The following is a 72089-nucleotide window of genomic DNA, read 5'->3' on the forward strand; positions in this document are numbered from 1 at the left end:
AGCGGCAAAAAGCCATCATAGGGGTGGAACCTTTACTGTGGTATATTTTCAAGATGTGGAGATGCCGGCGTTGGACTGGGGTGAGCACAGTAAGAAGTCTCACAACACCAGGTTAAAGTCCAACAGGTTTGTTTCGATGTCACTAGCTTTCGGAGCGCTGCTGAGGAAGGAGCAGCGCTCCGAAAGCTAGTGACATCGAAACAAACTTGTTGGACTTTAACGTGGTGTTGTAAGACTTCTTACTGTATATTTTCAAGATTTAGCACATAAAGTTCCCAGGATTCATTAGGCCTGAACAGAACTGCCATTTGAGTTGGCATGAGTTCTGTAGGAGCCTCAGAAAAGACTTAGACCACAATAAATAATCCTGAATGGGTATATTTACTCGAAAATTTATCATTTAAACAGTAAAACATTTTTAAACAAATTTTATCTTCAGCTTAGAAAAGGCACAGGTCTCCTTCGTGGAATGGCCATGAGTCTTTCTATCTTCATTGGTGGATTAGAGTGGATGCCGCTGATGCAGACTCACAGACCAATCCTTATCTTGCAAACAACCCTTTCCCCATTTTTAAGAGGACCACGAAGAATTCAGCACAAGTTTGTAGAGTCAAATAGAAAGTAACTTTCTTTTATAACAATATGTACACAGTAGTAGTAATTCACCACTGCTTCCTTCTCGAGCCAGCACCAAACTGGCCAGCTCTATTTGTACTGCTGCAATTACTAGTGATTGCCCTACCACTCCCCCCTCCCCCCCTCCCCTCTCATTGGGGGAGCTCATACTCCCCAAGAGTCGTGGGAAAACCAATTGGCCTGAGCCAATAGGATTTGGGCAGGTTACAACGCCCATAATATAAGACAGGGTCCAGAGCCACAGACATCAAAATATTTTAAGGTTTGTCCACCAGCACTTTCATCAGCAGAATGGACTCAGTGAAATTTCAGGGCCTTACATATTTATGTTAAGAGGACTATAATAGGGAATACCAAAGTTTAAAAGAGTAAATTGAACAGGCAGTGGTCACTTTCTGATTTTGAAAAACATTTCAAAGCCCTAAAGCTTTCAGCCAATCATGAACTGGTCAAAAGTGACAAAAAACCGAGGGGTAGGATTGTAAGTTGTATGTTTCTGTTCACCATTGTCTACACAGAGAGTTACTGATGTCAGTTACCCAGCACTAGGGGTTCTCAAAGTTAGAATTGCTTGCCTTCAACCCACTGATAGTAAGGTATGCCTCCAACCCAGATGTGTGTGTCTTAATATACACACTTCCAAAAATAAGATTAACCTTTATGTTGCAATCTCTCAGGAAGCCCCCCACAAGAGAGACCTCTGACTTGAAACTAAAGAGCAGTCTGGACCGAGGCAGTGAAAAAAAATCACTAATTTAAAACTTACCAGGCTAATACACCTGCTGGCCCAGGTAGAGGAAGCAGCACCTGTCAATTCCTGGAAAGTGAAAACCTGTCAGCTGGATATAAACCCCCTCAGATCTTTGATCTGCCAAGCCATTCATTCATTTCTCTTTGATATGGATTTTACTCGGCTGTGATTGATAGCTTCCACACAGACCCAGCTGTCAGCATTGTTCCATTTATCTCCCTTCATAGTTGAGTGACTTTGAAGCGGTCAGCTGTGAAAATAACTGCAATGTTTATAAACATCAAGCTTTCAAGGTGTCTCTGGTGAGGAGGAGTTGGGTCACCCTGTTTTGGGGAGAAGGGGGGGTGGGGGAGACCCACACAATCATAGGGGGGAGCTGAATTGCATTGCGGGGGAGGGGCCCCTCTACAACACCATCATTGAAACAAGCAGCCCGAAACTGGGTTTCCCTACGGAATGCCTCTCAATCCTTGTCTTGCAAAAATTTGCATGGCTAAGGATTAGGAATCATTTCCTGAGTTGCATTTCCAGCATGGGCACAAATCAAGTGCAATTCAGGTGGGACAAGTGTAAGGGACAAATTCATAAAATACAAATCAGGGTTACTGTGCATGTGTATACGGAGTGTGGCAAATAAGATTGGTGAGTTACAGGTGTGGATTGCCATGTGGTAATACAATGCTGTGGCTAGAAATGAGACCTGACTCATGAAGGGCAGAACTGGGTTTTAAATATTCCTGAATACCAAGGCCGGCATTCTCTGATACCATGCCGGGTCAGGGAATCGCCGGGCGGGCGCGAGAATCGTGCCACGCCACTCCGACGCGGCCCGCCGTTTTTCCAGTGCCAATTCTCCGGTGCCCACGGGGTCGCTACCGCGCCAGTCGATGGCCGTTTGAAAGCGCCCCCCCCCGGCGATTCTCCGTGCCTCAACGGGCCGTGTGCCCACCGAGTTCGGCCGAGTTCCGCCAGCGTAGGTTACGTATGGTCCTACCCGGCGGGATCTCGGAGTTCTGGCTGCGGGGGCCATCCTGGTGGGGGGGTGGGGGGATGAGACTCCGGGGGGGCCTCCACGGTGGCCTAGCCCGTGATCGGGCCCTACCGATCGGCAGGCGGGCTAATTCAATAGGGGGTCTATGTTCCTCCCTGCCGGGCTCCTGTAGGGCTCCACCATATTGCCCAGGGGCCGGCACGAAAAAGGGAACCCGCTTTTGACGCCGGCGGCAGAACGTGGCCGTGGGATCGGAGAATCCCGGCCCAAGTGTTCAGGAAAGGGGGAAAAGGGGAGGGGTGGCATTATTGATTAACAAGACCATTGCAGTACTGGAGAAACCATGGGCGAGATTCTCCACTCCCACGCCGGTTGGGAGAATCGCCTGGGCCGCCAAAATTTCCCGGGACGCCGGTCCGATGCCCTCCCCCGATTCTCCCAAGCGGCGGGAACGGCCTGGTCGAGTTTCGCGGGCCGCAGGCCGGAGAATCGCCGGAGACACCCAAAATGGCGATTCTCCGGCACCCCTGCTATTCTCATGCCCGGATGGGCCGAGCGGCCAGGCCAAAACGGTGGGTTCCCCCCGGCGCCGTCCACACCTGGTCGCTGCCGTCGTGAACGGTGCGTGAACGCTGGGGGGGGCGGCCTGCGGGGGGGCGAGGGGGGATCCTGCACCGGGGGGTACCTCAAATGTGGGGTGGCCCGCGATCGGTGCCCACCGATCGTTGGGCCGTCCTCTCTGAAGGAGGACCTCCTTCCTTCCGCGGCCCCGCAAGATCCGTCAGACATCTTCTTGCGGGGCGGACTGAGAGAGGACGGCAACCACACATGCGCGGGTTGGCGCCGGCTAACCCGCGCATGCACGGATGACGCCCGTTATGTGGCGCTGGCCGCATCATCTATGCGGCGCCGCCTTTACACGGGCGACAAGGCCTGGTGCGTGTAAATGACGCGGCCCCGATCCTGGCCCATTGTCAGGGCCTGAATTGGTCGGGATCGGGGCCGTTTCGCACCGTCGTGAACCTCAACGGCGTTCACGACGGCGCGGCCACTTTGGCGCAGGAGTGGAGAATCCCGCCCCATATGTCCCTCGAGGGGGTCAAGAGCAGAATCTATCTGGTTAGGGCTAAGGGACTAAAATGTTGTATTAAATTGCTCAGTGTAGTCTGTAGGCCACCAAGCAAGTAGAGGAACACATTTTCAAGCAAGTTACAGCACGGTAGCATTGTGGACAGCACAATTGCTTCACAGCTCCAGGGTCTCAGGTTCGATTCCCGGCTTGGGTCACTGTCTGTACGGAGTCTGCACGTTCTTCCTGTGTTTGTGTGGGTTTCCTCCAGATGCTCCAGTTTCCTGCCACAAGTCCCGAAAGACGTGCTGTTAGGTAATTTGGACATTTTGAATTCTTCCTCAGTATACCCGAACAGGCACCGGAATGTGGCGACTAGGGGCTTTTCGCATTAATGTCATTGCAGTGTTAATGACATTTCGCGATTCTGCCGCCGGCCGGTGGAGAATACCACCCTTGTTTTCTCAAGTTCTCCAGACTTTGTAAAGTTTAAATGAACCATGCCCGTGTCCACAGACACTTCCTGTTAGCTTTGGTAGCGTGACCTATAGCACAGTTCAGTTGAATTACATCTTCTGTTTATCTTGACCTCATAGTAGCCACCCCACATGCAAGATTATTCATCAATTCGGTTACAACATGACCACAAACATACGACAATGATTAGTTCAGCAATCCCATCTACTTGAAACACCCAGGAACTAAGGTTTCTTAAGACTGCAAACATTATGTGACAATGATTAGTTCAACAATCCTATTCATTTTAAACAAACCGGTTACAGCTTATTCATTCATTAACTGTCACATTTGAAAAGAAAATGAACCACGGCCCACAAAGACGTGTCAAATCTGAAAGCTCCTTAAACCACAGCAGTCTGTCTCTTTTGTATTTTCACTGGAAAATGGGATTAGAATAGTTAGGTGCCTGGTGGTCAGTGGTGATGCGATGGGCTGCAGGATCTCTTTCCGTGCTGCAAAACTCTATGACTTGGTATCTCCCTTCTACAAATCATAGAATCATATACAAAGAACACGGGCGGGATTCTCCCCTATCCGGCGGGGCGGGCGGTCCCGGCGCCAAGGAGTCGCCATTCAGCCCATCGAGTATGTCTACCGCACCTTCAGGGGCCAGGCCGGCCCCGGTGGGGTTCCGGCACGGAAGGGGCTTGGCACCTCTGCCGGCCGGCGCGAGTTGGCGCATGCGCGGGAGCGCCAGCGTGTGCTGGCGTTATCCCAGCGTATGCGCAGGGGGGTTCGTCTCCACACCGGCCATGGCGGAGATCCACAGCAGCCGGTGCAGAGGGAAAGAGTGCCTTCACGGCACAGGCCCGCCCACGGATCGGTGGGCCCCGATCGCGGGCCAGGCCACCGAGGGGGCACTCCCTGGGGCCTGATCCCCCCATGTCCCCCCGAGGACCCCAAGAGGTTGCCCGCAGAGCCAGGTCCCGCCGGTAAGTACCAGGTCTAATTTACGCTGGTGGGACAGGCCTAAAACGGGCGGCCGCTCGGCGCATCGGGGGCCGGAGAATCGCCGGGGGGCCGCTGCCGCCGATCGGCGCGCCGCGATTCCCGCCCCCGCAAAAACCCCGGTGCCGGAGAATTCAGCAGCCGACGGGGACGAGATTCACGCGCCCCCCCCTCCCAAGCGATTCTCCGGCCCGGTGGGGGGTCGGAGAAACCCGCCCCACATTTCAGATAAATATACTGAGACAATTACAAAACCTGAGCAGAAATTAGGCAACAAAGGTTTGGAAAAGTGGGTAGTGAGCACAAGGGGATGCAGTGGTGTAGTAATAGTATTGTCACTGGACTAGGAATCCAGAGATCAAGGGAAAGATCTCTGGATCCGGGTTCAAATCCTACCATGACACATGGTGAAACTTGAATTTAATTTTAAAAATCTGAAAATAGAAGTCGAATTGTTGATTGTTGTAAAAAACAATCTGCTTCACGAATGTCCTTTCGCTAAAGTCCTTACCTGGTCTAGCCTCCATTTGACTCCAGATCCACAGTAATGTGGTTGCCTCTCAAATGCCCTCTGAAATGGAGGGCAGTTAGGGATGGGCTACAGATGCTGGCCCAGTCACTGATGCTCACATCCTGTAGATTAATTTACAAAAGAATTTGGGGGCTCATAGCCTGACCCTGCACCAATGAAAGTTACCAGTGCTGGAAATGGGGGCAGGAATCCCGGAATCACTGCCATTTTTAAAAACTGCATTTCGGCCCCACAACAGGACAGGAAAATCTGACCCCTCATCGTCGAACCAGTTTGCAAATTGACCAATATACCAACCTTTAAATGAAGTCTCATAAACGTTTTGCATGTTCACGTTTTTAAAAACTACTTAAAATCATCCCATTGAGTGTCCATAAAATATGATCGTTCTCACCATGGGCGAAATTCACCATTATCGGCGGAAAGTCCGCCGATCGGCGCAAAAAACGGCGCAAATCCCACTTGCGTCACGTCATAAAAATGGGCCGATAGTCTGCGGCCCGAAATGGGCTAGCAGCGACATAACGGGATCCGCGCTTGCGCAGTGGTTCACGCCGTGCAGCGTCATACACGCTGCACGGCGTGACGGCTCATAAGGCCGCGCAGCTCCCCCCCACCCGACCGGAACAGCCGACCGCAACACCCGACTTGATGGCTGGCCGTCGCTCAGCCCCGAGGTTCGAGTCACGCGATGTGGAGGCGCTCCTGGACGCGGTGGAGCAGAGGAGGGACGCCCTGTATCCCGGGCATGGCCGCAGAGTTGCCCCACGCCACAGCCGGCGTCTGTGGAGGGAGGTGCCAGGGGCCGTCACCGCTGTGGCCCTAACACCACGGACAGGCACCCAGTGCCACAAGAAGACCTCGTCAGAGCAGGCAGGGTGAGCCTCCCCCATATCCCCCCCTCCCCATATCCCCCCTCCCCCATATCCCCCATATCCCCCCTCCCCATATCCCCCCTCCCCCATATCCCCCCTCCCCCATATCCCCCCTCCCCCATAACCCCCATAACCCCCCTCCCCCATATCCCCCTCCCCAGATCCCCCATATCCCCCCTCCCCCATATCCCCCCTCCCCCATATCCCCCCTCCCCCATATCCCCATATCCCCCCTCCCCCATATCCCCCCTCCCCCATAGCCCCCATATCCCCCCTCTCCCATATCCCCCCCTCCCCCATATCCCCCCTCCCCCATATCCCCCATATCCCCCCTCCCCCATATCCCCCCTCCCCCATATCCCCCCTCCCCCATATCCCCCCACCCCCATATCCCCCCTCCCCATATCACCCCTCCCCCATATCCCCCCTCCCCCATATCCCCCCTCCCCCATATCCCCCCTCCCCCACATCCCCCCTCCCCCATATCCCCCCTCCCCCATATCCCCCCTCCCCCATATTCCCCTCCCCCATATCCCCCATATCCCCCCTCCCCCATATCCCCCCTCCCCCATATCCCCCATATCCCCCCTCCCCCATATCCCCCCTCCCCATATCCCCCTCCCCCATATCCCCCCTCCCCATATCCCCCATATCCCCCCTCCCCCATATCCCCCCTCCCCCATATCCCCCTCCCCATATCCCCATATCCCCCCTCCCCCATATCCCCCATATCCCCCCTCCCCCATATCCCCCTCCCCCATATCCCCCGCTCCCCCATATCCCCCCTCCCACATATCCCCCATATCCCCCCCTCCCCCATATCCCCCCTCCCCATATCCCCCCTCCCCCATATCCCCCCTCCCCCATATCCCCTCCTCCCCCATATCCCCCCCCTCCCCATATCCCCCCTCCCCATATCCCCCCTCCCCATATCCCCCCTCCCCCATATCCCCCATATCCCCCCTCCCCCATATCACCCACTCCCCCATATCCCCCCTCGCCCATCCCCCATATCCCCCCTCCCCCATATCCCCCCTCCCCATATCCCCCCTCCCCCATATCCCCCATATCCCCCCTCCCCCATATCCCCCATATCTCCCCCTCCCCCATATCCCCCCTCCCCATATCCCCCCTCCCCCATATCCCCCCTCCCCCATATCCCCCATACCCCCCCTCCCCCATATCCCCCCTCCCCCATATCCCCCATATCCCCCCTCCCCCATATCCCCCCTCCCCCATATCCCCCTCTCCCCCATATCCCCCCTCCCCCATATCCCCATATCCCCCCTCCCCCATATCCCCCATATCCCCCCTCCCCCATATCCCCCCTCCCCCATATCCCCCATATCCCCCCTCCCCCATATCCCCCCTCCCCCATACCCCCCCTCCCCCATATCCCCCCTCCCCATATCCCCCATATCCCCCCTCCCCCATATCCCCCATATCCCCCCCTCCCCCATATCCCCCCTCCCCCATATCCCCCCCTCCCCCATATCCCCCCTCCCCCATATCCCCCCTCCCCCATATCCCCCCTCCCCCATATCCCCCCCTCCCCCATATCCCCCCTCCCCCATATCCCCCCCTCCCCCATATCCCCAAGTGAATCCAGCCCTAACCTTAACCTCTGCAATGCACGCGCAACCGATGGCGTGCATTCATATACCTGCCTAACACTGTTGCCTTTTACCCCTGCCACCACCCCCCCCCCCCCCACAGGAGAAGCGCGCACACAACAATAGGGAGCATGTGAGGACTGGAGGAGGGCCCGCTGATGAGAGGCCACTGACCGTACACGAGGAAAGGGCCCTGGAACTGGCTGGCGGACCTGAGGACCGGGAGGTTGCTGATGCAGAGGTCGGGGCCCCACGAGCAAGTGAGCCACCAACAGCCCGTCCCCATATCCCCCCTCCCCTATATCCCCCTCCCCCGTATCACCTGATCACTGCCTGATGTCTAACCATGCATGCTTCATTGTGTATCGCAGGACCAAACGTCCAGGCACCCATCCCCGCAGATGCACACCGCCCGCAGGATGCCCCTCGGAGACCACGGGAGACGGAGAGACCCGCACCCTCCAGCATGCGACGCCCGCAGGATGCCCCTCGGAGACCACGGGAGACGGAGAGACCCGGACCCTCCAGCATGCGACGCCCGCAGGATGCCCCTCGCACACCACGGGAGACGGAGAGACCCGCACCCTCCAGCATGCGACGCCCGCAGGATGCCCCTCGGAGACCACGGGAGACGGAGAGACCCGGACCCTCCAGCATGCGACGCCCGCAGGATGCCCCTCGCACACCACGGGAGACGGAGAGACCCGCACCCTCCAGCATGCGACGCCCGCAGGATGCCCCTCGCACACCACGGGAGACGGAGAGACCTGGAGCAACAGGGAGACGACACCCCCGTCACGTGCGGGAGCGACCACCCAGCGATGAGGGGGGCAGCCACAGGCCCCCGTCACATCCGAGCCAGGACACCACTACCCAGGACACCACTATCCAGGACACCCCTACCCGGGACACCACTACCCAGGACACCCCTACCCGGGACAGCACTACCCAGGACACCCCTACCCGGGACACCACTACCCAGGACACCCCTACCCGGGACAGCACTACCCGGGACAGCACTACCCGGGACAGCACTACCCAGGACAGCACTACCCAGGACACCCCTACCCGGGAAGACGAAATACCGGACAGTGACTCAGAGTGGATGGGTGGAGACGAACCCCCACCCCAAAGTGCCATGGACTCAGAGTGGGACGAAGAGCACGACACAACGCCACTGCTGTCACCAACACCCTCCACCATCGCAGAAACACTCACCACGGTTGGGCACTTTAGTGATGAGGCGTCTGGTACACTCACTGGTGCGCGCAACACAGCCGTCCCGGTACAGCAGGTGGAGGTAGGAGCAGCAGAGGGACCGGGCGGTCGGAGGGCAGCCCAGGCCAAGCGAACATCTGCCGCCCAGATGGATCCCAGGTTCCTGCAGTTACCACACCCACACATAGATCCGATGCAACCACCGACACGGAGACGAGCAAATAGGGTGACGGGTGGCTTGCGGCGGCTGCGGTCGCAGGTGGAGGAGTCCACCCGCGTCCAGGAGCTGGGAGTGGTCCCGGTCATGCGTGCCACCCAGGCTGACACCGCACGGGTGGCGTCCGCGGTGGAGGCAATGGGTGCGACGGTGTCAGACATGGGGAACGGTTTGCGAGGCCTGGGGCCTTCCGTGCAGGCGGCGTCTGTGGCCCAGGAAATGGCTGCCCTCTCACAGGAGGCCATGAGCCAGTGCCAGCGCCAGATGGCAGAGGCGCTCAACGCCATAGCCCAGTCTCAGCAGGCCATGGCCCAGTCTCAGCAGGCCATGGCCCAGTCTCAGCAGGCCATAGCCCAGTCTCTGCAGGCCATGGCCCAGTCTCTGCAGGCCATGGCCCAGTCTCAGCAGGCCATCGCTGAGGGCATCGGCGCCAGTGGCCATGTGCGAGCTGGCGTCGCACTGTCGCAGACAGGGTTCGACAACCCCCTGGGCTCCATGGCTGCAAACCTGCAGACCCCTGTCGATACCAGCACGGGCCTCCAGGACTGGCAGCGCCAGATGTCGGGGGCGCGTCGGATGGCCAGTCCGTTCGCATCCCCCACCCATGTAGAGGCCTGGGGGCCATCGGGCACCCCGAGGGAGGAGGAGGTGGTGTGGTCCGTCCCGGCTCCCTCTGTAGGGGAGGTCCCGGTACACCGCGGCACCTCGGACTCCCCCCCTTCCGTCCCAGGTGCATCGGGTGGGCAACGGGCAGGACAGGCTGGCAGCTCGCCATCCCAGTTGCCCGGGCCGCAGCCTGGCCCATCTAGGCCAGGACGCCCCAGGAAACGGCCGTCAAAGGGATCCAGTGTCAGAGGGCAGGAATCACAGGAGTCCACCTCCAGTTCTGCTGTACCGTCTGGGGAACCACGTAGACGTAGTCAAAGGGCCCGTAAGGCCAAACAATTAGACACTGAGTAAGTTGGCACGGGTGCAGGGCACAGATGAGTTTTAGGGGCTAGGGCACGTGCATGAACTCCTTTGGTTATTAAAGTCAATGTTACACCTACCGAAGCTGCCTTTGTGCTCTGTCCAAAGTGTGCGGGCGTGTCATGTACGTTGAGAGCAAGTGTGTGTGTGACGGGTGGTCTTACCTCAGCCCCAGGTGAGTCTGCCCCCTTCCCCCTGGGCCGCCATCAACATCCCCCGGGCAGAGGACGGGACCGTGCGCTGCAGTGTCACAGCCGCATGCAGGGATGGTCCGGGTGGATGGTGGTACTGTGGCCATGGGTCAGACATAGTCCAACGATGTAGAGCCAGGAGCTCATCGGAGGCGGGTTGTCATCATCCTCCATGGCCTGCGATAGACACGCGTCCACCCGCAACTGGGTGAGCCCGGCCCGTTGTGCCGCCGGTGGATCGGCAATTGGGGGTGGGGGGGTGGTGTGCATGCGGGTGGGGTGTGTGGGGTTGGGGAGGGGGGTGAGGGTGCTGGGTGGGTGGATGGGTGGGGGGTGTGGGTGGTCGGCTGTTGTCATGGTGTGCGGTCTGTGGCCATACTACCCGATTCCCACGCCCATCTAGTCAGTGAAGCGGGCGTCTATCAGTCTGTCCCGTGCCCGCTGGGCCAGCCGGTAACGGTGGACAGCCACCCGCCTGTGTCTACCCCGTCTGCCCTGACCATTGCCCCCATCCCCCTCATCTGGGGAGGACTGGGCCTCTTCCTGCTGCTCCTCCACTCCGCCCTCCTCTGCCTGCGGCACATCGCCCCTCTGCTGGGCTATGTTGTGCAGGACGCAGCACACCACAATGATGCGGCCGACCCTATCTGACCGATACTGGAGGGCGACCCAGAGAGGTCCAGGCACCTGAAACGCATCTTCAGCACGCCAAAGCACCTCTCGATCACTCCCCTTGTCGCTACATGGGCATCATTGTAGCGGTTCTCCGCCTCATTGCATGGCCTCCGTATAGGCGTCATCAGCCACGATCGCAATGGGTAGCCACTGTCGCCCAGCAACCAGCCCCTCAGCCGGGGATGGCGTCCCTCGTACATGCCGGGGATGGATGACCGCGACAACACGAATGAGTCGTGTACACTGCCTGGGTGACGGGCGCAGACGTGCAGGATCATCATGCGGTGGTCGCAGACCACCTGTACGTTCATTGAATAGGTCCCCTTCCTATTAGTGAACACGGCCCTGTTCTCTGCAGGTGGCCGCACGGCGACGTGCATCCCATCGATCGCGCCCTGGACCATGGGGAACCCGGCAACGGCAGAGAAGCCCACGGCCCGGGCATCTTGGCTGGCCCGGTCCACGGGGAAGCGGATGTAGCGGTGCGCCATGGCATAAAGGGCATCTGTCACTGCCCGGATGCACCGATGCACCGATGTCTGCGATATGCCGGACAGGTCCCCACTCGGTGCCTGGAATGACCCCGTTGCATAAAAGTTCAGGGCCACCGTAACCTTGACGGACACGGGGAGAGGGTGTCCCCCGCCAGTGCCACGCGGTGACAGGTGTGCCAGCAGGTGGCAGATGTGTGCCACGGTTTCCCGGCTCATCCGGAGTCTCCTCCTGCATTCCGTGTCCGTGAGGTCCTGGTATGACTGCCGGGGCCGGTACACACGGGGCGCCCTCGGGTGCCTCCGTTGCCGTGGGGCCGCGACGTCCTCCTCCCCCTCCTCGTCCTGTCGGTCAGGTGTCCCTCCAGCCTGGGCGGCTGCCGCCTGCCCCTCTGCGGCAGCCTGCGCCGCCTCTCTGGCACGCTCCTCCTCCTCCTCCTCCTCATCCAGGGCAACATAGACATGAGCGGCTGCCACCACGGCGGCCAACATCGCTGGATGGTCTGAAAACATGACGGCCTGGTGGGGGGGAGGGGAATGACGACATGTCATCATTGCCCATATCCCCTCCTCCCCCCATGGACCGCATGGGTCCAACTGTTGGAGGCTGGCACCTGGCCAGGTGGACCAACTCATTTGCCCTCCCATCACCCACTCCGGCACGGACCCCCTCCCCAACCCCCAACCTCCACCCCGGCACGGACCCCCCCCCCAACCTCCACCCCGGCACGGACCCGCTCCACAACCTCCACCCCAGCACAGACCCCCCCAACCCCCAACCTCCACCCCAGCACGGACACCCTCCCCAACCCCCAACCTCCACCCCAGCACGGACCCCCCCCAACCCCCAACCTCCACCCCAGCACGGACCCCCCACCCAACCTCCACCCCGGCACGGACCCCCTCCCCAACCCCCAACCTCCACCCCAGCACGGACCCCCTCCCCAACCCCCAACCTCCACCGCAGCACAGACCCCCACCAACCCCCAACCTCCACCCCAGCACGGACCCCCCCCCCCAACCTCCACCCCGGCACAGACCCCCTCCCCAACCCCCAACCTCCACCCCAGCACAGACCCCCCCCAACCTCCACCCCGGCACGGACCCCCTCCCCAACCTCCACCCCAGCACGGACCCCCCCTAACCCCCAACCTCCACCCGAGCACGGACCCCCCCTCCCAACCTCCACCCCGGCACGGACTCCCTCCCCAACCCCCAACCTCCACCCCAGCACGGACCCCCCCCAACCCCCAACCTCCACCCCGGCACGGACCCCCTCCCCAACCTCCACCCCAGCACGGACCCCCCCCCAACCCCCAACCTACACCCCAGCACGGACCCCCTCCCCAACCCCCAACCTCCACCCCAGCACGGACCCCCCCCAACCTCCACCCCAGCACGGACCCCCCCCCAACCTCCACCCCGGCACGGACCCCCTACCCAACCCCCAACCTCCACCCCAGCACGGACCCCCTCCCCAACCCCCAACCTCCACCCCAGCACGGACCCCCCCCAACCCCCAACCTCCACCCCAGCACGGACCCCCCCCAACCTCCACCCCGGCACGGACCCCCTCCCCAACCCCCAACCTCCACCCCAGCACGGACCCCCCCCAACCCCCAACCTCCACCCCGGCACGGACCCCCTCCCCAACCTCCACCCCAGCACGGACCCCCCCTAACCCCCAACCTCCACCCCAGCACGGACCCCCCCTCCCAACCTCCACCCCGGCACGGACCCCCTCCCCAACCCCCAACCTCCACCCCAGCACGGACACCCCCCCAACCCCCAACCTCCACCCTGGCACGGACCCCCTCCCCAACCTCCACCCCAGCACGGACCCCCCCTAACCCCCAACCTCCACCCCAGCACGGACCCCCCCTCCCAACCTCCACCCCGGCACCGACCCCCCCCCCCAACCTCCACCCCAGCACGGACCCCCCCCCAACCTCCACCCCGGCACGGACCCCCTCCCCAACCCCCAACCTCCACCCCGGCACGGACCCCCTCCCGGCACTCCCCCGGAGCCCAGCCTACTCTAACCACCCCCCCCCCCCCCGCCGCACACACACACAAGCCGAGACACACCTCTCCTCACGCAATCAGTCTGCGGCCACGCCATTTCCTGCCCAGAGCCAACCCCCCAGGCCGTCACTCACCTCCTCGCTGGTCGGCGTGAGCCTGGAGCACCGGGTCACGCCGATGAAAAGGAGGTTTGATTGACGTCGACGTGAACGGTCATCACGTCGACGGGACTTCGGCCCAACCGGAAGGGAGAATATCGGCAGGCCGAAAATCGGCTGCCTTGCGCAGACCCGTGACATTCTCCGCGGCAGCGGCGCCATTAACGCCCCGCCGACTTTTCTCCCTTCGGAGACTTCGGCGGGGGCGGGGGCGGGATTCACGGCGGCCAACGGCCATTCTCCGACCCGGCGGGGGGTCGGAGAATGACGCCCCATGTGTCTGCATTGTGGTTTTTACACTTCACTGAGGCTCAAATGCTGGATTCTTGCCAGGTTATTGTGGCATTGTTATAATTCTTCCCCTAAGGACTATATCTAGTATCAACTTATTATTTGTTCATAGATTCATTTGGAAAAGTTGTGGTGATATGCCTGTGCACAGTTTTGTATGTAGTTGTCTTTCAATGTATGTAGTTATTGATGAGACCTCCAACCAGCTGGTGGCGATAGGGATCTACCATGTTAGTCGAGATATCCGGCAGTTGATAGTAAGTCGTACAAGAGGATATGTCGCACTAGAAGTAGCTTCAGGAGAATTCACTGAATTCATTTAGTCGTTACTGTTTGTATCACAAATCATTAGTTATCTTTTGACTTGTTCATCTTGTTAATAAATCATCTCACTAGTCAAAGAACTAGATGTTCTGTGTGCATGTGTACTACGGCCATAACAGGGAACATAACAAAAGTGTTTTGGGAAAGAGTATAGTTTGATCAGAAGTGTGACAGGTGCTATATGACTACACTCATCTACAGTAGTATTATTGGGCCTCAGGCACCCCAGCTCTTGACATTTTCATCACATACATGCAGAGTGCAGGAATGTATTTGATCAGCTCCAATTCTTTCCAAAATTACAGACATGGGAGATATTGTTTTTGACTGCCTTTTGTAAACGAGAACAAATATTGCACTAATGAACATTGGCTGCACTATCTATTGGCCTCATTATGCCTGACTCAGGATGCAACGAGGCCGATAAATCTCGGGAAATGCCTCTCGCGTGATTTACCAGCCTTGTCACGCCTCGCAAGAACATAGAACATAGAACATAGAAAATACAGCACAAAACAGGCCCTTCGGCCGACAATGTTGTGCCGAACCTTTGTCCTAGATTAATCATGGATTATCATTGAATTTACAGTGCAGAAGGAGGCCATTCGGTCCTTTGAGTCTGCACCGGCTCTTGGAAAGAGCACCCTACCCAAACTCAACACCTCCACCCAACACCAAGGGCAATTTGGACATTAATGGCAATCCATCATTGGCCAATTCACCCAACCCGCACATCCCTGGACTGTGGGAGGAAACCGGAGCACCCGGAGGAAACCCACGCAGACACGGGGAGGACGTGCAGACTCCGCACAGACAGTGACCCAAGCCAGAATCGAACCTGGGACCCTGGAGCTGTGAAGCAATTGTGCTATCCACAATGCTACCATGCTGCCCTTAAGAACAAATAAATCTACACTATATCATTTTACCGTAATCCATGTACCTATCCAATAGCTGCTTGAAGGTCCCTAATGTTTCCGACTCAACTACTTCCACAGGCAGTGCATTCCATGCCCCCACTACTCTCTGGGTAAAGAACCTACCTCTGATATCCCTCCTATATCTTCCACCTTTCACCTTAAATTTATGTCCCCTTGTAATGGTTTGTTCCACCCGGGGAAAAAGTCTCTGACTGTCTACTCTATCTATTCCCCTGATCATCTTATAAACCTCTATCAAGTCGCCCCTCATCCTTCTCCGTTCTAATGAGAAAAGGCCTAGCACCCTCAACCTTTCCTCGTAAGACCTACTCTCCATTCCAGGCAACATCCTGATAAATCTTCTTTGCACCTTTTCCAAAGCTTCCACATCCTTCCTAAAATGAGGCGACCAGAACTGTACACAGTACTCCAAATGTGGCCTTACCAAAGTTTTGTACAGCTGCATCATCACCTCACGGCTCTTAAATTCAATCCCTCTGTTAATGAACGCGAGCACACCATAGGCCTTCTTCACAACTCTATCCACTTGAGTGGCAACTTTCAAAGATGTATGAACATAGACCGCAAGATCTCTCTGCTCCTCCACATTGCCAAGAACCCTGTATTCCGCATTCATATTTGTCCTTCCAAAATGGACAACCTCACACTTTTACAGGGTTAAACTCCATCTGCCACTTCTCAGCCCAGCTCTGCATAATGAGATTCTGAGGGCGGGATCCAGATTTGTATATTCAGTGAGTAGTTAGTCTCATTGAATACGTCTACGCTAGATCTATCCAGCGCCCGGGATTGAATGGCCTCGCCTTTGAGACCCCGACTGGGCGCCGTTTGGCACTGCTTTCCACAAACTTGGGACAGGAATATTAGCACTTGGAGAGGTTTCCCAGGCAATTGGGGGCCGAAGGTGGTCGGGCTCAGAGCAGGGTGGTACCCTGGCACCTCGATGCCTCTCGAACACCATGGCACTGCCAGCCTGGTACCCTGGCTGTGCCACCTGGGTACCACCCTGGGAATGCCAGGTGACATCTTGCCCATTCCAGGGATCGGGCCCGGGGGTGCCCTCCCTTATGAGATCCAGTGCTGGCGATGACCCACGAATTGGTGAGTTGGGGTGTTGGAGGGGTCTGGTGGCAGCGGTGGGGAGTCGAAAGATAAATGGCGTCCTGATTTTATCCTGGCAACACTAAATGCGGCCTCAATGTGGATTTCCTCGCTGAGGCTCAGAAATTAAGTAGAGTCCCATTAATGGTACAACAGCCAGTTAAAATCTCCCCACAAGGGACTCTGTTTTATTTGCATCAAATCGCAACCTTGGTTGCAAAGAAGTGCTGGAGGCAACACGCATGGTTATCAGAGACAAAGAAAGTCTTCCTGCAATTGAGGAAAAATAAATCCTATCACAGAATACAGGACAAAGCTATTCCAGAGAATAAGTTTAGCCAAAATAGTGACAAAAGGGAAAAGGCAAGTTGGAAGGACCAAAGACACTAAAATAACAAAGATAATGCACTGGGGTGACAACAGAAACAAAAAACTGAAGAGATTCTCTTTGCGCCACCTTGAGATGATGCAAGAAACAGGTGATCACAACCTTAGAGAATAATTTCTAATCAGAGATATTGCTGGATTGTGTAAGCTATTTATAGCATTTTTCAATTAAGTACAAAACATTTTTAACCATCAGTGGCAATATCAAGTACTGTTAGGTCAGGAACAGGTTGAATTAAATGTATCAAATTCCTCTTTTCTGCTTTATGTGTCTCAACCACAGCCTCAGAGGATCATCTACTGGATAAACCTAAGGTGCACGATCTAACGACCGCATCGCGCGGGAATCGAAAACAAGCGGGCCGGTTAGATAGCGGGAGAGTCCAAAATCGGAAACATGCCAGGCGCCGATAGCTTTCCGATCTAACCAACCTGCTCTCATTGATGAGATCTGGATCCCACCACAGCGTGGCAAGAACCATTAATCACCAATTAAGACCAATCTCCATCCCTCTAACAGGAAGGACCCCCCATGAATAGGGTTGACCTGTTTAGTACAACTATTTGAAATGTGAGAAGCTAGCGCAATGACTGCCCTGGGTTTGGAGGAGGTGAGTAGCTATCTTGGAAATCTGGCAGTCAGCCCCGGCTGACTGAGCTTCGCCTTGGACACCACCACTCATGCTGCTGATGTCGTGCTCCAGGCTTTCTACTGGAGTTACCATCCTAGTAGTGTTAGCCTCAGTGCCACGCATTGCTGGTGTAATCTCCTGTGCCCGTAGCCTTTGGCTTTCCTCCAATTGGCCATGGACCTGCTGGAGTATCGCTGACAACCCCCTCTGAATCTCACGGCCACACCCTGTCGACTGTATCAGATCTGGGGTAGCCTGGTCCAGAGGATCAGCATCTGACTGGGACTCAGCTAGGTCCTGGGATCCAGCAGACCTCCAACTGCCGTTTCCCCTGGATGTTCCTGCACCCACCTGATGTGCATCTGCAACTGTGTGATGCTCACCAGATTATGCCTCAGAAGCCTGTCCATCACTTTTGCCCACCGTGGTGTGTGTCTCTGCACTGTTGGAGGGTGGGGATGACAGCTGTGATAGATTGATGGCGGCAACCTCTGAGCACTCCTCCGAGGTGTTCCCATGGGCAGCAAGAAGGGGCCACCTTGGATGGGCCGGTGCCTTCAGATTGAGATCCTGTGGGAGAATGGATATGTGTCAGTCAGAGAGAATAATAATAATCACTTACTGTCACAAGTAGGCTTCAATGAAGTTACTGTGAAAAGCCCCTAGTCGCCACATTCCGGTGCCTGTTCGGGGAGGCTGGTATGGGAATTGAACCCGTGCTGCTAGCATTGTTCTGCATTACAAGCCAGCTGTTTAGCCCACTGTGCTAAACCAGCCCCTGAAGGACTATAATCCTGGCGTGAACAACTCACATGTGAAAGGTCATCTAGGTGGGCGATAGTGGATACTTTCCTCTGTGGCAGAGGCAAATCTCGACATTGGAACCCTTTCCTGTCTGTTGTGGGCAACTTCTCCTGCGGGGACACAGGGGGCATTGTGAGCCATTACGCCCCCGGCATCATGGGTGGGGGGCTCATGGAGGGGGACAGGCAGGTACTCCGCTGCTGGGCATGGGTGGGGGTGTGATGGTGGATGCCAGGTTATGCAGGGACACATCACGGAATTGTGCTGGCGGGGGGAGTGTCGGTGCCAAGCACAGGGTCATCGGGGAGATCCCTAGGGGTAGCAGGCAGGACTGGTGCCAGGGGGTTAATCCCAACTCATCCGTGCGGCCTGGTGGGGGTCATTGAGCTTCTTATGGCACTGGGTGACAGTCCTCCTGGTGACACTCACCGAGTGGCACTGGCTGTCCTGTGGCTGACCTTCCGAGCCCCTCAAGGAAACAGGGTATCCTGTCTGGACCCGACCGCATCCATCAGTCTGGCCAAATCGGTATCCTGAATCATGGGGCTGGTCTCCTAGGCAGCATGGCTATGTGCTGTTTGGGGTTTGCTCTGTGGAATTGGTTGAAGTGCTGCTCACCCCACATTAACGGGGAGCTGCCAGGTGTGGTCCCGGCGAATCAGCCGGTGGGACATTAATTTGCGGCATAAAGCCCTTGGAGCATCATTAAGTGTCCTAATTAACCGCTAACGGCCTTGCCAAGTCAGCTGCCGGGAAACACGCCATTTCCCGCTCGCAACCACACTTAGAAACCTTTCCGTTAGATCGCGCCCAAAAACTCTAAATCTGCAGACAATTGCATCTTAAAACAAACTTTGTTTTTGACCAGACCTTTGATGCTCATTCTGCCAAAGTTAAAGGGGTCATGAAGAGGTCCCATAATTTACATGGCCAAATTATGGAGGTGTATGAGGGGTACCTATTCTCCAAGCTAGCCCAGAAAATATTTCCTTCCTGACCCCATTTTAGCCAATATTGTAATCTTTTGTTCTCATCAAGCACTTTTCCACTTAGTGTGCAAACTTTTTTCATTCCCCTCCTTAAAAATCCCAACAACAGTCTGTCCTTGCTAAAACGATCGTATCTTGAACTTGCCTTCTCTTTCTAAGCTCCTTGAACCGTGGACATGTTGTCACATCCGGCATCTGTGCTGTCTTCCAAAGCTCCCTTTATGAATCTCACTAATTGCCTTTCATTCTACCTTCTTCCAACTCTTTTCAGTTATTTTTCCAGCTACGATCTCCATAAGGCCATCCGGGATGCCAAGAGAGAATATCAGACCAAGTCAGAGTCACAGACTAGCGTTACAGATTCTCTTCCGTTGTGGCAAGACCTAAGCAACATAACGGGCTACAAAGCAAAGCCGAGCAGTATCACCAGCAGCAGTGCACCCCTCCCAGCTGAACACAATGCATTCTATGCTCGGTTGGAGCAGGAAACCAATGATCCACTGTCGCGTGTCCCACAGTCCATAACACACCCGTAACCACGATCACAGCTTCCGAAGTCAGATCGGCTTCCTGAAAGCGAACCCTCGGAAGGCGACGGGTCCAGACGGGATCCCTGGTCGTGCACTCAGAGCCTCTGCGGACCAGCTGGCAGATGTGTTCAAGGACATCTTTAATCTGTCCCTACTCCGCTCCGAGGTCCCCACCTGCTTCAAGAAGACCACCATCATACCAGTGCCGAAGAAGAACCAGGCAACGTGCCTCAATGACTACCATCCGGTGGCCCTGACATCAATCATAATGAAGTGCTTTGAGAGGTTGGTCATGAAGCGTATCAACTCCATACTCCCAGAACGCCTTGATCCACTGCAATTCGCATACCGCCGCATCAGATGCCATCTCCCTGGCCCTACACTCATCCCTAGAGCATCTCGACAATAAGGACTCCTACATCAGACTCCTATTTATTGACTACAGCTCCGCCTTCAACACCATAATCCCAGCCAAGCTCATATCAAAGCTCCAAAACCGAGGACCTGGCTTCTCACTCTGCAACTGGATCCTTGACATTCTGACCCACAGACCACAATCAGTAAGAATAAACAACAACACCTCCTCCACAATAGTCCTAGGAACCAAGGCCCCGCAAGGCTGCGTACTTAGCACCCTACTATACTCCCTGTACACACACGTCTGCGTGGCAAAATTTGGTCCAACTGTCATGGGAGTGTCCCTTTAAGAAAGGTTTTTGTCTGATCACATCTGGCTTCAGTGATGTCATTGTGTGGGTGGAGCTGAGCTGTGCTTGTGAGTTCACTTTCACATTGGGCTGCTGTGGACTCAAACAGAGAACAGAAGTTGCCTGCCTCTCTATCTTCTGGAAGGAATTCAAATCTGCTGTTTGGAAAGGGGGAACAGAGTATCACGAACCAATCTTATACAAGTAAGAATGCCGTGTGCTGGGCCACGCTTTTGAAAAGGGGTTTCTGGTTTTACTTGGATTTGGTTATTGAATTGGAACAGTTAAGGGGGGATTCATAAAGGGTTATACATAGATTACTGTAGCTGTGTGGGGTCTTTATGTTCGTAATTGATAAAAATTCTTGCTGTGTGTGTTTATAAAAATGTTAACTAAATTCTTAGAATAAAGCTTATTTTTCTGCTTAAAAGCACCTGAGAAGTCTGTTGAATAACACCTGAAAGGAAGGTTCTCGTGCTCATCCTAGTCAAATTCAACAAAAAGGTACAGGTCAGGTGAACTCCATAATATACTTTGGAGTTTTTAAACCCTGGCCCATAACACAACTCCATCTACAAGTTTGCTGATGACACGACCATAGTGGGTCGGATCTCGAATACGATAAGTCAGAATACAGGAGAGACAAAGGGAACATAGAGGAGTCGTGCAACGACAACAATCTATCCCTCAATGCCAGCAAAACTAAACAGCTGGTCATTGACTTCAGGAAGCAAAGTACTGTCCACACCCCTGTCTGCATCAACGGGGCCTAAAGATACACATCACGAAAAATCTGTCCTGGTCCGCCCACGTTGACACTATCACCAAGAAAGCACGACAGCGCCTACACTTACTCAGGAAACGAAATAAATTTGGCATGTCCACACTGACTCTTACCAACTTTTCCAGATGCTTCATAGAAAGCATCCTATCTGGCTGTATCACAGCCTGGTATGGCAACTGCTCGGCTCAAGACCGCAAGAAACTTCAGAGAGTCGTGAACACAGCCCAGTCCATCACACAAACTGCCTCCCATCCATTGACTCCACCGACACCTCCCGCTGCCTGGGAAAAGTGGGCAGTATAATCAAAGACACCTCCCACCCGGCTTACTCACTCTTCCAACTTCTTCCATCGGGCAGGAGATACAAAGTCTGAGAACACGCACGAACAAGTTAAAAAACAACTCTTTCCTCGCTGTTACCAGACTCCTAAACGACCCTATTAAGGACTGACCTGATTAATACTACACTCCTATATGCTTCACCCGATGCCGGTGTCTATGAATTTACAATGTGTACCTTGTGTTGCCCTATTATGTATTTTCTTTTTATTTTATTTTATTTTCATGTACGAAATGATCTGTCTGAGCTGCTCGCAGAAAAATACTTTTCACTGTACCTTGGTACATGTGACAATAAACAAATCCAATCCATATGAAGTAGCAATAATAAATGCTTGCTACTGGATGGGATGTCAGATTTGACAAGAAAAACTTTTAGTTGTCCCATTACCCCTCATAAATTAGGCTGCGTTAAAACTTGAAAGTAAAATTGCTTCTGGAGCTGGTGTCAGTGCACAATCCCAACCATACTGTTGGACTGACCTCACTTCTCTCTTTAACCAGCTAGCATTATATTTGTAGAATCCACATAAAGTAGAACGCATAAACCGCAGGTGGAAAATACTGGTTAAAGGTTTATTAGCAATACAACACGTCTCCTTCTCCGACCTCCACCCAGGTCGAGTTTTTTTTGTAAGTGACGGCTCACCTTGTTAAGGGGAAGCCCTGCCCCATTCCCGGGGAAGTCCATATTCAGTGGAGGCCACGGGGAACGGATGGTCCTTACCCGTGACCTCCATTAGGGTTATAACAATATTGCTGGGTGTCTAATGAGTCATGGGATGTTGAAACTCCATTATTTGGAGTACCAGTCTCCATTCTCCTTTCCATTAGTTGTTTGTGGCGCAGAGAAGCTTTTGCTATTAGTTTGCCTTTGAAAATTTGTTGCAAAGTTTGGAGTCAGTATACTGGATCCTAGCAGCTCTGAAAGTTATGGCATGTGTCTGACAGAATAACTTCAGGTTTTTGGGGGTCAATGTTTTGGTTTCCTACATCAGATGTCTTTGTGTAATTGAAGTGTGCTGTCCAATTTAACGCCAATCAGCAATTAAAAATGGCTCAGGTTTTTATTAGTGTTGGTAACATTTGAGATCTTCATGTCGTAGAATCATAGAACCATAGAAAAGTTACAACACAGAAGGAGGCCATTCAGCCCATCTTGTCCATGCCAGCCTGAGGACACCCTTTCTAATCCCAACTTCCTGCTTCCCGGTCCATAACCCTGTATTTCACAGCACTTAGGGTGTGGATCCAGGTACCTTATCAAAGAGTTTAGAGTCTCTCCCTCCACTACCAACTCAGGCCGTGAATTCCAGACACCCACTACCGACTGTATAAAAATGTTCTCCCTCATGTCCCCTCTACACCTTCTGCCAATTATCTTGAATCTATGTCCCCTAGTTCTCCACCTTTATTCTCTATCTCCACATTTTATCCATTCCACGCTATCTCTTCCCTTCATAATTTTGTACACCTCAATTAAGTCACCCCTCAGCCTTCTTTGTTCCAAGAAAAATAACCCCAACCTATCCAATCTCTCCTTGTAGCCACAATTTTCTAGCCCTGGCAACATTCTTGTAAGCCTCCTCTACACTCTCTCCAGAGCAATAACGTCCTTCCCGTAATGTGGCGACTAGAACTGCACACAATATTCTAGTTGTGGCCTCACCGATGTTTTATACAATTCCAATATTATATCTTTACTTTTATATTCTACACCTCTGCCACTGAAGGACAGCATTCCATATGCTTTCTTTACAAATGTATCTACATGAACTATTGCCTTTAGGAGCCTGTGTACCTGTACACCAAGATCTCTCACTTCATCTACCCCTCTTAGTATATTGCCATTTATTGTGTACTCCCTATAACTGTTTCACCTCCCTGAAAGCATGACCTCACAGTTCACTGTGTTAAAATCCATCTGCCATTTATTGCCCACTCCACCAACCCATCTACATCATTTTGGAGATAATTGTTATTCTCTGTACTGTCCATCACTGGGCCAATCTTTGTGTCATCTGCAAATTTCCCAATCGTGCCCCCACGTTCACATCCAAATCATTAATATATAACACAAACAATAAGTGTCCCAACTCAGAGCCCTGTGGAACATCACTTGAAACAACTTTCCATTTGCAAGGGCAGCCATTGACCATGACCCTTTGTTTCCTGTTACTAAGCCAACTTTTTATCCAGTTTGCCACATTGTCTGTATCCCATGGGCTTTTACTTTCTTGACCAATCTGCCATGTGGGACTTTGTTAAACGCCTTGCTAAAATCCATGTACGCAACATCCACTACACTACCTTCATCAACCCCTCTTGTCACTTCCTCAAATTATTCAATCAAATATGTGAGGCAAGAACTTCCTATAACAAATCAATGCTGACTATCCCTGACTATTCCATGCCTTTCTATGTGACAGTTAATCCTAGCTCTCAGGACTGATTTGATTAATTTGCCCACCACCGGCGTAAGGCTAATTGGCCTATTATTGTTTGGTATTTCCTTCAATTCCTTTTGAAACAATGGGGCCACGTTTGTATTTCTCCAGTTCTTTGGTACCTCCCCTGTATCTAGTGAGGATTGGAAAATCATCCTCAGAGCGTCTGCTATCTCCTCGGAAATAATCGATCTGGTCTGACGACTTGTCAACTTTCATGGATTCCAACCCTTCAAGTACTTCCTCTCTCTTTATGGTTATCCCATCCAATATCTTAGTGTTCCTCTTGGATTACCATATCTGCATTATCCCTTTCCTTTGTAAACAATGATACAAAATATTAATTTTATTACCACACCATGGGCGAGTGTGTGTTCAGTTCTAGCCAGATCGACCCCACAGTCCCAATATAAGTGAATTAATCAAAAATTAATGTATTTTCTTCCATAAGTCCATCAGCATGACATCATGGGATATGCCACAGAGCATACTGAATCTAAGGCATCTATCTGCCAGATGGGGGGGGGGGGGGGTGATTGGTGGGGGGGGGGGGAGGGGTTCAGTCCAAAACCAGCCAGCAGCACAGCATTAAATAAGAAATATGAAACAGACCAGGAATTAGCAAGTTCCTTGCAATTTAAAACCCTTCCCACAGCCTCGGCATCTACGCACAAGTTCCCTTCTTCATCTCTGATAGGTCCCACTTTTTCCTTAACTAACCTTTTACCAGTAATATATTAGTAATACATCTTTAACTTTACTTGCTAATCTTTTTTCATGGCCTCTTTTGATTTCCTTGTTTCCTTTTTTGCTTCTTCCCTGTACTTCCCAAACTCATCTGGGCGATCTGCAGTGCTTAGTTCTTTGTGCCTATTGTACGCTTACATTTTCTGTTTGATTCGCCCCTGTATTCCTCTGGACAGCCAGAGAGGAATCAAGATTTGGCAGCGCCATGCTTATTTTTGTATGGAACATGTCTACTTTGTAGGATCTTTCTTTTTAGTGCTTCCCATTGGTATTCCACTGATTTTTCCTTTACCAATGCTGGCCAGTCCTGCTCAGTCAAGTCCCTTCTTATTTCTGCAAAATTTGCATTTCCCCAGTTCAAAATGTTTATTCCTGCTTTATCTCTGTCTTTTTCCATGGTGATATTAAATCCTTTTTCAAAACGTTTTTTCTTTTTTATTTAATTTTAAAGTACCCAATTCACTTTTTTCCCAATGATGGGCAATTTAGTGTGGCCAATCCACCTACCCTGCACATCTTTGGGTTGTGGGGGTGAGACCTACGCAGACACGGAGAAAATATACAAACTCTATTGGGTCTGCTCCACCACTCAATCGTGGCTGATATTTTTCTTCTCCCCATTCTCCTGCCTTCTCCCCATAACCCCTGATCCCCTGATTAATCAAGAAGCTATCTCTGTCTTAAAGACACTTAGTGATTTGGCTTCCACAGCCTTTTGTGGCAAAGAGTTCCACAGAATCACCACCCTCCGGCTGTAGAAATTCCTCCTCATCTCTGTTTTAAAGGATTGTCCCTTTAGTCTGAGATTGTGCCCTCTGGTTCTAGTTTTTCCTACAATTGGAAACATCCTCTCCACATCCACTCTATCCAGTATCTTGTAAGTTTCAATAAGATCCCCCCTCATCCTTCTAAACTCCAACGAGTACAGACCCAGAGTCCTCAACCGTTCCTCATACGACAAGCTCTTCATTCCAGGGATCATTCTTCTGAAGCTCCTCTGGACCCTTTCCAAGGCCAGCACATCCTTCCTTAGATACGGAGCCCAAAACTGCTCACAATACTCCGAATGGGGTCTGACCAGAACTTTACACAGCCTCAGATGTACATCTCTGCTCTTGTATTCTAGCTCTCTCGATATAAATGCTAACATTGCATTTGCTTTTCTAACTGCCGACTGAACCTGCACATTAACCTTAAGAAAATCTTGAACAAGGGCTCCCAAGTCCCTTTGTGCTTCTGCTTTCCTAAGTATTTCCCCATTTCGAAAATAGTCTATACCTCCATTCGTCCTTCCAAAGTGCACAACTTCACACTTTTCCACATTGTATTCCATCTGCCACTTCATGGCCCACTCTCCTAGCCTGTCCAATTCCTTCTGCCGGCGCCCCCCCCCCCTTCTTCCTCAATACTACCTGTCCCTCTACAGATTTTTGTATAATCTGCAGCCACTGCACCACCATCTGCCCCGATTCACTATCCCCGAAAAAGTCATCAACTGTCACTTCGGCCACTTGTCCTTCTTCGTTCCCCAAGACTAGGTCCAGAATTGCATCTCGTCTCATCGGGTTTGTCACTAATTGGTTGAAAAAAATTCTTGCACACACAGCATGAGTTTTTCTCGCTCAGTTCCCAGTATATTGTTTGAATCCCAGCTGATATTGGGATAGTTAAAGTTTCCTACTATTGCCCTCTTGTTCTTACAGGTAGAAATTTGCCTACATATTTGTTTGTCTATCTCCCTTTCACAATTTGGGGGTCTACAGTATAATCCCAGTATTGTGACTGCCTCATTTTTTGTTTATAAGCTCAACCCATCAAGCTTCGTTTGTTGACTTGTTTAATATATCATCCCTTCTCACGACTGGAATTGATTCTTTAACCATTAGTGCTACTCCCCCTCCTTTTTTATCTCATATTCTATTGTTTCTGAAGACTCTATAACCAGGGATACTGAGCTGCCAATTTTGCCCCTCCTTTAGCCAGGTTTCCATTATAGCAATGACATCCTGCTGCCATGTGTCTACCTGTGCCCTTAACTCATCTACTTTGTTTGTAATACTCCTTGCATTGAAGTATAAATAGTTTAACCCCATCACTTTCCCTTGCTGGACACTTTTTAAACATTGCTTTTCTTGTAATTCCAAGCTTATCTCTATATCTTCTACATTGCTATCTAATGTTCTACCTCCATTTTCCTGATCTGAATCTGATCCTACTCCTGGGATCCCATCCCCCTGCCACACTTGTTTAAATACTCCCCAACAGAACTAACAAAAGCCTCCATGACATTGGTCCTAGTTCTGCCTGGGTGCAACCCGTCCGGTTTATAAGGTCCCACTTTCCACAAAACCGGTCTCAGTACCTCAGGAATCTGAATCCCTCCCGGCTACGCCATCTCTCCAACCACGCATTCATCTGATCTATCCTTGCTAGTGCGTGGAACTGGGAGTAATCCTGAGATTACTACATGAGGTCCTGCATTTTAGATTATCTCCTAACTTCCTGTACTCAACTTGCAGGTCCTTATCCCTTAGTTTACCTATGCCATTGGTACCAATGTGTACCACAACCACTGTCTGTTCACTTTCCTTCCCCAGAATGTCCTACGATACAATATTTATGTTTACATTTATGTTTACATTTAGCTTCACAGCTCCAGAGTCCCAGGTTCGATCCCGGCTTGGGTCACTGTCTGTGCGGAGTCTGCACATCCTCCCCGTGTGTGCGTGGGTTTCCTCCGGGTGCTCCGGTTTCCTCCCACAGTCCAAAGATGTGCAGGTTAGGTGGATTGGCCGTGATAAATTGCCCTTAGTGTCCAAAAGTGCCCTTAGTGTTGGGTGGGGTTACTGGGTTATGGGGATAGGGTGGAGATGTTGACATTGGGTAGGGTGCTCTTTCCAAGAGCCGGTGCAGACTCGATGGGCCGAATGGCCTCCTTCTGCACTGTAAATTCTATGATAATTCCATTGTAGGCTGACTAACATTCAGCAGTTTGTGGAGGATAGGGAACCAATCCACAAGATCTCTCGACATATACAAAGTCTTAGCCCTAATTCTAATCATACTTGTTGGCTTCATTATAGGCCCAAACCTTCTGGTCTCCAGATTGTCAGAGATGGAACATCTGACCGAAGATGTACGTCGGTACCCTGGGGAATTCCTGATGCGCTGACCTCCGTGGGAATTGCTTGGGAAATTTTAACTTCTGCTGGGCAATTCCCCTGTTCCTAGCGGCCCTCTGCAAATATCTCTGACACTGAGTTAGAATCAGAGACTTCAGACAGTTCCAAAGTACTTACCTGGATAGATAAGAAGTGTTAGACAGATTAAAACCTAGTTTAATGCCTGGATAACGATAGAACTGACCCCCCCTCACCGCCATCCCTTCCCCACATCTCTGTCACTCACACTGCCCACCCCCTAACTGTCCCCCAGACCCATCTATCACCTCATGTCCCTACCACCTCACCCACCTGCCACCTCACCCAGCTGCCACCCTATTGAGATAGCCCATTTTCCAGCTGCCACTTCACCCAGCTACCACCTCACTTACCTACTAGCTCACTCACCAACCACCTCATCCATCTGTCACTTGGAAGTTCCCGTTCAAATCCAACTTCGTAGATTTATTTTTTGATCGTATTATTGAGAATCTCCACATGTCTAATAAAGAAAATTGCTTTTGTTTCCAACAAACTTGCCTTTTGCTTTGAGCATCAGAATACCTTTTGTAACTGTTACTTACACCCTGTCGAATGTAGCATATAATGTAGATTTTGAATTTCAGACAGAGTAAAAGTGATAATGAAACTATGATATCAGTCTTCAAAGAAGAGTTTGAAATATTATTCTGCGAACTTTACTGGAATGAAGATCGAACATGGTGGAAAATCAGCTGCTAATTCGCTACGCTGCTTCCTTACCTCACATTAAGAAATAAGGCTGATTGATACTTGTGTGTATATTTTATATAAACTGAATGGTTTGGTGCATCCTTTAAGATGCTTCTTCTTTGTTCAAGCTGTTAGTCATCAGCCAAAATGTCATCATGTCATAACCTGTTTTTTTAGAACATACAGTGCAGAAGGAGGCCATTCGGCCCATCGAGTCTGCACCGACCCACTTATGTCCTCACTGCCACCCTATCCCAGTAACCCAATAACCGCTCCTAACCTTTTTTTCGTCATTAAGAGCAATTTATCATGGCCAATCCACCTAACCTGCACATCTTTGGACTGTGGGAGGAAACCGGAGCACCCGGAGGAAACCCATGCAGACACGGGGAGAACATGCCGAGTCCGCACTGACAGTGACCCAGCAGGGAATCAAACCTGGGACCCTGGCGCTGTGAAGCCACAGTGCTAATCACTTGTGCTACCATGCTGCCCAACCTTATGTGGCTTGGGATCTCATCTTACCCTGTGTTGCCCCTTGAGACATTTGATTACATAAACGGTCCTGTATAAATATGTGCTGCTGTTGTTGATCTTAAAGTAGGTGGGATAAATAAGGGATCATTTTAGGACTGTGCTTCCAGCAGGAAAATGTGCCCGTTGGCGATGTGGAATATAATTTTCTGTCTACTTTTTCATTTGACATTGTTAAAAATGCGCACTTTTATTTAACTGGTGGACTCTGTGAGAAGGGATAATCCATCTGTGAGTTCCTGCTTCCCTGGTAATCCTTGTTTTCTAAAAAAAATTATTAGCAAACCTTAAAAAAAAGATACCTTAATGGAGAAACTATTTTATGCTTGTTAGAGAAATTCAAGGAGCATCTCGTGCAGGATTATACACTACAGGAGATTCTCTGCAATAAATGATCATGTTTTACTCCAGGCCAAACTTGTTGCTAAGCAGCAATCAAAGAAGGAAGAGTTTGAAATATGATCGCAAGAATAAGCAGAACCATCGGGCAGAGATTTAAAATACTCTGGAGAACAGAGTATAAAGAAATAAATTTAGTTAGCTAGTCAGTGACCATTTTATTATCTTTTAAAAGTAAAGCTGACCGATAGAGGAACATGGAAAGGCAAATAACTGGAAGCTAATAAGCTAACCATTTTCTTCGCTCTTACCAAGACCAAGGAGGGATAACATTTGTCTTGGATGATCACACAAAACGGTGAATAGTAAATGTGCAGCCGGTTTTATTGTCTGCATCTGATTTCAATGGAACAAAAATTTCAACTCCCAACCCATCCGATGAGCAGAATGTAATGTGGCCCTGATGACTGCGTTGCAAGGCTGGGGGCCAGGCTAGTACAAGAAATGAGGATTGGATTCATTGGAGCAGGAAACAACATTGTAAAATTGATCGCATATTCTCCCAGAGGCAGGAAACCTCTAAGACAGCATATAATGATGTTCCTTCACTGTTGCTGAGGCAACATCCTGGAACTCCCTCCCTAACAGCAAAGTGGGTGCACCTACACCTCAAGGACTGCAGTGGCTCAAGAAGGCAACTGACCACCACTTTCTGAAGGGCAACTAGCGATGGGCAATAATTGCCTTTCTAGCCAGCAATGCCCACATCTTGCAAATGAAAGAAAAGAGCAGAGTTACTACGATATGATGGGAAGGCAATTGTGCTGATTGTACAGGCAATTAACTCTCATTTAATGCTGCAGATTGCAGTTTAATGGAGGGGTTTGAATCAAACCAGCCTTGCATGGGGATCACAGACTGTCAGATCTCTGACCACTTAAAACTGGTGGCACTGACACCTTAGGTTACCTCTGGAAGTCAACCATATTTGAGTTGCCTTCATTTGTTGTTCACATTGATGGAAGTGAGGGAGGGTGTTGTGTTATTCACCCTGAGGTAACACGGACTGCAACTGGATGCAGTTGTACTGAAAAGTAGACACAAAACTTAGACGTTGGTTCAATATGATTTATTGAACTTCTGGAGCAGTGCACACAGCTTGATGTGGGTTGACACTTTACTAATCTAAGTGTGCTAACTATAACTAACTAGACCAGACTAGCTCTGAGCCACATGGAGAAGGTGCTAACTGATATATACACCCTGACTGTCACTACAGTTGTCACCAGTGGAAAGAGATGGAGTGCTGATGCCTCGTGTGTTTTATAGTGGGAAACCCCCCACTAGTGTTCTGTCTGGTGATTGGTTGTGTTCTGTCCTGTGTGTTGACTGGCTGTACTGGGTGTCTGCCGCTGCCTGTCTGTATCTCATTATGTGTATGAGTGCATATCATGACATCCCCCCTTTAAAAAAAATTTTTGGCGGTTGCTTAGAGCATATCCAACAGTATATACAGATGTAACTATTTACAGTAACTGGCGAGCGAATGAATATGTACATGGAAGGTGCCTAGCGTGCAGATACAGAACAATATGTACAAGATAAATATCTATAAGTCCAATCTTTGGAGCTGGCGTTGGATCCTTGTCGACCGCCTGAGAGGTGGAGATGGGGACGACGGCGCCTTGACAGGCGGGATGGCAGGCAGACTGGTGGCCCCGTGGTGCGAGGTGTCCGGAGGAGGCATAACAACATCTGGAAAGGTGAGATTTGGTGGTGGGCAGGCAAATTTGCACAGCGCCCTTCTGTTGCGCCTGACAATGGAGCCATCAGCCATACAAACCACAAACGACCTGGGAGCAGCCTGTCGAACAACAACAGCTGGGGCTGACCAGCCTCCATCAGGTAGCTTGATGCGAACAGCATCTTCCGGAGATAGCACAGGCAAATCGGTAACATGAGCATCGTACGTCAGTTTTTGCCGGTTCCTGAGTTGCTGCATCTTTTGCAGCAGTGGGAGGTGATCCAGGTCTGGTAAGTGTATGGCCGGAACAGTCGTCCGCAGGTCTCTATTCATGACGAGTTGTGCCGGAGACATACCGGTGGACAGAGGGGTTGCCCTGTACGCCAACAGCACAAGGTTGAAGTCAGAAGCAGAGTCCGCAGCCTTGCAGAGCAGTTGCTTCACTATATGGACCCCTTTCACGACCTTCCCGTTGGACTGCGGGTAGTGCGGGCTTGAGGTAATGTGTTTGAATTGGTACAGCTTGGCGAAATTGGACCACTCTTGGCTGTGGAAGCAGGGACCATTGTCACTCATGGGAGTGAGCAGAATACCATGCCTGGCAAATGCCTCCTTGCAGGCCTTGATGACTGTCCGTGATGTGAGGTCTGACAGCTTCACAACTTCCAGGTAACTTGAGAAGTAATCTGTGATGAGCACATAGTCACGCCCATTGGCGTGAAAAAGGTCGATTCCCACCTTGGACCACGGAGAGGTCACGATCTCGTGTGGCTGGAGTGTTTCTTTCGCCTGAGCAGGCTGGAAACGTTGGCAGGTCGCACAACTGAGGACCATGTTGGATATGTCCTGGTTGATTCCAGGCCAATAGACAGCCAGCCGGGTCCTGCACCTACACTTTTCGATACCAGGGTGTCCCTCGTTGATTTGTTTGAGCACTAAGCTCTGCAGGCTGCGAGGATTAACGATACGTTCTAGCTTAAGGAGAATCCCCTCGACGACTGTCAGGTCGTCCTTGACATTAAAGAACTGAGAGCATTGCCCTTTCTGCCAACCATTTACAAGGTGATGCATTACACGCTGCAGAAGAGGGTCCTTGGCAGCCTCTTCTTAAATGTTGATCACACTTTCATCTGAGGCCAGGAGGTTGCTGGCACACAGCTGCACCTGTGCCTCAATTTGGCGGATGAAGTCTACCTGTTCACAGGGCGAGGTGATGGAGCGTGACAGTGCATCCACAATTATTAGCTCCTTGCCTGGTGTGTATACTAACTCAAAATCATACCTGTGGAGTCGAAGGAGAATGCACTGAAGACTGGGCGTCATGCCATTCAAGTCCTTATGAATGATATGGACCAAGGGTCTGTGGTCAGTCTCTACTGTGAAGGTTGGTAGACCATAGACGTAGTCATGGAGCTTTACAATGCTGGTTAGGAGGCCCAGGCACTCATTTTCATTCTGGGCATACCTCTGTTCAGTAGGAGTCATGGCCCTGGACGCATAAGCCACTGGAGCCCAGGACGAGGAGTCATCCTTCTGGAGGAGCACCGCACCGATGCCATCCTGATTGGCGTCCGTGGAGATTTTTGTCTCCCTCTCCGGGTCAAAAAACGCTAGTACCGGAGCAGTGTTGAGCTTTGCCTTTAACTCGAGCCACTCTGCTTGATGTGTGGGTAGCCACTGGAATGCAGTGGACTTCTTCACCAGATGCCTGAGAGCCATGGTGTCTAATGCGAGTTTGGGAATGAACTTTCCCAAGAAGTTGACCATACAGAGGAAGCGTAGTAGCGCCTTTTTGTCTTCCGGGGTCTTCATGGCGTTGATGGCCTTGACTTTGTCCGAATCTGGTTGCACACCCTGCTGGGATATTTGATCGCCCAAGAACTTGATGGATGACATGCCAAAGGAGCACTTGGCCTTGTTCAACTTGAGGCCGTTCGCATGAATACATCGAAAGACTTGTTTGAGACGAGATATGTGTTCCTCGGGGATCGTGGACCATATGATTACATCATCTACGTAGACACGCACACCCTCAATGCCCTCCATCATCTGCTCCATGATCCTGTGGAAGATTTCAGAGGCTGAAACAATGCCGTTATAACAGTACCTTCAGAAAGGTGTATTAAACGTGTCGAGCTTCCTGCTGGACTCGTCCAGTTGTATCTGCCAGAATCCACACGATGCATCTAGCTTCGTGAATAATTTGGTGTGTGCCATCTCACTGGTTAGTTCCTCCAGCTTCGGGATTGGGTAGTGTTCCTGCATTAAGTTCCGGTTAATATCTTTGGGATCTATACATATGCGCAACTCTCCTGAAAGCTTCTTCACACAGACCATCGAGCTGACCCAGTCAGTCGGTTCTGTCACTTTAGAGATTATGCCCTGGTCTTGGAGCTCCTGCAGCTGCGCCTTTAAACGGTCATTCAGAGGAGCCGGCACACGGCGTGGTGCACGGATCATAGGTGTGGCATCAGGCCTGAGTATGATCTTGTAGCAGCATGGCAGCGTACCCATTCCACTAAACACATGCGGGTATTGCGCCAGGATGTCATCGATGTCAGCCTGAAGATCCACATTGGCAGAGAACATGGCATGGACTCGCTGCACAAGATTGAGTAGCTTGCATGCATGGGCACCAAGCAGGGATGCCTTGTCAGGCTTGACGATTTTAGAATCACAGTGTGGCATTGATGGTCTTGACATGCAGATGACAAGATCCTAGTGCAGTTATGGCATTGCCATTATAATCAAGGAGCTGGCAGGCCGGCGGAAGAATTTTTGGTTGCTTTTTAATGCAGTCAAAATCTGCTTGAGATATGAGGTTGGCTGAAGCACCAGTGTCCAGCTTGAACCAGATGCTGCAATGGTTAACGTGTATGACAGCAGGCCATTCGTCCGCAGAATCCACGTTGAGGATAGATAGGCGTCTTGCTGAATTTGAGGAGGCATATTCACATGTAGTGATGATGCCCACACGATATGGGGACTCCAGGCAATCGTCCTCTGGATCCGTGGTGCTACCAGGATCAGAATCCAGTAGCCCTTGCTGTACACATCGAACGCGTTTGCGTTGGAAATGGGATCGCTGGCCCTTGACCGGTTGTGCAGACCTACACAAGGCTGCATAATGTCCAGGCTTCCCACAATGTAATCATCGCCTGCCTCTTGCAGGGCATTGCCGCTTTAAGTGGGCAGTGCCGCAGTTCGGGCACTTCATGACGTTGACGTTGTTACGCTCCGTGCGTCGTCGCACATGCGCAGTGCGGTCAGCCGACGTTCGCACCTGCGCAGTTTGGTCTTCGGCCGCTTTGTTCTCCCGTTCGTGGTGCGTATGCGTGGGACCCCGGGAAAAGCGTGCAAAATGGCCGCCTTCATCGATCCTGAGGCGCCGCATCCGGACGATGGCCTGGACACTCTCTGCCTCGTGGGAGGCAAGTTGTTCTTGTTCTGCCGATTTAAGAAGGGAGAACTGATTTCTCGCCTGTTCATGCACTTTACACGTCTCGATTGCGACTGGTAGGGTCATGTTTTTCATTTTAAGGAGCTGCTCCCACAACGCATCGGAGTGGACTCCAAACACGATCTGATCCCTGATGATGGAATCAGCGGTGTCACCATAGTTGCAGGACTGCGCTAATATACGGAGATGAGTTATAAAGAATTGGAAACGTTCATCCTTACCCTGAAGGCGCTGCCGTGGCGCTCAAAGCTCTCGTTCATTTCGACTTCACAGTGACTTTAGCTAAAACGGTCTTGAATTTGGTCTTGTCCTCGCCGTCGGCAAAAGTGAGCGAGTTGAAAATTTGGATGGCTTGGTCCCCCGCAGTTGATAGGAGCAGCGTGATTTTTCTGGCATCGGACGCATCCTCGAGGCCCGAGGCCTCGATGTAGAGACTGAACCTCTGCTTGAAGACCCGCTAGTTGGCACCGAGATTGCCGGAGACCCGTAGCTGTGGAGGGGCCTGGATCTTCTCCATGCCGCTGGAAGGCACTTCTTGGTCGTCACTGAATCACTCAAGGTAAATTACTTAGATAAAGTAGAGTACTGGTACCATGTCGTGTTATTCACCCTGGGGTAACACGGACTGCAACTGGATGCAGTTGTACTGAAAAGTAGACACCAAACTTAGACGTTGGTTCAATACAATTTATTGAACTTCTGTAAAAGTGCACACAGCTTGCTGTGGGTTGACACTCTACTAATCTAAGTGTGCTAACTATAACTAACTAGACCAGACTAGCTCTGAGCCACGTGGAGAAGGTGCTAACTAATATATACACCCTGACTGTCACTACAGTTGTCACCAGTGGAAAGAGGCAGAGTGCTGATGCCTCATGTGTTTTATAGTGGGAAACCCTCCTCTCGTGTTCTGTCTGGTGATTGGTTGTGTTCTGTCCTGTGTGCTAATTGGCTGTACTGGGTGTCTGTCACTGCCTGTCTGTATCTCATTATGTGCATGAGTGCATATCATGACAGAGGGGAGGCATGGCCAGAGTACAGTGGGAGAACACTCAGGCTGTTCTCGAGCTCATGGTACCAAGGGGCAGTAGCCTGTTGTTGGGTTCACAGGAGCACTGCAGTAGGAGCAGATTGTGGTCATGGCCTCCTAGCAAGAGGGTCGTTGCCACTGAATAAAAAGAGAGGGTATGAAGTCAAAGGAGGCTCCATCCAAGGGCACCATGTGATAAATAGAGAAACCAACACCCAAGGGTCTCATCCACCCAATTTTTGTGAAACCCCACTGTGCAGGGGAGAAATGACGCGGAGGTGGAGAAAGAGAGAACCAGGTGCCAGAGAAACCACAGCAGTAAGACGGCCAGCCTCTCACTGGGCAAACTGAAGAAGGGGGCAAAGACCTCGGGTCAGAGTGTTCCGGACGTGGCTGAGATACAGATACTGGAGAGACAGTGTCAACGAAAACTGTGGTTCACAAGGGAGTCTGTCACCCATCTATGCACCATGTTGTAAAATGACCTACGGCAGCTTTTTGTGATACATGCGAGGGGCCAGGAAAAGAGACTGGGAGAGCCACCGCTTAAGATGGTGGAGAGGAGCTTTCACTACTTGGGCATTCAGGTGGCTAAGAGCTGGGGGGGTCCTGCACAAGCTCAATTTAGCGCGGCTGGTGGATCAGATGGAGGAGGACTTTAAGAGGTGGGACATGCTGCCGCTTTCCCTGGCCGGGCAGCGTGCAGTCCGTAAAGATGACGGTCCTCCCCAGGTTCTTGTTCGTCTTCCAGTGCCTTTCCATTCTCATCCCCAAGCCCTTTTTCAAGCGGGTAAATAGGATTATTATGGGATTTGGGTGGGCAAACAGGACCCTGTGTGTTAAGAGACTGTTCTTGGAGTGCAGTCGGGGGTGGGGGGGAGGGGGGGTTGGCGCTGCCGAACTTTTGCAGCTATTACTGGGCAGCGAATATATCCATGATTCAGAAATGGGTAATGGAGGGAGAGCGGGCGGCATGGAAACAGTTGGAGTAGCGTCTTGTAAAGATACTAGCTTGGGGGCACTGATAACGGCACCGTTGCCACTTCCACCGACGCGGTATACCACGAGCCCAGTGGTGGCGGCGACATTGAGGATCTGGGGGCACTGGAGACGGCACAGGTGAGAGGCAAGGGCTTCAGTCTGGGCCCCGATACGGAACAATCACAGGTTTGTTCTGGGTAGAATAGATGGGGGGGGTTTCTAGGTTGGCACAGAGCGAGTATCAAAAGGATGGGGGACTTGTTCATTGATGGGACTTTTGCTGGTCTGAGGGCGCTGGAGGAGATATTTGGGATACCTCCCCGGGAATACCTTTAGGTACATGCAGGTTTGGGCATTCAGGAAAAAGTAGGTGGGGAAATTCCCGCTGCTGTCTGCCTGGAGGATACAGGATAGGGTGGTCTCGGGCATGTGGGTGGGGGATGGCAAGATATCGGAAATATATCAGGAGCTGCAGGAGGCGGAGGAGGCCTCGGTGGAAGAGCTGAAGGGCAAGTGGGAGGAGGAGCTGGGTGAGGAGCTGGATGAGGGCCTGTGGACTTATGCCTCCTCATCTTGTGCCAGGCTTAGCCTGATTCAGTTTAAGGTGGTGCACCAGGCGCATATGACATTGGCGAGAATGAGTAAGTTCTTTGGGGTGGAGGACAGGTGTGTGAGGTGCTCAGGGAGCCCAGCAAACCACATCCATATGTTCTGGGCATGCCCGGCATGTACAGGATTTTGGAAAGGCTTCGCAAAGGCTATGTCCAAGGTCTTGGATACTCGGGTAAAACCAAGCTGGGGGATATTTGGGGTATCAGACGATCCGGGAGTGCAGGAGACGAAAGAGGCCGGAGTTCTGGCCTTTGCCTCCTTGGTAGCCCGGAGAAGGCTCTTGTTAATGGGGAGGGACGCGAAACCCCCAAGCGTAGAGGCTTGGGTCAGTGACATGGCGGGATTTCTCAGGTTGGAGAGGATAAAGTTTGCCTTGCGAGGGTCCTTGCAGGGGTTCTCCAGGAGGTGCCAACTGTTCCTTGACTTTCTCGCGGAACGTTAGGTGGAGGTCAGCAGCAGCAGCAAACCAGAGTGCAGAGTGGCGGGGGCGGGGGGGGTGGGGGGGGGGAGGTTGGGCGGTGGATGGTTTTCATTTGTAAAGGGCAAATACCCACCTTGTTTTGTTAAATTGTTAAATGGTTAAGGTGTTTTCTGTTTTATTGCTATGTTTTCTTTTCATTGTTTTTCTTTTTGTAGTGGTTTGTAAAAATTATTGAAACATTTTGAATAAAAACAAGTTTTTTTTAAAAATGACCTATGGCTCATGGGATTCAGTAGTTATCGAATGCCTGTGACAATGAAGATATAATTGTATTGGATTTTTATACATTTAGCTCCTTCTAAATATCTCTGGTGTTACAGACAGCAGGGAGTTTGATTAAAAAACATTGATTGCTCTTCTCATCACCAGTCTATAAGCGGAATGCTGTTTTGGTTTTATGTTCCCCCTTTGTGAGCAGTTTTGTGCTTCCCAATTCCTCAGTTTTGATGGATTTGGATTTGGGTCTATTGTCACGTGTACCGAGGTACAGTGAAAAGTATTGTTCTGCATACAGTCCAGACAGATCGGTCCATACATGAAAAACACAGGACATACGATAGATGAACAATGTAAATACATAGACGCAGGCAACGGGTGATCAAGCGGGGTGTAGTGTAGATGGTGCAGGTAAACAGTTGGCAGAAGGGAGGTGATGGCGTAGTGGTACTGTTGCTAGGCGCGTAATCCAGAGACCCAAGGTAATGATCTGGAGTCCTGGGTTCAAATCTGGTCATGGCAGATGGTGAAATTTGAATTCAATAAAAAAAATCTGGAATTAAGTCTATTGACTTAATCATTGCCGATTGTCATAAAAACCCATCTGGTTCACTAATGACTCGAGACCCACACAGCGGTATGGTTGACTATTAATTGCCCCCCTCTGAAATCGCCTCGCAAGTCACTCAGTTCAAGGGCAATTAGAAATGGGCAACAAATGCTGGCACAGCCAGTGACACCCACACCCCAAGAATAATTTTTTTAAAAATAGTACTAGTCAGGAGTCTGGTAACGGGAGGGAAGAAGCTTTTTTTGAATCTGTTAGTGTGTGTTCTCAGACTTTAGTACCTCCTGCCCAATGGAAGAGTTTGAAAGAGACTAACCCGGGTGGGAGGGGTCTTTGATTATGCAGCCCGCTTTCCCCAGGCAGCGGGAGGTGTAGATGGAGTCAATGGATGGGAGGCGGGTTCGTGTGATGGACTGGACGGTGTTCACGACTCTCTGTAATTTCTTACGGTCTTCGGCTGAGCAGTTGCCATACCAGGCTGTGATGCAGCCAGATAGGATGCTTTCTATGGTGCATCTGTGAAAATTGGTAAGAATCAATGTGGACATGCCGAATTTCCTTAGTTTCCTGAGGAAGTATAGATGCTGTTGTGCTTTCTTGGTCGTCGTGTCGACGTGGACCAGGACAGATGGTTGGTGATGAGCACACCTAGGAATCTGAAGTTGTCAACCATCTCCACCTCGGCACCATTGATGCAGAGAGGGGTGTGTATAATACTTTGCTTCCTGAAGTCAATGACCAGCTCTTTAGTTTGCTGACGTTGAGGGAGATTTTGTTGTTGTTACACCACTGCACTAGGTTCGGTATCTCCCGCCTGTGCTCTGACTCATCATTGTTCGAGAACCGACCCACTACGGTCTGTCATCAGCAAAGTTGTAGATGGAGTTGGAGCCAAATGTTGCCACACAGTCGTGTGTGTATGGGGAGTATCATAGGGGGCTAAGTACGCAGTCTTGCGAGGCCCCAATATTGAGGACTATCATGGAGGAGATGTTGTTGTTTATCCTTACTGATTGTGGTCTATGGTTCAGGACGTTAAGGATCCGGTTGCAGATGGAGGAGTCAAGCCCTTGGTTTTGGAGTTTTGATATGAGCTTGGCTGGGATTATGCTGTTGAAGACAGAGCTGTAGACAATAAATTGGTGTCTGATAGAGGAGTCCTTTTTGTCGAGATGCTCCAGGAATGACTGTAGGGCCAGGGAGACATTGCCTGCTGTGGATGGGTTGTGGCAGTATGCAAATTGCAGTGGATCAAGGCATTCTGGGAGTATGGAGTTGATGTGTCTCATGACCAAGCTCTCGAAGCACTTCACAAGGGTGATGTAATTCCAATTTCTTACTAATAACCCACAGCAAACTCACAATAGGATAAACTCAGGGGGTTAGTTTATTTTCAAACACTCAAATGTAGGAGGAGGGTAATAACATGGTCCCCTTTTAATTCATACGAAAGAAGGGGGGGGATAGAGAAAGAAAGATTTACAGGGCAAAGACCACAATGAAAGAAATTATGTGTCCAGAATCTAGAATCAAAGTCCGATGGTGTAATCCTTCACAGAGAACTCCAAGTTGAAAACTGATACTGAATAATTCCCTTTTCCAGTAGAGATAACTTCCATGATGAGATCGGCATACAGAGAGGAATTATTCTTGGAGGCAGTGGATTATTGGTTCCAATAAATAATTTACATATATGTACATTTCATAAAAATATAGTGTGAGATATTAGCCCCACTAAAACTGAGGTCATATGCAGAATCTCCCAGACAGACATTCATTGCTTCATCAAGGAAGTTACCAATACCTCGTTTAAGAGATCCAGTGACTGTATGCACTACAGGACATACTGCGATAGCCAGGCACAGTTCCATCAACTTTGGGGCAATAACATAATTTCCACAAGTGCAAAATATAATTTATAGCACCCATGTGACAATCAAGGCTCCCAGAACCAGAGTTTCACTTGATCAACGAAGAACAGGTTTGCAACCACCAAAAGCATAACTTACAGTTGTGAGCCTGATCCCCGGGAACAGTCATGACGCTTACATACTTTGTCATTCCCAGGTGTCAAAGCTGTTCCAACCTGAAGACAAGGGTTACCCACACACGACACAGCCGAGGAGCATTACAATGCCTGCCACTGGTCAAGCTGAGCGACGTTCGAGCAGGCCACTGAGATTCCAGAGGCTAGACCAAGTCTGTGGAGTGCTGCAGTATTCCCCGGGGAGAGTCTTTTGCCTGATTGTCATCAACTTAGCACTGAACAACCTTTCATTGCAGAGGATACAGAGCAATTGAGAGACGCACAAGGGAGGCGCAGGACAATCTCCTTCACACCCGCCTTCTGGAATCGTAGTATCTTTCATTTTCTACAAACCCCCCCCCCACTTGTGTTTGACATTGCCTCCTTCAGATTGCTCATCATTACTCAGCACTTGCCACTGCAGCATGTGATGCTGAGATTGGTGGGTTGCAGCCCACCCCTTCCAGCCCTGTGAAGGGGTGGTTCAGAGATGATGCCTCTTAAAACTGAATAGTTAGCATTCCACTAGAGTAGTTTTACATAAGTTATTTTATTAAGGATTGAGATGAATTATAGGACTGAGTAATCATTATTAACCATTAAGCATGTATTTTTAGGACATAGCAGAAATAAGTAATCAAATGGGATTTAGGATAGCTAACTTGACCAAAAGGACATTACTTCTGACATCTTGTCTTTGTGAAACAATTCATGGTGCTGGTTCTATTGTTCTGTTTCTCACAAACAGTCAGCGCAAGCTGCTGGGATTGTATACAGCTGTCAGGATGAGGATCAATCATGCACTGCTTGCGATTCTATTGGGTGAAGTTTAAACACTGCTTGCAATTCTATTGGATAAGTTTAAAAGTAGCAGCTTCAGGGATTGGATCGCGTCCAACTGGGGTGGGCTATTGATTTTTGAACGTTGTATAAGTACTGTGTTCTGGTCTTTGTTCGACAGAACAGATCTTGGCAGATATCCAGTCTGTTCTCCGTGTACATGTAACAAGCTTGATTAAATACGCCATCTTGTCCAGGTTGTTGTGTTTGTTCCTCTCTGTACTGAGCTGAGGACAGGGAACAACCCCACGTGGAAGCTGACTCAATACACAGGTCATGAAACTGCTCCTACATCATCCTGTTCATCAGACAGGCCCAGTGCTTCAAGGCTGTAATTGACCAGCCGCCAGATTAATATGGAAGTTAGGTAGCCATGATGTCATTCAATGATAGAGCAGGTTTGATGGGCTAAACAGCTAACTCCTGTCCCTGTGCTCCAAGGAGCGAGTGTTTCACTTGACTTCCGTTCTCCTAACCAGGAGAGGTGGAATCAAGAAAGATTCCACTTCTGAAGGTTGACTAATATTTCTGTATAAAAACGAGGATTCATTCTGTTAGAGATTACACCAGAACAAGGCGCAATTCAGCGACCGCGTTGCTCCCAGCATGGATCCGGATGCATCAGGTGAACAGCAGGAGGGGGAAATAATCGAGATTAGAGCCAGGTGCGAACCATTTTGCAATTCACCCAGCCCGTTCCCGATGGTGAGTTCCGGATTTCGACCAAAAAAGGCAAGAACGTTGTCAACCCTAATTTGGGTTAATTTCGATCACATTAACAAGATTGAAGTTGAATGCAGTGGCCACCCAGCACTCCCCAGTGTAGGCGTCATTTAGTATTGCTCACAAAAATGTGAAGCTGGTACAATGGCTGCTGAGGGGAAGTGAGGACGTGAGTAGCCATTTCCATTTTCCGGCATGCAGCTCCGGTGATGCTTGGCCGGGGGGGGGAGGGGAGGGGTCTTCAGCTGAGTAGGGCTTCCTTATTGTTCCCAGCAGATGTCATGGTAAGGGTGGAGAATGTTTGAGGGATTTCAAGGTCCTGGAATGGAAGTCTTAACTGATTGTCAGTCTCTCTCCTTCTCCAATTCATTCCAGAAACAAAAATGTTTGCTGGTGTAGATCCCGCATAGGCTACACTCGCTGTGCTTTTAGTTGCCGAGGCTGGCAGACTACGAAGCTGGCAGCAATGCCAATGCAGGCTGGAGGCAGCACCACATGTGAAGGGGGTCGCCGGACACCCTGAAGACAAAGTTGCCAATCAGGCAGAGGAGAAAACAGGAGGGGAGGCCAGCAAACTGCCCAAGGTGTACAGGATTCGTTGGCACTTCAATGATTTGATGATCTGGGGATGCGGAGGCGTAGTGGACAATACAGTAATCCAGAGACCCCTGTACTCTGGGGTCCCAGGTTCAAATCCCGCCTCTGCAGGTGGTGACATTTGAATTCAGTAAAAATCTGGAATTAAAAGTTGAAAGTTGACCATGAAACCATTGTCGATTGTTGTAAAAATCCATCTGGTTCACTGATGTCCTTTAGGGAAGGACATCTGCCATTCTTCCCTGGTCTGGCCTACATGTGACTCTAGACCCGCAGCAATGTGGCTGACTCTTAACTGCCCCTCAAGGGCAATTAGGGAAGGGCAATAAATGCTGACACAGCCAGCGATGCCCACAACCCATGAACAATTTTTTTAAAAAGCATATGCTGTAGAAGACTCCGTCTCAACAGAAAGACAGTGCGACACCCGTGCTATGTCCTCATGGACATTGCAACCCGTGGAGGAGGAGGACACCTATTCCTGGCGGCCATGAAGATCACTAGATCACTTTAGCCCTAAACCTCTGTGCCACCAAGTCATTCCAGAGCTCGAGCGGGGACCTGTGTGGCATATCACAGTCTTTAGGCCACATGTGTTTCCGGGAGATGACGGTGCTCTCTATGGCCGGACATCAGACTATATCACCTTCCATCTGGACCAGGCCCACCAAGATTCCCTGGCTGCAAGATTTGCCTCCATTGCCAGGATGCCCCAAGTCCAGGCAGTGATCGATGGCACGCATGTCCCTGCGAGAACCAGGGCATCAGAGAGTGCCCTTATTAACAGGAAGGGGTTCCACTCTGAATGTTCAGGTCATGTGCAACTACTGCCACAAAATCATACACGTGTGTGCCCGTTATTCTGGGAGCGTGCATGACAGCTACATCCTGGGGCACTCCAACATCCCCGAAGGCTTTGAGGACAACCACAGGAGGATAGGTCGGCTTGTGAGGGACAAGGGATACCCGCTGAGGTCCTGGTTGATGATGCCAATGTGGAGGCAGAGACACGATATAATAAGACCCAGCTTGACATCCGTGCTGTCACTGAGCAGTGCATTGGGTTGTTCAAAATGCAGTTCTGATGCCTGGACTGCTCTGATAGTGCCCTGCAGTTCACCCCCAAAGGATCTCCCGCTTTGTGGTGGTCTGCTGGGTCCTCCACAATCTGGCATAGCAGCGGGGCATCATGCTGAAGAAGGGGAATGAGGAGAAGGAAGCAGGGGGACATGCAACCTCGTCTGAGGAGGAGGAGGAGATGGACCAGGAGGTGCCGGAGGAGGGAGGACAGGCTGCAATGAAGGTCCAATATGCCAGGAGGACCAGGAGGCTCTCATTGTATCCAGATTCTCCTAGGACGAGGCTGTGTCAGACAGCTCAATACCTCTCCCATTTCCTGCCCCAACTCCCCCCCCCCACACACCAAACCCCTCCCCCAATCACACTTCCAGCTCCCTGACCAGCTTGTTCCCCCATCCAAGGGTCTGTGTAACATCATCCAGGGTAAAGGGCCTGCGTTGTCAGCAGTTTACTTTACAGAACAGGAGAGTGACGACCACTTGCTGTGATGGAAGCTCTGGTGCTCCTCAGGATCTGATAAAGTCTGGCTCCTGCCTTTCTGCTGACAGAGTGCTCACACCCATCCTCTTGATGAAGTCTGCATCAAGGGCTTTTGATCTTGGACCACTGTGCCGGTTGGGTATGTTGGGGAGTGGGGAGGTACAGGGGGTGGGGGTGCAGGTGGGTCCCCTGTGAAGATTAGCACAACAGAGGCTTCACATGTATCAGATGTGACATGATTTAATGGTGAACATTTTACTGTGACAGATTTTCATTCCCTCAAGCTACAGATAGTGACCAATGCCCACTCGGTGCTACTCACTCTTCTCACTCATGGTCTTGTGCTGCATTGAGGTGTGTCCCCAGGATGCACACTTGCGGTAGAGGAGGCCTGTTGCCTTCCATGCCCTCTGGCCTTTGATGTCCTTGGAGTGTTCCGGCTGACTTACCAGTGTCATAGGCGTCGCTGACTCGCCCTGCTCTGCCTGCTGCCCTTGAGATGCACCGCTGTCAGGAAGGGGAAATCAGAAGAATTTGAGACAACTGTTGTCTCCTTAGAAGCAGACCCCGGGTTGGGCTCCAGCGCTTCCCCCTTCCTGAGGGTGCCCGTAGGGCCATAGGTGACTCCATAATATGGAAGGGCAGCCGGAGTGAGCGTCAGCAACCTCTCAATCATCTGGCTTTGCCAGTCCTGGTGGTTCCCCATTGTCTGCACCGTGGAATCGATGCTCTCAGCGATGGTCCTCAGTGACTGGAGTGCCTCAGCAATATCCACCTGTGTCTGGGACATGTCTTTCATCAACTGGGACATGAAGTTGAGACCCTCAGTGATGGTCGTCACAGACTGAGCCTTGCCTTGGACACCACACTCAAGGTTCGGACATCGTGCTCCAGGTTTTCCATTGTGTTCGCAACCCTAGCAGTTTGGGCCTTGGTGCCTCGCATTCCTGACACCATCTCCTGTACTTGAAGACTTTGGGACTCTTCCAATCAGTCATGCAGTCACTGGAATGTCACTGACATCCCCCTCCTGAATCTCACAGCTCTGGCCTATAATCTGCATCAGGTCTGGAAGGACCTTGTTTAGAGGTTCGACATCTGGCTCGATTCCAGCTGCGTCCTGGAATCCAGCAGAACTCCGACTGCTGTCTCGCTTGGATGTTCCTGCCTCCAGCTAATATACATCAGCTGCTGTGCAGTGCTCACCTGGTAGTGCCCCGAAGCTTGTCCCACTAATGTCGCCCACCAGGGTGTGTGTCTCTGCACTGGTGGAAGGTGGGTATGAAAGGTGTGACACGTCCCCGGTATTCTACTCAGAGCTCTTCTCTGAGGTGTTCTCTTGGATGGTCAAGGATGGGACCGATCTGGATGGCCTGACCTCATCACTGCCTTTGCGGAGTCTACACATTCTCCCCATGTCTGCGTGGGTTTCCTCCGGGTGCTCCAGTTTCCTCCCACAAGTCCTGAAAGACGATCTTGTTAGGTGAATTGTACATTCTGAATTCTCCCTCTGTACCCGAACAGGTGCCGGAATGTGGCGACTAGGGGCTTTTCACAGTAACTTCATTCCAGTGTAATGTAAGCCTACTTGTGACAATAATAAAAAAGAGATTACTTCTCTGGCGCAGACCGACCTCATTGTAGGTGACTGCTCTCTCTTTGGGCAACCCCACGATCTTCAGGGCCTATTATTCATAGGGGATGAGGGACGGGATTCTCCGACCCCCCGCCGGTTCAGAGAATCGCCGGGGGCTGGCATGAATCCGGCCCCCGCTGGTTGCCGAATTCTCCGGCACCGGATATTCGGCGGGGGCGGGAATTGCGCCGCGCCGGTCGGCAGGCACAACCCCCCCCCCAGCGATTCTCCGGCCCGCGGTGGGCCGAAGTCCCGCTGCTGGAATGCCTGTCCCACCGGCGAGAATTAAACCACCTCTCTTCCCGTCGGGACTAGGCGGCTCAGGGGGCTCCGGGGTCCGGGGGGGCGCGGGACGATCTGGCCCCGGGGGGGGTGCCCCCACGGTGGCTTGGCCCGCGATCGGAGCCCACCGATCCGCAGGCGGGCCTGTGCCGTGGGGGCACTCTTTTCCCTCCGCCTCGGCTACAGTCTTCACATGGCCAACGCGGAAGAGACCCCCCCCGCGCATGCGTGTGGATGACGTCAGCAGCCGCTGACACTCCCGCGCAAGCGCGGACTTCCGCCGATTGGCGGAGTCCTTTCGGCCCCAGCTGGCGTGGCGCCAAAGGCCTTTTCCGTCAGTTGGCGGCGTGCCAATCACTCAAGGTGAGGGATTGAGAAATCCGCACCTTTTGGGGCGGCCCGACGCCAGAGTAGTTCACACCACTCCATCCCGCCAGGACCCCCCGCCCCGCCAGGTAAGGGAGAATCCCAGCCGAGGCCTCTGGGGTGGGATTCTCCAATAATGGGGCTATGTCCCCACTCCAGATTGAATATTTGGGCGAATCACTTTGGACTTTACTGAACAAAGTCCAGAGTGATTCTCCTACCTGGAGGGGGCTAGCAGGGTCCTGGAGTAGCCCTTGCAGCTCCGGCTGCCGATACGGGGCCCTGCACTTCAACGCCCATTCTCCGCCCCCGCGCCGCTCGCGATTTCATCGCGGAGGTTCGGAGAATCCTGCCCCAGATCTCTGGGAATCCTCCCCCATTTATGCCCTTTCTCTCTTACTGTGAGCAATCTTCTCCTCTGAGGGCAAAGAGAGGACATTGTGAGCCACACGTTTGAGGGGTCAGCAGTGTCTGTAGCAGGTGGCATGTGTGGACATCGCACCTGGACATGAAGGGGCTGTGCTGGTGGCACCCCGGGGGTTCTGAGGAACAACCTTGAAGATCAGGGGCGTCATTCTCCGACCCCCCGCCGGGTCGGAGAATGGCCATTGGCCGCCGTGAATCCCGCCCCCGCCCCCGCCGAAGTCTCCGAAGGGAGAAAAGTCGGCGGGGCATTAATGGCGCCGCTGCCGCGGGGAATGTCACGGGTCTGCGCAAGGCAGCCGATTTTCGGCCTGCCGATATTCTCCCTTCCGGATAGGCCGAAGTCCCGTCGACGTGATGACCGTTCACGTCGACGTGAATCAAACCTCCTTTTCATCGGCGTGACCCGGTGCTCCAGGCTCACGCCGACCAGCGAGGAGGTGAGTGACGGCCTGGGGGGTTGGCTCTGGGCAGGAAATGGCGTGGCCGCAGACTGATTGCGTGAGGAGAGGTGTGTCTCGGCTTGTGTGTGTGTGTGTGCGGCGGGGGGGGGTTAGAGTAGGCTGGGCTCCGGGGGAGTGCCGGGAGGGGGTGCGTGCCGGGGTGGAGGTTGGGGGGGGGGGGGTCCGTGCCGGGGTGGAGGTTGGGGGTTGGGGGGGGGTCCGTGCCGGGGTGGAGGTTGGGGGGGGGGTCCGTGCCGGGGTGGAGGTTGGGGGTTGGGGGGGGGGTCCGTGCCGGGGTGGAGGTTGGGGTCCGTGCCGGGGTGGAGGTTGGGGGTTGGGGGGGGGTCCGTGCTGGGGTGGAGGTTGGGGAGGGGGTCCGTGCCGGGGTGGAGGTTGGGGAGGGGGTCCGTGCCGGGGTGGAGGTTGGGAGGGGGGGTCCGTGCCGGGGTGGAGGTTGGGGGGGGGGTCCGTGCCGGGGTGGAGGTTGGAGGGGGGGGTCCGTGCCGGGGTGGAGGTTGGGGGTTGGGGGGGGGTACGTGCCGGGGTGGAGGTTGGGGGGGTGTCCGTGCCGGGGTGGAGGTTGGGGGTTGGGGGGGGGTCCGTGCCGGGGTGGAGGTTGGGGGGGGTCCGTGCCGGGGTGGAGGTTGGGGGTTGGGGGGGGGTCCGTGCCGGGGTGGAGGTTGGGGTCCGTGCCGGGGTGGAGGTTGGGGGTTGTGGGGGGGTCCGTGCTGGGGTGGAGGTTGGAGAGGGGGTCCGTGCCGGGGTGGAGGTTGGGAAGGGGTCCGTGCCGGGGTGGAGGTTGGGGGGGGGGTCCGTGCCGGGGTGGAGGTTGGGGGGGGGGGGGGGTCCGTGCCGGGGTGGTTGGAGGGGGGGTCCGTGCCGGGGTGGAGGTTGGGGGTTGGGGGGGGGTCCGTGCCGGGGTGGAGGTTGGGGGGGGGTCCGTGCCGGGGTGGAGGTTGGGGGTTGGGGGGGGGGTCCGTGCCGGGGTGGAGGTTGGGGGGGGGGGTCCGTGCCGGGGTGGAGGTTGGGGGTTGGGGGTCCGTGCCGGGGTGGAGGTTGGGGGGGGGGGGTCCGTGCCGGGGTGGAGGTTGGGGGGGGGGGTGTCCGTGCCGGGGTGGAGGTTGGGGGGGGGGTCCGTGCCGGGGTGGAGGTTGGGTGTTGGGGAGGGGGTCCGTGCCGTGGTGGAGGTTGGGGGGGGGTCCGTGTCGGGGTGGAGGTTGGGGGGGGGGGGGGTCCGTGCCGGGGTGGAGGTTGGGGGTTGGGGAGGGGGTCCGTGCCGGGGTGGAGGTTGGGGGGGGGGGGGGGTCAGTGCCTGGGTGGAGGTTGGGGGTTGGGGTCCGTGCCGGGGTGGGTGATGGGAGGGCAAATGAGTTGGTCCACCTGGCCAGGTGCCAGCCTCCAACAGTTGGACCCATGCGGTCCATGCCATCTGGCTGGGGGGAGGAGGGGATATGGGCAATGATGACATGTCGTCGTTCCCCTCCCCCCCACCAGGCCGTCATGTTTTCAGACCATCCAGCGATGTTGGCTGCCGTGGTGGCAGCCGCTCATGTCTATGTTGCCCTGGATGAGGAGGAGGAGGAGCGTGCCAGAGAGGCGGCGCATGCTGCCGCAGAGGGGCAGGCGGCAGCCGCCCAGGCTGGAGGGACACCTGACCGACAGGACGAGGAGGGGGAGGAGGACGTTGCGGCCCCACGGCAACGGAGGCACCCGAGGGCGCCCCGTGTGTACCGGCCCCGGCAGTCATACCAGGACCTCACGGACCGGGAATGCAGGAGGAGACTCCGGATGAGCCGGGAAACCGTGGCACACATCTGCCACCTGCTGGCACACCTGTCACCGCGTGGCACTGGCGGAGGACACCCTCTCCCCGTGTCCGTCAAGGTTACGGTGGCCCTGAACTTTTATGCAACGGGGTCATTCCAGGCACCGAGTGGGGACCTGTCCGGCATATCGCAGACATCGGTGCATCGGTGCATCCGGGCAGTGACAGATGCCCTTTATGCCATGGCGCACCGCTACATCCGCTTCCCCATGGACCGGGCCAGCCAAGATGCCCGGGCCGTGGGCTTCTCTGCCGTTGCCGGGTTCCCCATGGTCCAGGGCGCGATCGATGGGATGCACGTCGCCGTGCGGCCACCTGCAGAGAACAGGGCCGTGTTCACTAATAGGAAGGGGACCTATTCAATGAACGTACAGGTGGTCTGCGACCACCGCATGATGATCCTGCACGTCTGCGCCCGTCACCCAGGCAGTGTACACGACTCATTCGTGTTGTCGCGGTCATCCATCCCCGGCATGTACGAGGGACGCCATCCCCGGCTGAGGGGCTGGTTGCTGGGCGACAGGGGCTACCCATTGCGATCGTGACTGATGACGCCTATACGGAGGCCACGCAATGAGGCGGAGAACCGCTACAATGATGCCCATGTAGCGACAAGGGGAGTGATCGAGAGGTGCTTTGGCGTGCTGAAGATGCGTTTCAGGTGCCTGGACCTCTCTGGGGGCGCCCTCCAGTATCGGTCAGATAGGGTCGGCCGCATCATTGTGGTGTGCTGCGTCCTGCACAACATAGCCCAGCAGAGGGGCGATGTGCCGCAGGCAGAGGAGGGCAGAGTGGAGGAGCAGCAGGAAGAGGCCCAGTCCTCCCCAGATGAGGGGGATGGAGGCAATGGTCAGGGCAGACGGGGTAGACACAGGCGGGTGGCTGTCCACCGTTACCGACTGGCCCAGCGGGCACGGGACAGACTGATAGACGCCCGCTTCACTGACTAGATGGGCGTGGGAATCGGGTAGTATGGCCACAGACCGCACACCATGACAACAGCCGACCACCCACACCCCCCACCCATCCACCCACCCAGCACCCTCACCCCCCTCCCCAACCCCACACACCCCACCCGCATGCACACCACCCCCCCACCCCCAATTGCCGATCCACCGGCGGCACAACGGGCCGGGCTCACCCAGTTGCGGGTGGACGCGTGTCTATCGCAGGCCATGGAGAATGATGACAACCCGCCTCCGATGAGCTCCTGGCTCTACATCGTTGGACTATGTCTGACCCATGGCCACAGTACCACCATCCACCCGGACAATCCCTGCATGCGGCTGTGACACTGCAGCGCACGGTCCCGTCCTCTGCCCGGGGGATGTTGATGGCGGCCCAGGGGGAAGGGGGCAGACTCACCTGGGGCTGAGGTAAGACCACCCCTCACACACACACTTGCGCTCAACGTACATGACACCCCCGCACACTTTGGACAGAGCACAAAGGCAGCTTCGGTAGGTGTAACATTGACTTTAATAACCAAAGGAGTTCATGCACGTGCCCTAGCCCCTAAAACTCATCTGTGCCCTGCACCCGTGCCAACTTACTCAGTGTCTAATTGTTTGGCCTTACGGGCCCTTTGACTACGTCTACGTGGTTCCCCAGACGGTACAGCAGAACTGGAGGTGGACTCCTGTGATTCCTGCTCTCTGACACTGGATCCCTTTGGCGGCCGTTTCCTGGGGCGTCCTGGCCTAGATGGGCCAGGCTGCGGCCCGGGCGACTGGGATGGCGAGCTGCCAGCCTGTCCTGCCCGTTGCCCACCCGATGCACCTGGGACGGAAGGGGGGGAGTCCGAGGTGTCGCGGTGTACCGGGACCTCCCCTACAGAGGGAGCCGGGATGGACCACACCACCTCCTCCTCCCTCGGGGTGCCTGATGGCCCCCAGGCCTCTACATGGGTGGGGGATGCGAACGGACTGGCCATCCGACGCGCCCCCGACATCTGGCGCTGCCAGTCCTGGAGGCCCGTGCTGGTATCGACAGGGGTCTGCAGGTTTGCAGCCATGGAGCCCAGGGGGTTGTCGAACCCTGTCTGCGACAGTGCGACGCCAGCTCGCACATGGCCACTGGCGCCGATGCCCTCAGCGATGGCCTGCTGAGACTGGGCCATGGCCTGCAGAGACTGGGCCATGGCCTGCAGAGACTGGGCTATGGCCTGCTGAGACTGGGCCATGGCCTGCTGAGACTGGGCCATGGCCTGCTGAGACTGGGCTATGGCGTTGAGCGCCTCTGCCATCTGGCGCTGGCACTGGCTCATGGCCTCCTGTGAGAGGGCAGCCATTTCCTGGGCCACAGACGCCGCCTGCACGGAAGGCCCCAGGCCTCGCAAACCGTTCCCCATGTCTGACACCGTCGCACCCATTGCCTCCACCGCGGACGCCACCCGTGCCTGGGTGGCACGCATGACCGGGACCACCCCCAGTTCCTGGACGCGGGTGGACTCCTCCACCTGCGACCGCAGCCGCCGCAAGCCACCCGTCACCCTATTCGCTCGTCTCCGTGTCGGTGGTTGCATCGGATCTATGTGTGGGTGTGGTAACTGCAGGAACCCGGGATCCATCTGGGCGGCAGATGTTCGCTTGGCCTGGGCTGCCCTCCGACCGCCCGGTCCCTCTGCTGCTCCTACCTCCACCTGCTGTACCGGGACGGCTGTGTTGTGCGCACCAGTGAGTGTACCAGACGCCTCATCACTAAAGTGCCCAACCGTGGTGAGTGTTTCTGCGATGGTGGAGGGTGTTGGTGACAGCAGTGGCGTTGTGTCGTGCTCTTCGTCCCACTCTGAGTCCATGGCACTTTGGGGTGGGGGTTCGTCTCCACCCATCCACTCTGAGTCACTGTCCGGTATTTCGTCTTCCCGGGTAGGGGTGTCCTGGGTAGTGCTGTCCCGGGTAGTGCTGTCCCGGGTAGTGCTGTCCCGGGTAGTGGTGTCCTGGGTAGGGGTGTCCTGGGTAGTGGTGTCCTGGGTAGGGGTGTCCTGGATAGTGGTGTCCTGGGTAGTGGTGTCCTGGCTCGGATGTGACGGGGGCCTGTGGCTGCCCCCCTCATCGCTGGGTGGTCGCTCCCGCACGTGACGGGGGTGTCGTCTCCCTGTTGCTCTAGGTCTCTCCGTCTCCCGTGGTGTGCGAGGGGCATCCTGCGGGCGTCGCATGCTGGAGGGTGCGGGTCTCTCCGTCTCCCGTGGTCTCCGAGGGGCATCCTGCGGGCGGTCTGCATCTGCTGGGATGGGTGCCTGGACGTTTGGTCCTGCGATACACAATGAAGCATGCATGGTTAGACATCAGGCAGTGATCAGGTGATACGGGGGAGGGGGATATAGGGGAGGGGGGATATGGGGACGGGCTGTTGGTGGCTCACTTGCTCGTGGGGCCCCGACCTCTGCATCAGCAACCTCCCGGTCCTCAGGTCCGCCAGCCAGTTCCAGGGCCCTTTCCTCGTGTACGGTGGCCTCTCATCAGCGGGCCCTCCTCCAGTCCTCACATGCTCCCTATTGTTGTGTGCGCGCTTCTTCTGGGGGGGGGGGGTGGCAGGGGTAAAAGGCAACAGTGTTAGGCAGGTATATGAATGCACGCCATCGGTTGCGCGTGCATTGCAGAGGTTAAGGTGAGGGCTGGATTCACTTGGGGATATGGGGGATGGGGGGATATGGGGGAGGGGGGATATGGGGGAGGGGGGGATATGGGGGAGGGGGGGATTTGGGGGAGGGGGGATATGAGGGATATGGGGAGGCTCACCCTGCCTGCTCTGACAAGGTCGTTCACCTTCTTGTGGCACTGGGTGCCTGTCCGTGGTGTTAGGGCCACAGCGGTGACGGCCTCTGCCACCTCCCTCCACAGACGCCGGCTGTGGCGTGGGGCAACTCTGCGGCCGTGCCCGGGATACAGGGCGTCTCTCCTCTGCTCCACCGCGTCCAGGAGCGCCTCCACATCGCGTGACTCGAACCTCGGGGCTGAGCGACGGCCAGCTATCAAGTCGGGTGTTGCGGTCGGCTGTTCCGGTCGGGTGGGGGGGAGCTGCGCGGCCTTATGAGCCGTCACGCCGTGCAGCGCGTATGACGCTGCACGGCGTGAACCACTGCGCAAGCGCGGATCCCGTTACGTCGCTGCTAGCCCATTTCGGGCCGCAGACTATCGGCCCATTTTTATGACGTGACGCAAGTGGGATTTGCGCCGTTTTTTACGCCGATCGGCGGACTTTCCTCCGATAATGGAGAATTTCGCCCCAGATGCTACACACAAACACAAGACAGACGAACACAGAGGGGAGAAGAGGGGTATAAAATAATAAGTACAGTAAAAAAGATACGAGTCTTTGTTTCAGATGGATGTTACTAGCACACCTTCCTTCAAGGCTTTTAGTTTGAGATTCCTGTTTCCAGCCTGTAATGGTTTTCATTGTAGATTCATTCATTCAGATTCTCTATATTTTCAGTAATACAGCAGCTATCCAACTTTTTTGGAGTTAGAGAGAAGGGAGAGGGAGCAGGCACTCACAGCTCCTTTTTCTTTGAGCATCCAGGACCCAGCTCTGCTTTTCTTAGGTCTCTGGAAGTCATCTCACCACCTGTTACCAGGCAGAGTACCACCTTTTGGACAATTCATTGGCTACCAACCAACCAATCGAACAGAGTCCCACCCAACTCTCGGGTGCCACAAAGGCTGAGATCTGTTGCTCGAAAACTAGTACCATATAACGTTGCAACTTTCTGAATTCCTCATTCTCTCTGCTACTTGACTTAAAGATACATGTGCATTAAGCATCCATGGATCAAAAAAGATAACGGCAAAAGTAAAGAAAGGAGAAGTGAGGGGATCAACAGGAAGGACCCTTTCATAATCTATAGCTTTGTTGGTAAACATTTGCTATTTTCCAATTTAAAATATTCATGTAAGGATTATAGTTCTGCACCGGTACTCCCATTAAGGAAATTGCATTTGAAGAGAATGTGAGGTGTTGTTCCCTACATTGTTTCCCTACTTTTCCAACACATATTCCCAACAGGGAACACAACATCTTTGAATTAGCTTGCGTTTTTAACCCATTTGATCATTCTACAACAAGTTGCAGCTGTGGACCTGAGCTCCTCTATCTAATCTGTTTCTGAACCATTTGACAATTTCCTCACAATCACACACATCTTCACTCTTTGCCTTTGAAACGTGCTTTGAGATCCGTTTCCTCAGTTATGTTTTTGGTTCCCTAAATCTTACTTTCTACTCAGTGGTCACCATTTCCTCTTGTTTAGCACTTTAAGTTCTTCTTTACATAAATGCTAACAGTATGTTAGTTGCTGTCTGTTGCTACACTTGATCCATTTCAATATCCTAACATGAAACTTTCAGTGTAAACTTCGAGCAGGTGTTGCCGTGAGTGAGTTGATCTATTTGTCAATGAACAAGGTAATAATAATCAAACAATATTAGCATGCCATTAAATTCTGATGAAGCTAAATGTATCAGCGATGTTATAAAAACAGCACTGTACAGCTGACATGGGAATAGCATAAGTACATTCTGTCTAATTCTTACATTTTGCATCAATCTTGGACAGCTCTGGTGAAAAATTGTCCAAATCAAACTTAGCCAAGAGGTTTGAGACTACTTTAAGAAGCTAGGGCCAGGCATTTTATCTTTGCATCAGCAGAAATTTTAAAATTAATTTTTTTCAACTTCTTAAGGACAAAAATATCAATTTGGACACCACTGGATGAACTCCAGTTTTTCTAGCCAGATAACAATGTGGAACCGACAGTATAATTAGTTGCCATTAGCTCTGTATCGTTCTAAGCACGGTACTGAACTCAGATCTGAATTTGTAGCATTACAATGCCCTACGACTATACAGGTCCAATTTTGTCAGATGAACACCATAACCTGCCTCATTTACATTCCTAAGCCTGAGGTTATACCAACTGAAAATTCTAACTGAGTTAAATTGGTTCAGAGAAAGTCCCAAAAATCTCAGGGGAATTTTAGGAAATGTTGTGCAATGGATTTTTGCTACCAATTCCTCTTTGTTGCCCTGGGAACTAAAACCTTCCCAGGTGCAAAAAAATGATGAGAAGCTACAATAAGTGTACACTTTGCTGTTCACTTTTCTGCATCCAATGAGGAAGCTGTTCTGTGGTTTCTTGTGACTGTGAAACTGGGGGGGAAACAGCAGTTTAAAAAAAATCTTCATTGTGATTTTTTTCCTGTTGTTTCTTTCTTGAGTGCTTTCTAAACATCTCCAACCTCGTAGGGCAGCTATCTTGGATAATATCATTTTGTTTTTTAATTCCAATCTTTATCAATTTATGCATGGCAAACAGTACGTGCAATAGAATATCAGTGGCTTTCACTTCTGTAAATGAAGGCTATTGTGAAACTCAAACATATTAATTTTTTTTCCATTCAAACTGCCGCTCCTTTTTTCCTTCCCGTTGGTCTATGGAATTTCTCTGTACAGTGACACAGAGTTCTCTAACTGCAGTGGGGGTAGTACTTTATGAAAATCCGGCCTACCTTACCAGCGTTTATTTGCAACCAGTAATGTGGCGAAAGTAATCTGTTCATTACAGGGTAAGAGCCAAAAAAAAAGATCTTTGCCTCATTTACGTTCAGTGCAAAAGACTCACTGTATTTATTGATTAGGCCTGCCATATAATCTAGCTCTTCCTTTTTTCTGGCTATGAGTGTGGTGTGGTCCGAACTTCTGAGATTCCATAGGCGATGAAGTCCTATGATGCAGCCACATCTTTCCGCCAACTCCTTCTACACTGAAGTATAAGGGTCTGCCACATATTGGGTTAACATGGGACTGAGTACAGTATCGCCCACACAGTGATGTAAGAGAACACATGACCTGCACCTCGGGTCAGTCTGGAGTTGGACAGAGATGTGCGCACAAACAAACACGGAAACAACTCCCACCTGGGACCCTTTACTGTGTATGTACATAGTTCTTGTAGTTGATCAAAACATTCATTAAGCTACTTTAGACAGGTGAGACTTCAGTAAGACTTACTGAATGGTATCCAACACTTTACAACATGGCAGCAGCAAATGGGAAAACCTAGTAAAAGAAAGCAGACAAAATTTAAAATCCTGCAAGACTTAAAGAAAAGTTTGAAGAAGCATTCTGACCTCACAAAATGCTCAAGAAGAAGTCGCACAAAGGAAAATCACCAGAGAAAAGCACGGTGGCACAGTGCTTCTCACTGCTGCCTCACACTGCCAAGGACCCGGGTTCAATTCTGGCCTTGAGTGACTGTCTGAGTGGAGTTTGCAGACAACAACCATAACTCTGTTAGATTCAAAATTGTTCTGGAAAAGGACAATGATAGGCCTGAAATTAAAGTTCTAAACTGGGGGAAGGCCGATTTTATTATGATCAGATATGATTCTTTGATTGAATTTTTCAAAGAGGTGACCAGGTGAGTAGATGAGGGCAAAGCATTTGACATAGTCGACTTGGACTTCAGCAGGGCTTTTAATAAGGTCCCGCATGGGAGACTGATGGCGAAGGTAGGAGCCATGGGATCCAAAGAAATTTGGCAATTTGGCTATGAAGAGAGATTGGATACTGGGGTTGTTTTCCTTGGAGCAGAGGAGTCTGAGGGGGGACATGATTGAGATGTATAAAATTATGAGGGGCATAGATGGAGTAGACAGGAAGAAACGTTTCTCTTTGATGGAGGGATCAATGACCAGGGGGCATAGATTTAAGGTAAGGGGCAGGAGGTTTAGAGGAGATGTGAGGAAAACCATTTTCACCCAGAGGGTGGTTGGAGTTTGGAACTCACTGCCTGAAAGTGTGGTGGAGGCAGAGGCCCTCATAACAATCAAGACATATTTAGATACGCATTTGTATTGCCAAGGCATGCAAGGATACGGGCAAGTACTGGAAAATGATCAGCGCAGATGCGATGGCCCGAAGGGCCTTTTCTGTGCTGTAGATCTCTATGACTGTATGACTCTATGAAAAAGGGTGCTTCACAGCTACATGTGAAATTTCAACGTCTCATTGTTTGAGGATTGCATTTGACTGTTGCCACATTGAACAAAGGAGCTCAAATGGAGGCCGAGATAAGAATGAAAGACCCTTGACTGTGGTGATATGCATCACTGTAAATACACAAGGGGTTAATGTAGATACACTAGGGAATTGTAAATACACAAGGGGTTAATGTAAATACATTAGAACTAAATAAACACTAGAGGGAGCACCAGAGACATCATGACACACATACAGTCAACCAATAGGTCAGTAAGATAGGACACGACCAATGGGCAGTCAAGACACACCCAGAGGTGACACTACCACAAGGGGGCTACCCATATAAAAGGAGAGGGCACACATGCTCTTTCTCTCTTTCCATAAGCGAGGCTCAGAGAGACAGGGGCAGGTCAGGGAAGCATCACACCCACCGCATGGATTAGAGCAGACTGGTTAGTTAGATTGAGTTACTATAGTAAGATCAGAAGGAGAGTCGAACACAAGTAGGAGAATTGTTAACTGTTCAATAAATGTGTTAAACCTATCTCCAAGTCTGAACCTTCCTTTGTCAGAGTATACATCAAGGAAGCAGCTTACGCTACGTGAAGAAGCATAACACAACATCAAATGGAGGCAGAGATAAGAATGAAAGACCCTTGACGACTGCCATTGTATTATTGCGTCCTGCACCCCAGAAGTATTAACCCTGCAGTCAAGTGACTGAAATTAACTTTCAGGAACTACAGTTTAAAATATCCTGACTAAATTGAACAGAGGGCCATCTGAAACACCTGAAACATCTGAAATATCATAGCCGCAAGTCTGCTACTTCAGCCAAATATTGTATTTGTTCCAACTTCAGTTCCACAAGAGAACAAGTATCCTGGCTATTTGACTATAAAACTTCACAGCTTCATGAGAATCCTTTGTTTCTAAGAAACCTTCATTCCAACTAAAACATCAACCCAACTGATGAGGCATCAGGCCTGCACCAACATGAAGACCGAGTTATAAATTAACTTTTTATAATTACAGCTTTTCAAATCTTTGCATGTCTGATAGTGAGTGAAAGGAGTGAATTAGAGATTGTGGGTTGGATTCTCCTTTCCTGTGTCTAAGTGCTGATGCTGACGGAGGATCCGTGGTGTTTCATGATGGAAAAATCAGCACCACACCCGCACCGATTCCACTACCAGTGAGGGGCTAGCACCGGCACCGCGTGAAACAACCGCGGAACGTGCAAAAAATGATGGGAGAATCTCCGGGTCCATGCTGGACATGCAGGGCTGACAAGCTGCAATTTGCGTGTACATTATCAACCCCCACACATGCCCCAATCGCACCGGAAAGGATGGTGCCGGTCGTGCTAGACCACATACCCGTCCACACCGACGTCACAGCCCACCTGCTGGCCAACCCCCACTACTCCCCCCAGCGAGTAGCCCCCTGGCCAACGGCATGGCTCTCAGTGGAGTATGGCAGTGCTGGATACTGTCCGCACACTCTCTCTCCGCAGTTGCCACACCAGGCTCAAGACCGCTGAGACCACACGTGGCCCATGCCGATGGGAACTCGACCCATCGGAGGCGGAGCATTGCGGGCGGGCCCGATAAATATATTCAGAACGGGGTTGCGACTGCGTGCAGCGCGTGTCTCAATGACGCAGATTTGGAGGGGGCAGAGCATCATGATCCGGCATCAAACCAGCATTAGGAGCCGTTCTCCGCCCGATCGCCGTTCCTGTTTACAGCATCAGGCGATGGAGAATCCCGCGCTGTGTTTTAGACATCCAGTGCAAGTGTTTGAAAGTATATAACCTGCTTTATTTTTAAAATCAGCAAAAATAAACTGCTGCTGAAATTTATTTTAAATTAGGAGAATCATTCAGTGTAAGGAAATGCTCGCACCTTACACGCAAAAGATCATTCCAAGTGCGGTCTGAGCAGAGAGAAACTCCTCAAGGCCAAAACAACCGGCAAAGTTCTCAATTCTCAATATTGTAAGCTTGAATGCCAAGTGTTCAGTGATGATTTTATAATGTTAATTGTTTAACTTGAGAGGGTTAGTGGGTGGAGAAAAACGGGATTAATGGGGAAATTGAAAGGAGGGGTGGTGAAAGAGAGCAGGGATATGAGTAGGAAATGGAGAGAGAATGTTACCAGAAAGTGAGAGTGAAGAAGAGAGAGGAAACAGTAGGAGATGAGTGGACAGGAGAGTGGATGATAGGAGCAGTGGATATTGCAAAAGAAAGGGAAAAGATAGAGAAGGAATGGAATACAAGTCTTCCAGTCCAGAAAGCCAATTGGTGAAGGATAGAATTGGAGCCAATCTTTATACTAATTTAGATTTACTTACACAATTACACATAAAAATCATGGGCTGGATTCCCCATTTGGAAGACTAAGTCCCCACGCCGGCATGAAAACGGTGGTGCTTACACCAGTAAAACTGGCGCAAAACGGCCACAGATTCGCCGTTTTGCTGAGAGTTTGCAGGGAGGCAGCGTAGAGCTCCCAGCATTAGCTGCAGTTATGTCCTTGGAGCATTGCTGGGTCCATGACCACACATGCGCACGGCGGTGGCCTGCAGCGGCCGTGCCATGCTTCATGGCGGACTCAGCCCGCGGACCCAGATCGCAAAAGTAGTGCCCCCCTTCGGCTGCTCACACGCCCCGGATCACCTGTCCACAGTTCCCCACAGCCCTGAATGAAGCCCCCCTTGCCCGCGGACCAGCCCTCCCCTGACTGTGGTGGGCTGGACTGAGTCCGCAGTCGCCATGCTAAGTTCACGACGGGTGAGACTACACGTGTCCCACGCTGTCGGGAACTTGGCCGGTCGGGGACGGCACATCATGGGGCAGGCCTTAGACAATGGCCTGAGGCCGTGGATACATCCTCCTAGAGTATGCCGCTTTTCAGGGGGCGGAGCATCGTGAAAGCGGCACCGCCCCCGATTTTAGTGTCATCGGGGATTCACCGCCCCCTTGCCAAACGCAATTTTGGCATCGGGGAGCGGAGAATCCAGCCCCATATACATCCTAACCCAACAACCATAATTTTAAACTGTGTCTATATGGGTTCAAATGAAACCCCAGTTAATGCCAATAACCTTCATACAACTAAATACAACTGATATACAATTCGCAATAAGGAGATATGTGGAAAGCTGAAAGGATGAAGAAGATCAGAGGGAACAGCATGCAAAAGGAAAAGGAGAGGGAGATCGATGAATGGAGAGAAGAGTAGAATTGAGGGGGAGACAAATGTGAGAAAATTATCTTGGGGGTGGTAGGCAATATCATGAGTTATACATATATAATGCCCCATTTGCAGAGAACATGGCAATGCCTGATGCATGATCTCACTGGCTATATACACCAGTCTTCTTACCAATATAGCGCTTACAGAGTAGTAGTGATGAGTAGCTGGCAATCATAATATATTGATGCAGGACACATTTTGGAAATCTGTGGTCTTCCCCAGATTGAAATGAAAGGGCTGAGATGTGACATAGTACTTGACAGAATCTTTTGTGTTATGTACTCTGGGATAACACAGGCTGCAACCCGATGCAGCTTTGACCAAAAGATACTCCAGACTTTGAAGTAAGTTCAATGTGATTTATTGAACCATTAGCACAGTTCTCTATGAGTTTGACTCTCCAGCTAATCTTGCTATAGTAACTCAGTCTAACTAACCAGTCTGCTCTAAGCCACGTGGTGGGTGTGATGCTTCTGATCTGCCCCTGTCCTTCTCTCTAAGTGTCACCTGTGGAAAGAGACAGAGTATATGTGCCCTGTCCTTATATATGGATTGTGTAATGCTCCCTTGTGGTAGTGTCACCTCTGGGTGTCTTGACTGCCCATTGGTCATGTCCTATTCTATGTATTCATTAGCTGTATGTCTGCATGTCATGACGTCCCTGGTGCTCCCTCTAGTGTTTACTTAGTCGTAGTGTATTTACATTAACCCCTTGTGTATTTACAGTGGTGCATATCACCACAGAATCCATTAGCAAATCATCAATTAGCTAGAGAAACTGAACCAAACATAATTTGAATGTTGTAAAATTGGTTTTCATCACCAAACCATACTGAACTAAATTAGTCTGGTTTTTTTCCAACCCACAATCAGAACAAGGGTAATTTAACTATTCCAGTTCAACCATCCAGAAAGATCCTTGGAACGGAATCTTATGCCCACATGGCAGGTTTGGTTGGGGGACATTTAGACAGGAGGGTGGCCGGTGGGGATCCTTCTTTCTTCTCACCTGCACCTCAGTAAGTCAATGACAGGAAGTAAGCTTCTGGGGCAGGGGTTAGGGGTCCCTCATTCAAAGGCACAAAGTGCCTTACGGAGGCATCCAGCATTGGGAAGGGGGAGGTCTGCTGAGAGCAACACCATGCTTTGCTACCGAATGCCCAACACCGCAACTCGCACCCCTCAACACCCTCCCTCCATTACCTCTTACCGGGGGTCCATCCGTGCTGCTTGGTGTGGTGCTGGCAGCAGCTATCACCGCACCATTGGCAGTGCCGTTCAATAGATCTGCCTGCCTCTGATTGGCCAACAGCTTTTGGCAGGCTGAGCTTCTGACCCCATGAACCTTGATCCCAGGGAAGGCTCACCTCTGACCTGTCAAGTGCCTCAGTAGCATAAGGAAAAGCGAACCGTCACTAAAAAAGGTGAAGTTGGGGGGAGGGGGGATTTCCCACCGGCTGTTCAGCCAATCAGATGCGATCCCATTGCCTCCATAACATTCCAGCCCTGGAGTTTCTCCCTGCAGCATCCAACTGATTCTTAAACTTTTCAGACGTTTATACCTCAACTACGCCACCTGGAAGTCCAATACCAGTTTGCTCATATGGTTCATCATCCTACTCTTAGACTGTACGTAATTCCCAGTATTTATCATTTAAAGATTGTTAATTTTCCGACACAACTGTTATGGGCGAGGCTTTTCAGAACCCCAAAATGTATCATGGAGTTCAATCAACCTCTCCCTTTTATGGATTTGTTGCTTTCCCGAGCACACGGCTTTTTCCCTAGGTGTGGGATTACAATTATGGACACGTGGGTTTTTAAACACAAAACACTGTTTATTCCATGAACTCAACTTAACATCTTAAATAAACATTGGATCTCTTAACACCCCTTACTTCAAAGATAACTCAGAAAATATTGCATCAGTAAATAATTCCTTAAAATGTTCCTTCAAACTTCCAAGAGACTTAACGCCTTTAAACAGTATCACATCAGGTTAAAGGATATATAGATATTTTCTGTAGAATGGCAGAGACTGTCACAAACTGGCTTCCTACTTTTAAACTGCTCTCAGCAAAACCAGCGAGGCACTTTTTAGCTACTCTCAGCAAAACCAAACTGCAAAACTTGCAGCTCTCTGGAAACACACAGACACTGCTTTTAAACTGAAACTAAAAACCAGCAAAATGGCTGACCTGAGCTGAGCTCCACCCACTCTCTGACATCACTGTTTTCTTAAAAGTACATTGCTTAAACATCCAGTTCTTAAAGGCACTCTCGCATGACACAGCCCTGAGGTCACCCTTTAACACAGAATCTCAGAATTGTTACTGTGCAGAGGATGTGCTTTGGCCCATTGTGTCTGCACCAGCTCTCCAAATGAACATCATGACTTGATGCCATTTCCCTGCCTTTTCCCCATACCCCTGAACATTATTTCTATTCAATTTGGTGCCTCGATTGAACCTGCCTCCACCGCACTTTCAGGCAGTGCATTCCTGACCTCAACGACTTGTTTTGGCTCACATCACATTTGTTTCTTTTGCAAATCACTTTAAATCTATCCTTTACAAGTGAGTATCAATTCTGTCTACTCTGTCAAAGCCCTCATAGTTTTGAATATAAACTTGCAAACCAGAATTGCTCACCTGATTCTTTATTTCCGCAGTTGGGCCAGTAGATGGCAATATGAGCATGGTCTGTGGATCACAGCGCATGCACAAAGCAGACTCAGCGTAGCTTCTCAAAATTCATTAGTAACAGCAAACATTCAGTGGAAAAAAGTACTTTGCACATAAATAATTTGATCTCTCATTGCATTTCTCACAGATAATAAGTTAAAACTATACCTCAAAGCAAATTAATACATTTGTAACACAATATGATAATATTAAATTATTCTGAGGGACCAAGATGAACATTGGTTCCGTCAGCATTAAAGAATTGTATCTATTGAAACAGGTGGCCACCTCTCACTCCATCAGATATTGCAAAAATGTTTACAGTAAATAAACCAAAGTGTACAAATTATTACATCATTCAGGGAAACAAAAGTCAAGGCGGAGCCCGGAAAAGTGGATTATTTCCAACTCTCAATTAGGAAAAGTATATACAAAGCAATAGTCCAAGACCCAGCCGGGACCATTCTGAGATACCGGACCCTACCTGGGCAGAGCCGGATTTTATCTCATGGGGGGAGCTCCTACTCCACGAGCCCTATGGGGAGATCAATCGGGTCGTCCCCATTTAAAGTGATTTAAAGTGATTTGCAAAAGAAACAATCGTGGGGGCGATAACATCCCTCCCCCCTCAAGTCCGTAAATACTTCTAATGTAGGGAATGGATGATGTCGTCTTCCCCTCTTTACCTGCAGCAACTACAGGGCTGGGTCATGGTGTGTAGCGATTTGGGGAAAATCATTTTTGCGTGATGCAACCATCAATTCACACAAAGTAAACCGTGGTTTTAATCAGCTTAGAACAGTGCCTGCCTGCGACTGGTACAATACTGGGAACCGCCTACAGATCAACTGCTCTTTATACTTCCTTTCAAGGGGAGGAGTCATGGGCGGAGCACGTACATGCCCCAACATATCCCCCTGTGGGTGAAGCCACACAATGGCCCATAGGTGGAGCCCACAAGGTCAACAACATAACATAGCTGTAACACAATGGCACAACATGATACTAATACACTGGTGAATTACTAGTACTATACATTCACCACATCGCGACGACCATCTGGGGGAATACCATCGGCAATTGATCCTTGGTGTCCCCCCCCCCACCCCCCACCCCCCCCCCCCCCCCACCCCCACCCACCCCCACCCCCCCCACCCACTGTCCGAAACCTCAGATGCCAGGGTCTCCATCTCAGAACCTGAGTCTATGACCTCTCGCATCTCTGCCCCCAGGGGGGAGACAGTCCCAGGTCCCCCTCTGCTGGCCTTGTGTGGCTAGGAGATGGTTCCTCTGGCAGGGTGTGTCCTAACAATGGACCTCTGCTTTGCAGGTGATCAAGGTGCTTCCTCACTGTCCATTTGCAAATCTTTATTTGATACGAGACCAATCCACTCTGTTGCACCACAGTCCCTGGAATCCAACGGGCTGTGTCCCCAAAGTTTCAGACGTGTACTCCGTCTCCCGACCGGAAGCTCCTGATCAGCATCCGCCTGCCTCGACATTGCTTCTGCAGGTCTGACTACATTGCACTCTTCCCCCCAATATCAGGGGACGTCAGGCTAAGGCGGGTCCTGAACCTCCGGCCCATCAACAGTTCAGCTGATGCTACTCCGGTCGTGGCATGTGGCATGGTCTGGTAGCTAAATAAGAAGTGCGCCAGTGTTGTTTCGACGGTCCCCGTGGCCTGTTTCCACATGCACTTCATGAAGGTCTGCACTGCTTGCTCGCCTAGACCATTTGAGCAAGGGTGGTTATGGGGCCGTTCGGGTGTGCTTCACTCGATTTGTCTTCATGAAGTGGGGAGACTCTTCACTGGTCAACAGTGTAGCATTGTCCGTAACCAATACCTCCGGGATGCCGTGGGTGCTAAATGAGAGCCACAGATTCTCAATGGTGGCCTTCGACGTAGACAACATCCGATAGACATCCAGTCACTTAGTATGGATGCCGACCACAAGCAAGAACCTGGAGCCTTGGAAAGGTCTGGCAAAGACTGCGTGTAGGCGCACCCAAGGTCAGCCTGGCCATTCCCATGGGTGTAATGTTGGCCACCACACATAACTCCTGGCCAGCATTTTCATCTTCGATCCCCCCGGTGTCCATTGTGCAGGTATTGGAGTATGGCCTTTCTGTCCTGGCTTGAGATCATGATGCAAACCCCCCACAGGAGGATGCTGTCCTCCACATCATGTTCCTGCTGCTTGGCTTCAAACTTTTGTCGCTGTTTGGGTAGCTTCCCCTGTGGGCCTCTGTGCAGGATGACATGGCACAACTTCACCAACAGTGGGTTCCTCTGTGTCCTGTTGCGTATCTGAGCAGCGGTGACCGGTAAGGTGTCCATGAAGTTCAGGATGGATACAACCTCATCAGCCCTCGGTGGTGATGGGGGGGGAGGGAGGGAAGTGGGCGGGGGGGGGGGGGGGGGAGGGGGTGGCTGTGCATTGGCAATGGGAGACGGCTCAGAACGTCAGCATTCACTATCTGTGTGCCCGGGTGATTTTCAAATGTGTATTTGTACACCGCGAGCAATAGGGCCCATCGCGATATCAATGCAGATGCTATGGGCGGAATTGCCTTGTCTTCTTTAAATGAACAAAGTATTGGCTGGTGGTCCGTCACGATGGTGAATCGACTCGTATTGGTGAAAGTTCTTCACGGACAAAATGGTGGACAGCCCTTCTTTCTCGATTTTGGTGTAGTTGCGTTCCACAATGGCCAAAGTCAGTGAACATATGCTATCGGCCTCTCCAGTCAGTCAAACATGCAGTGGGGTAGCACCGCCCTGATTCCGTAAGGCGAGGGGTCGCACATCACCAAAAGTGTCATAATGGGTCAACAACCCAAACCACAATAGCCGCTGCTTCACCCAGGCAAAAACCTCCTCCTGTGGTACTTTCCATGCCCATTCTTAGTGCTTTTTTAGCCATGCGTGAAGCAGTGCGAGGATGGTTGCCAAACCAGGAATAAATTTCCTGTAGTGGTTCACGAGACCTAAGAATGACCTCAATTCCATCACGTTTTCTGTTGTGGAGGCTTCTTTGATCGCTTGCACCATCTCCTCTACTGGGTGTAGCCCGTCGCGATCAACACAAACCCCAAGTACATCGCCTCCTTGGCGTAGAAAACACTCTTCCCTTTCTTGAGGCAGATGCCCATCTTGGAAAACCGGCGGAGGACTTCCACCAGGTTGCTTAGGTGCTGCTTTTTATTGGCTCCGGTGACCAGGATGTTGTCCAAGTAGACCACCATTCACAGTAACACTTTTAGCATATTTTCCATGACACGTTGGAAAATTACGCAAGCCAATGACACTCCCAATGGCAACCTAGTATATTCATAAAGGCCCCTTGGGTATTAATAGTTGTGTAATGTCAGAAACCGGCACCTAGCTCCAGGTGGAGATAAGCATGACTCATGTCAAGCATAGAAAAGGAATGTCCCCCTGCTAACTTGTATTCGTGGCATTGGCTATCTGTCCAGACGGGAGGCCTTGTTTACTGTCAACTTCTAGTCCCCACGCATGCGGACGATTTTGTCTGGTTTCAGGACTGCAGCTGTTGGCCAATCGTAAAATAGCACTGGCTTGATGATACCAAGGCTTCCCAAACAGCCTAGCTCATCCTCTACCTTTGCCGGTAATGCATAGGGAACCTGAATCAGTGAGGTTGGGCCTCAATTCAGCCGGAGTCTTTGTAGCCAATCCTGGCCCAGCAGACTCGGGCTGGTGCCCCATATCGCTATCAGTGGCAGCCTAATGGAATGCTGACCGTAAGCACCTGGGGTGATAGTTGTGCCTACTTTCACTAGGGGTTCACCCATATAAGTTACCAGTCTTGCCTCGGTGTCCCTCAAAGTCAATTGCTGCATTCCATTAATTTCATAATACATTTAGAGGGCCCAATTCTTTTTTTTCCCATTCCAGTGCAATTTAGCGTGGCCGATCCACCTACTCTGTGCATCTTTTGGGGTTGTGGGGGTGAGACCCACGCAGACAAGAGGAGAATGTGCAAACTCCACATGGACGGTGATCCGGGGTCAGGACCACCCGGAAGGCGGCCGAACCACCACCTTGCAACACATGTCAGTACCCATACCAGCTGCCATGGACAAGTGCCCTATCCACCGAGGCCACCAACTACCCAGCCTCTGGGCTGCATGCGTCAGACTGTCTAAGACTGCCATTTTCTTTTCCGCTTCCATGCCTAAGAGAAGGCCGCTCATTACCACAGAGAGCAGGGGGGAAACTGGAGGAGGACCGCCAGACCTGCAGCCCCTCAGCGTGGCAGAGGTGGTGGTTGAGATTATCCGCGGGCAAGGAAGAAAGACCCTGCTGAGTTGCAGTTCCCCGTAACACGTGTGCCAACCCCCCCCCACACCACCGTCACACCACCCTCATCTTCACCACCACACAACCTTCACCAACCCTCCACACCACTCTCACCCCCACCCTCAACCTTACCCTGACCCACACAACCACACCACTCTCACCCAACACCACCCTCACCCTCACCACACCGCTCTCACTCTCACCCTCAACTTCACCCCCACCCTCACTCCCACATCACTCTCACCCTCACCACCACACCACCCTCACTACCCCCCCATTCCACTTTCACCCTCACCCCCATATCATCTTCACTACCACCCCACACCACTCTCACCCTCAGCCCCACTCTCACCCCCACCATCACCCCCACACCACCCATCTCCCCAGCACCCCCACTCCTCCATCCCACCACCCCCTCCCCTGGCATCAGCCAGTATCACAGCCGGAGCGCCCCGTGAGCCAAGCATTGATGAGGAGAACAGCTTGGACAGCTGCCCTCGACCCGAGACCCAGGACACTCCGGAGCTCGAGTCCGATGTTGACACAGATATTCCATCACAGCTGTCTCCAACATCCTCCACCGTCCCAGAGACACTCACCTCGGTTGGGCACTTTAGTGAAGACACTCCTGGGATAATATCTGGTGCGCACCACACAGCTTACCTGGTACATCAGGTGGAGGTAGGACCTCCCGAGAGGTGGATGGTCGGATGGCAGGCTGACCCCAGGGACTAGCTGGCATCCAGGTGGATTTTGAGCTTCTGGAATGGACAGCCCCATCGATTGTGGAGATTCAGTCACAGAGCCAGGGACTACATGAGGGGTTGTCAGTGAGCATCCTGTACCTGCAGGCAGCAGTGGCGAAGTCCAGTCACATCAGGAGCAGGAGGTGGTGCCGACCATGCGTGCCACCCCGGCCAACTCCACACGGGTGGCGTCCATGGTGGAGGAATGAGGGGGAGTGTTTTGGCTATTGATCAGCATGTCCAAGGCCAGGAGCATTCTGTGCAGGCGTTGGCCGAGGCCCATGACAGCATTACAGCCTCACAGGGTGCCATGTGCCAGAGCCACCTGGAAATAGCAGCGGCGCTTCTGAGCATGGCCTAGTCACATCAGTCTATGGCTGGGAACATCGGCAGCATTGCCCAGGCGCTGGCCGACATGGCGTAAACATAGAGGGAGGTGGCCCAGTCCCAGAGGGAGATGGCACAGTCACTGACTGATGTGACACAAACCCAAAAGGTGCTGACACAGTAAATCGGTGATGTGGCGCAGACCCTGACAGGGATGGTCCACTCTCTGTTCTCCATGACTGTGAGTACGCATACCCTGGCCGAGATCAGAGCGGGCCTCCAGGACTGGCAGCGACAAGTGGTGAGGGAGCCTCAGGGGATTGCTCCATTTGCACCCCCATCCCATGACATAGCCCGGGATCCATCGGGCATCCCGAAGGAGGAGGTGATGGGGCCCATGCCAATGCCTCCCGCAGTGAAGGTGCCGGAAGACCGCAGCGCCTCGGACTCCCCCCCCACCTCTGGTCCCTGGTGCATCTGGTGGGCAGTGGGCAGAACAGGGAGGCACCACGCCACACGAGACACCCAAGCAGCAGCAGGATCCATCCAGGCCCGGTAGCCCCAGAAGATGGCTGCCAATGTTGCCTGACAAGCCAGTTCCAAAGGCTACATCTTAGGACACATACACCTTAGAAATGTAAAGGTGGTCAATTCCGGATGCTGCAACTACAGGCAACACAAAAGGGAAAATCCTGGAGGCAGCATGGAGATGTTGTCAGGCGTCCACCAAGTTGAAGGACCTGATGAAGTCCCTCAACTTCCCCATTGATGCTGAATGATGCAGGGCACCTGAGCGTAAAATTTAAATCCTTCCGTTGAAGGGCGGCACGGTCGCACCCTGGTTAGCACTGTTGCTTCACAGCTTCAGGGTTCCTTTCTCAGCCACACTGATTTCTGGACAAAAAGATCTGAAGATCCTGTGCAAGGATGAGGGGAGAATCGGTGGGGGGCATCAGGGAACCCACTACCTCAACTCATAATGACTTTAGGTTATCCCCTGTGCTCACCACCAAAACCGCATCCTCCCCAAAACGTCGGCTCTGGCTTCTGACCCTTTACCCATGTTCAATGTGGGGGAGCTCAGACTCACCAGTCAGCTCAACATCTGTCACAATCCCACCCTCAGAATCATCGGCACAGGTGTCCTCTCTGGTCTCCTCTGAAATGCGATGCCAGGCATCTGCGCCTCTCACTCCGCCCGTGGTGCCAGGTGACTCAGCATCTCAGATAATAGTTCTTATTAGTAGGGATGGGGCAAGGGACAAGTAGGGTTGCAGCAAAACACAGGAAGGGATGTGCCCTCAGGGGCCACATCTGTGCCACTAGCAGAGGTGCACGGCTTGCATGACAGCGGGGGATGTCCCTACTCTCTAACCGGAAGAGCAGGAAGATGCTTTCCGTGACGGGGTGGAGACAAGTTTGTGGCCCCAGTTATAAAGTCTTCCCCCTCCAACCCCAAGGGGTCACGCCTCTTCCTGGCAGGTGGGAGGGTGTGGGGTCATGAAGAACTCCATATTCCTGGGGTCTTCCTTATCCTCCGCCTCCCCCTCCCCCCAGCCCCGCCACTCCCCGAGCCCAGCTACCTGCCCTCAGAGATTTTAGTGGGTCAATTATTTTCACGATTGTGACAGGCGTGGGGCCACATGAGGCCACATGGGGGAGGGAAACTGTGTGTGTGTGTAGGGGGTGGGGTGGCGGTGTTGCACTACTCCGCACTGCCTCAATTAATTTTGGGTCTTTTCTGTAGGCCAAGAGTTGAGCTCCGGGATTGGCACAGCCTTCGCAGGGTCAGTGTCAAGGCTGAGAGTGACAGTTATATATGGTCTCACTCCAGCTTTTTTCACTCTTTTCTTTGTCCTCTTGCTCAACCCGGCATTGGATCCACCAGGACCTAACCTCCCCAAGGTGTTGCAAGTATGGGATGAGGAGCTCATTGGAGATGGAGGCTGATACATTTTAATAACCTTACCGTCTGCGCAGTCACCTCCAGTAGGTGGGCAGCTAGAAATGTCCCACCCATGGTGAGTCCTTAGCCAGGGCCAGGTGCACTACCCACTCAGTCCTTAGGAAAAACATTGCATTGCGTGCATACGTGAGGCTATGACTATGGCTGAGGGGCTGACAATTCCAGCCATTGCATTTCCGCAAACCTCAATGGCTATTTGGGGATGGGCAGAGCTCTTTATCCCAAGACTTTTTATGATGAGGCAGAACGGTGATGGAGTCACAGGAACAGTGGGGGCCACAAAAGCAGTTGTTCCTGTGTACAATCTCCCCCACTAGTGTTGCATAGGGAGGATGGACGAGGGGAAATAAAGAAGGAAATAGCAGGGAAGTATGGGAGGAAGTGAAAAGTGTGCAATGTGGGTAAGTGTCACTGAGTGCCAGGGTGGCACTGCCAGGGGACAGGGGGCAGTAGCAAGGGGCAGTGCCAAGGAGCTGGGCATGGGGGGGGGAGCAGGGAATGAGGTGGGAAAAACACTTGGTAACTCCACAGTGGGGTGTCGCTTACCTGGGTGGGGGGGGGGGGGTCACTGGTACCTATGGTTGGCAGGTCTGATGCTGGCGATTGGGGACGGGGGGGCTGATGCTGGTGATTACAGGGGGGGGGGGGGGCGGTCCTGACATTGGTGAGAAGTGGGGGATGGTAGGGGCTGTATCTGTAATATTCTGAGAACAGAGTGCCCTTTAAAAACTGCACTCCAATCTCTGAGGAGACAGAGCTGCCGGCATGTTTAGGCCCTGCCCCTCTCAATGCTGTTGCAAATCACATCCCCTCCAAAGAAAATAGGATGGCAGTGGGTATCTCGCCAGTTGCACTGATTTCCTTGTCTTAAATTAGACTAAGTTTTGGGGAAATGTACACCCAGTGTGTAATTATAACCTAACCTACCCATGGGTAAGAGATGGAAACGGACTATCCCCCATTTCACACTGGCTGATTTTAGTTTTAATTGAATGCAATCAGGCAGGGTGTAAAACAAGCACTGGATCTAATCCTCTCAGTTTCTGAATGGCTGAGTGAGGTCTAAATAATACCCATGGTGTTATTTCATAAATTGAATGTTCATATTGTCGGATGAAAGACAATAGAACACTGGTGAAAGTCACATTTGAAAGATTAATCAATATTTATTTTGGTTGCTAATCAACCTATTTTGCAATTTTTAAAGTTTCTGTTTTAGTTCGTGGGGTGGGGTGGGGGGGGGGGGGGGGGGGGGGGGTGATTCTCCGTCCTGCCAGGCCGGAATCGCGAATCACGATCAGGCGGAGAATCAGGTA

Source organism: Scyliorhinus torazame, chromosome 11 (genome assembly GCF_047496885.1).
Source record: "Scyliorhinus torazame isolate Kashiwa2021f chromosome 11, sScyTor2.1, whole genome shotgun sequence".
Classification (NCBI taxonomy): Eukaryota; Metazoa; Chordata; class Chondrichthyes; order Carcharhiniformes; family Scyliorhinidae; genus Scyliorhinus; species Scyliorhinus torazame.